General features: G+C 48.0%; 1 long non-coding RNA gene across 1 annotated transcript; it reads right to left on the bottom strand.

The window, feature by feature from the left end:
* Positions 1 to 12,472: 12,472 nt before the first annotated feature.
* On the bottom strand, positions 12,473 to 28,143 carry LOC144132895 (uncharacterized). Its single transcript, XR_013314949.1, has 3 exons — positions 28,081 to 28,143; positions 19,052 to 19,170; positions 12,473 to 12,536 (listed from the first exon to the last, which is right to left on the bottom strand). It is a non-coding gene; the product is annotated as an uncharacterized LOC144132895 (long non-coding RNA).
* Positions 28,144 to 72,089: the final 43,946 nt, after the last annotated feature.

The following is a 72,089-nucleotide window of genomic DNA, read 5'->3' as shown; positions in this document are numbered from 1 at the left end:
GGCAGAAGATTAGGTGGGCGGATGAGATTAAGAAGTTAGCAGGCATAGGGTGGATGCAGCTGTCAAAGAACAGGGTTAATTGGAAACATGGGAGAGGCATTTGCCCTGCAGTGGTTGTGGTCAGGCTATTGACGATGATGGTGAAGCGGTCATTACATAACTTGCACAGAAATTCCCGATCTGGGATCCTCCTACCATCTCCCTGCATACACCAGCGCACCAAATGAAGAGATGGACCGAGAGGTAATGGTTGAGGAAATCAGAGAGAAGCTTGACGTCATGCGTAAGAACACCACTCCTGGACCGAACCAGATCAAACACGAATATGCTCTGTAACATGGACGACACCTCCTTTACTTCAACTCGCAGTGCTGGAACTAGGGCCAGATCCCAGACTCCTGGAAAGTGGCTTTAGTACGGTTTAATCCCAAGCCCAAAAAGCCATGCGATATTGATCATTTACGACCAATCTCTCCGACGTTGTGTCTGAGTACAATGTCCGAGAGGGTCGTGAACGCCCGAATGAAGACTCCTGGGGAACAATGATATTTTCCCGGACATGCTGTATGGGTTTAGAGAAAAGCTGTCTATACAGGATATTCTCCTTCGTATCAGAGGATATTCTGGATGACCCCGGCAGGTGTCAGATCAAGGCCATCCTTGCGTTCAATTTAAAAGGGGCATTTGACAATGTCAACCACCAGGGAATACTGGAGGAGCTTAACAGATTTAACTGTGGTGACCGTGCATCTAAATATGTGATAGACTTTCTCTACAATAGGAAACCATTAATAAGTATCGGTGATCAGATCTCCACTCCGCTTAATCTAGGTTCGGCAGGGGGCAGTGTTGTTTCCGCTTCTCTTAAACCTGGCCATGCGTGGGCTACCAGAGAAGCTACACCACATCCGCTGCATTGAGCACGCTATATACGCCGACAATACGATCTGGTGTCGCAGCGGTAATGAAGGGGAAATTAAAGAATGGCTTCAGGAAGCAGCGAACGTCGTGTGCCAGCATGTGGCGAGGCATGGTTTAGCGCGCTCTCCTGAGAAATCCGAGTTACTTCTGATCTACCGGGAAAAGAAACAGAATAAGGCCCTTTTGGCGCCCACTCCCTCTGTCGCTATTACGGTCCAGGATATTAGCATTGCGATCAAGAAAGAAATCAAGATCCTGGGAGCCATCATACCGAGTGGCAACAATAACACTGAAACAATCGGACAGCTCCAAGCCTAGTCTGAGCAAGTCTCTTGAATGGTACACCGGTGTTGTATCGTAGTAATGATAATTAGCAATGAAACAGTACACGTAGCATACGGTCGAGCCGATCTGTATTCTCCTACTTCGTCGTCTTCTCTCCCCCCATGCACGCGAGTGCGTGCAGCGCACTTGCCACACTTCATCTTTATCACATTTCCGCTGCACTTAAAAAAACAAAATGTCTAGCGGATGTCATAGTCTTTGAACCATGCGGGCCGCTTCTTTTTGCGAGTACTTCGGCGAGGCGGCGCAGGAGGTGAAGCCGCAGTTGCCGCTGTGGATTTACTACACGAGGGTTGAGGAGCGGCTGCCGATTCCGGAGCGGGCGGAACAGCTGGCATCATATGGATTGAAGGCGCGTCCGAAGAAGGACCCTGGACCACGGTTCCGGACTGTGGACTGGGAGGCGGCATTCGGTTGCCGTCGATAGGCGGCGAAATATCAGCGAAAAGGGCCGCTGGAGCTGAGGAGGACAGTTGCTGCTGAACTACTTCTGGGCGCACCGCAGAAAACTTGGACGAGTGCCACACTCGCCCATCATCCAGCAGATAAGATGCAGGTCCACGCTGCTCCACAACCTTCCGAGGCTCCGAAAACCGAGCTGACAGTTTGCCTCGCACATTTGGTTTGCGGACACGCACGTACTGGCCAATCTGAAAGTCACGACACTGGGCGCCACTCCACTGGTCCGCATAAAGCTTGTATTGCGCTTGCTTCTCGTCAAGCCTCTGCCGCAAAAGCTTAAGCGCTTTTGTCGGATCCATTGAGAAGGACTGATCCGGCAGTCCTACGACGTTAAGTCTTGTGCGGGGCAGCCGGCCATGAAGTAGGACAGCTGGTGCAATTCCTGTCGTGGCATGGGGCGTACAGCGGTAGACACCGAGGTAGTCCACAATCGCTGTACGTAGGTCGCGTCGCTCGCACAGAGCTAGCTGAATGTAGGACTTAAGCACTCGATTGAATCGTTCAACGAGTCCATTAGCTTGGGGATGGTACACTGAAGAGTAGCAATGGCGTATCCCCCGTTCGCGGAGGAAAGTTTGCATGGCCATCGATGAAAATTGAGGTCCGTGGTCAGAGACAATCTCTTGAGGGTAACCCTCACGAGCAAAAAGGCCAAGCAGGAATTCTTGAACGGTTTGAGTTGTGATGGCATCAGCGGAGACAACTTCTGGCCACTTACTGTAATAATCCATGAGAGTAATCGCGAAGCGGCAGCCACTGGGAGCTTGGTCGAAAGGCCCCACGATGTCAATGGCAACCTTATCCCAAGGTTTCTCTGGAAAGGCGACAGGTTGCAGAGGAGCTGCCACCGGACGAGCCGATTTGTCACAGGACTGGCACACGACGCATGTCCGTACCATTTCTTCGACGTGCTCGTCCATTCGCGGCCACCAGTAGAGCTCTGGCAGTCGACTTTTCGTGAGGCTGATCCCGGGGTGTGACTGGTGCGCGATGTCCATGAGGCATCGTCGCAAACTTTCGGGAACGACGAGCCTGTCACCTCGGTACAAGACGCCTTGCACGACGGACAGCTCCGAGCGCAGGAGATAGTATGGCCTAAGGTTCTCCGGTAGGGATTTCTTGTCCGGCCATGTCGCCGATGTAAACTGAATGGCTTGAGCAACTGCCGTGTCGCTGATGGTTGCCTCTTGAAGCTCTTGTAGAGTCACGGCTGGCGATAGCAGGCAGACGAAGTCGTCGTCACTGGCGTCGAACTCACTGGGCTCACTGCACGATGTGGTCGGTAAGGGAAGGAGAGACAGAGCATCTGCAACAGAGTTGTCATTGCCTTTGCGGTACTCTACAGTGTAGTCGTAGCACAACAGGCGAGCCGACCAACGTGAAATTCGCAACGGCCGATGGCCCGTTCCTTTCGTCGACAGCAAAATGACAAGTGCACTGTGGTCGGTGCGTAGAACAAAAGGCCGGCCCCACAAATACACGTGCCACCGTTCGCACGCCCAAACGCAAGCTAGGGCCTCACGTTCACCAACAGAGTACTTTCTTTCTTGGGGTGTCAAGGTACGGGAGACAAACGCAACAGTTTGCAGCGAATGGCCGTTGTCTTGCTGAAGCACTGCCCCAAGGCCATATATGGAAGTGTCAGTCGTTACGACCACGGGAAGGGCAGGATCAAAAAAATGCAACACGTCACATGACGTCAACATGGACTTCAGTAGTTTGAAGCTTGAATCCGCAGCAGCAGTCCAAGTGAAGGCGGAGTCGCTGCCTCGAAGTAGGGCGTGCATAGGCTCAACGACGTCGGAGTAATGCGGGATAAACTTGGAGTAGAAACCCGCAAGTCCAAGGAGGGAGCGAAGCTCGCTGATGTTAGATGGAGTCGGAGCCTTCGTAATCGCCTCGATGGCAGAAGAAAGCGGAAACAGTCATTCACCGCTGACAACATGCCCCAAGAAAGTGAGCTTCGGAACATCGAAGACACATTTGTGGTTGAGCTTGAGTCCAGCTTGGGACAGGCGCTCGAGAACAGCACGAAGGTTGGTCAGGTGCTCCTGTCGGGAGGTGCCATGGACTATGATGTCGTCGATGTAGAAGAGGACACCTTTGCACCCTTTTAAAATTAAGTGCATCATCTTCTGAAAAGCCGAAGGCGCCGAAGCAAGGCCGAAACACACTCGTTTGGAGCGGAAGAGGCCATCATGGGTAATGAATGTGGTCAATTCCCGACTCTCAGGGCTAAGTGGTACTTGATGGTAAGCCGAGGCAAGGTCCAACTTCGAAAGACGCTGTGACCCGGCCAAGCTATGTAGAAGTTCTTCCGTTTGAGGCAAAGGAAAACTGTCGACCACAATAGCCTTGTTCGGCTCATGCAAATCGACGCACATTCGGATGGAGCCATCTTTTTTCCGAGCCACGACTATGGGTGAAATCCACTTGGAAGCGTCGACCCGTTCAATGATGTCTTGAGCTTCAAGCTTCTGGAGTTCCTCGGACACCTGCTGAAGAATGGCAAACGGCAGCCGTCGGAGCTTGCAAGCAACAGGAGAAACGGAATCCTGCACTCTGACTTTGTGCACGTAGCCACGAGCAACTCCGAGTTCCTTGGAGAAGAGATGTTCGAAGTGTGGACGTAGCTCAGGAGGTAACAGAGGCGTATCAGGTGTCATGGAAAGACATTCCAACGATGCACCTTTGATCTTCATTTGTAGAGCGGCAATGGAATCCAGGCCCAGCAGCGTTGTGCTTCCCGAGACAACGTACAACAGGATGCAGGCGGTACGGTCGTGGAACTTTGCTGTGGCAACAAAACACCCTTGGACTATAATCTGAGACTTAGAATAGTCCAATAGTTGAACTGCAGTTGATTTAAGCGGGAAACATTTAGCGAAGAATCGGTGGTATAGATCTTCAGAAATAATTGACACAGATGAGCCGGTGTCAATCCTTTCAACATTGAGAATAGACGCACTGCTGGAGCCATCCGGCATCGACGATGTGTCAGCAGTATCTGCAACTTGCTGAACTTGAACAGGACGGTCGGACGACTTGCAGAGAGAGTCGAAATGGCCCACCTTGCCGCACCGACGACACTTGCGGTTGCGGGCTCGGCATGCAGGGTTGTTCGCTAGGTGAGTTGTAGAACCGCAGCGGTAGCACATGCGCTCTGGTATTGCAGCAGCAGGTTGTGATGGTGATAAAAGATGAAATGATGGTGAAATGTGGTAAAGATGAAGTGTGGCAAGTGCGCTGCACGCACTCGCACGCATGGGGGGAGAGAAGACGACGAAGTAGGAGAATACAGATCGGCTCGACCGTATGCTACGTGTACTGTTTCATTGCTAATTATCATTACTACGATACAACAACCGGGTAATCAAGAAAACCAATGGGCTAAGAGAGAAGGAGGCCCTAAGATTAGTTCAGGCTTTCATTCTCTCTAAGATAACATACGCCATCCCGTACTTGCAGCTTAGCAAAAAGGAGAAAGACCAACTGGATGTTACCATACGAAAGGCAGTTAAGACGGCGCTGGGACTCCCTTTACGCACATCCACAGAGCACTTACTACAGCTGGGATCTATAACATCATTGAGGAACTAATAGAGGCCCACCGTGTCAACAAAACTGTCAGGCTCTCAACATCTAAGCCTGGCAGGAAAATATTTCAGAAGCTGATAATTCGCCCACCCTAGGAAGTAGCCAACAAGATCGACATGCCCATGCAGATGAGATCACACATCACGACTCACCCCTTATCAAGGCGCATGGATGAGGAATACAATAGAGGACGCAGACTAGCCAGAGCTAGACGTCTCTCTAAGCGCTGGGATGAAAGCAAGGACACGATTTACGTCGATGTAGCTCGACCCGTTAACGAGGTCGCGGCAATTGCAGCAGTTTCACCCCGGTGGGATATAATTGCAAGCAGTCTTATCCAAGCGGTGGATACTACATCGGCTGAAAAAGCAGCTATCGCACTAGCGATATCAAAGAACAGCAAGGCAACGGTTATGTCCGACTCACAAGCAGCGGTACGCAATTACCTCAGAGGTCACGCTGGCGCTCCATGTTGGGAAATGTTGGAAACGTCTAATCCTTCCGACGTCCAGCTCATCTGGATGCCAAGGCACCTCTGAACGACGGGCAATGAGGCGGCCAACACAGCTGCTCAAGCTCTCCTCCTCCGAGCATCTGGCATGCTGCCTCTCTGATACAGTTAACTCCTCACCGTTACTAAGCTACGCAGAAATTATGAAATACTATATGATCATAAGGAAATATCCTCTTCCTTACAAAACCCTTAGCAAATTTGAAGAGCACATAATCAGACGACTACAAACTAATACACTGCCCAATCCCTACTTGTTGAGTAAATGGTATCTAGACACCTAAGACTCGTCCTGCCCTTTCTGTGGTGTGCAGTAGGCACACTCTTTCACGCTGTTTGCGAATGTCACGAAACCAAGTTTTGGACAGCAATCCCGATCCGACATATGAGCGCTGGGAGGCAACCCTTCATAGCCACAGTCCCCTCGACCAGAAATCGTAAGCTAAGAGGGGCCAGATTACGATGGCGACCATTGGGTTCTCCCACTGAACCCACCCAGTATTTATGCTCTTAATAAATGTTTTCCCTCCTCCTCCTCCTCCAAACAGGACTGTAAGGCAAGGGAAATGAAATGAAAATTGGTTTTAAGGAAAGGAAATGACGCCTGCCTCACATATCTCAGTGGACACCTAAACCACGTCGTAAGGGAAGGAATATTTAATATTTCCGACATGCGGTGCAGACAACTACAATTACCCGTTATGGCAAACATTAAATTTGCAGCTGCTTCGAAAGGGGGTTCACAATATTCGAAGCCCTCGTGTGAAGTGCAAACAGCATAATGTATGATAACGGCGCCTGCAGACAATGCGAAGCACGTTCCTTCTGTCGGTACTCTCCCCAGCTTCCTGTTAATTTTGACTTCCCAGGCACTGAGCTGGGCCTGTATCGGCTCTATACACATGTACAGGGTACCGGTCTACAGACCAGTACCGTATACCGTGCGCTAGCCGAATACCAAGATAGAAGAAAGCAAACAGAAATAGCAACAAAATCTCAGAAAGACAACTACAGGCTACAAAGAGAGAGAGAGAGAGGGGGTTTATTGATAGGAAAGGCAGAGAGGTTGGCCTGAAAAATAAATATCTGGCCTGCTACTCTGCTCTGGGGGACAGGAAGAGGAGATAAAAGAAGGTCACGATGGGGGATGGGGGACGATGATGATGGGAGGAGGCAGATGAAAACTACTTAAAAAAAAAAAAGGCACACTTTCTGACATCACAAATGCGAGACAAGGTCCGTGTCGCTCAAACAGCGTGAGAGCGCTCGCGTTGCCTTTACAGTTCTAAATCTATCTGGCCAAGCGCCGAGTATCAAATCCTCAGAGAGGAGCGAAAATTATACAATAGAATTGCAGGGGTATTAAAAAGAAAAAAGATATGCTATATCAATATATGGAAGCCTTAGAAAGGATGCCGGAAGTCATTGCAATACAAGACGCTGGTAAAGAAGTCAAAATTAGATCGTGTAACACCCACCAAGTAGATCCATCCATCTGTATCCTTGTACATAAAGAATGCATGGCCAACACTGTATATTTACAATTAGAACAAGAAACTGAGCACACATTCGTGCAAGTCCTTCTGAACAAGCGTCTCCAGCAACGAGCCTTTGTTTTAAACACAACTAGTAGACCTCAAGGACGTAAGGACACTTTCTCGGAGATCTTCCACAAGGCCATTCGAATAGCTGGTAGGGCACCGTTCCTAGTGGTGGGGGACTTTAATGCCTCACCGAAAAACAGCGCTCTTACACGGGACACGAGAAAGGAGACATGCACACACACAGCACTGACTTACAACTGCAGGTTTTAATGCCTTTATATGCCTGCAGCTAACAATGGGGGTACCACAAGGAAGACATTAAAGGCAGGAAATTAGCAGAGGCTATTACTGACATGGGTTTCACCATCCTCACAAATCCCCTTCGTACGACCAGAATAGAAAACAGCGTGACTCGTGACACATGCCCAGACCTCTCCCTAGTGCGAAACGCGAAAAGATAGAAATGGGTAAAACTGACGAGACACTAGGGAGTGATCATTGTCTCCTAAAGGTAGCGATTGAGGCAAACAAACTCAGGAAAAAGAGGGGTCAAGCGCGACTCACTGAGTGGACCGAATCAGGGACTAGAGAATTCCAGAGCGCAGTCAGGAAGGGGGGTATCGATGCTGGGCTGAAGCACTCATAGACAGCAGAGAACAATATACGACCACGGTACAAACAAATGAGGACACACCGGCGGTGGACAACCACCTCATGCATCTATGGAAGGCAAGGAGGGCTCTCACTAAGAGATGGTGTAGACAAAAACATAATCGGGTATCGAAACTTAGGATATCGGATCTCATCAAGCAGGCCGAGGCATATGCGTCGTCGCTCGCAATATACAATTGTATAGCCAAGCATAACTCCATGAGCGGCACTCTCGGCTAGAATAGCGAGTGGAGCTTACTGAGGTGCCTCACTGAACTGAGTCACATGAGGGGGGATAACAGTAGAAACTTAAGACGAGCATAACATGAATTTCCAGGTACAAATGAAGAAATCGCTAGAGCGCTAGAAGACAATTACATATGCACCACAGTAGACCAATACACGGACGCACTGATAAACGCCGGGCAAGAAAATGGGCAGCTGGATGCGAAATTCACTACACAGGAGGTCAAAGCGGCACTAGCCAGTATGAAGAAAGGCATGGCACCGGGAGATGATCGCATAATGGTCAGTTTGCTGGCAAAGCTCAACGACAAAGCTATCGAGGACATCTCAGACTTCATCAATAAGATATGGGAAGGGGAACAAATACCAGAAGAGTGGAAAACATCAATAGTGACATTCATACCCAAACCGGGTAAGAAAATCAACACGGACAAATCAAGACCCATTTCGCTTACGTCGTGCGCAAGCAACCGTATGAAAACGATGGTCAGGAAAACACTATCTGAGTACATGGAGGACCAGCAGCTTTTTCCTACAACTATGTTCGGCTTCCAGGCACGCTTGTCAGCACAAGATGTGCTTGCACAACTTAATAGGGAAGTCATAGGCCCCCTTCACAGCAGTCAACGGGACACAGCTATCTTTGGATTTGAAGGGGGCCTTTGACAACGTTAAACACAGTAAGATACTAGAGTTTGGGTTTATGGGGGTTTAACGTCCCAAAGCAACTCAGGCTATGAGGCACACCACAGTGAAGGACTCTGGGAATTTTGACCACCTGGGGTTCTTTTACGTGCCCAGACATCGCACAGCACACGGGCCTCTAGAATTTCGCCTCCATCGAAATTCGACCGCCGCAGCCGGGATCAAACCAGTGTCTTTCGGGCCAGCAGCTGAGCACCGTAACCGCTCAGCCATCGCGGCGGCGGTAGTAAGATACTAGAGAATCTCAACACCACAAACTGCGGAAAGCGGACTTAGCAGTACATCAAGGGCGTTCTCATGAACAGGAAGGCCTACATCAGGATAGACGACAGTAAATTTGGACCCATAGAGATGGGAACACGAGGCACGCCTCAAGGGGCGATAGTGTCACCACTGCTCAGCAACATAGCCATGATGGGCCTTCCCGGGAAGCTCAACGCGATAGATAACGTGAGGCACGCCGTCTATGCGGACATCACTCTGCGGTCATGTGGCAGTATTGGACAGATAGAGGACGCCTTGCAGGAGGCAGCGTTAGCGGTACATAAGTACGTCGAAGAGCGTGGCCTTAGGTGTGCACCGAATAAATCAGAGCTCCTTCATATCACGGGCGATAAAAAATTGGCAAGCAAAATTCTAATATACATAGATGGAACCCACGTCTTGAAGGCAGAAAACATCCACGTGTTAGGGCTACAAATACAAGAAAGGTAATAATAGTCACTGCCATAGCGATTAACCAACTAAAGTCCACGTGCGAGCAAATCAGTAGGATGATTGGCAGGGTATCTGGGAAGCACGGTGGATTCATGGAAAAGGAGACGTTACATCTGGTGTAGAATTTCGTCATTAGCCGAATAACATATGATGTGCCCTACCTCAAACTGCGGCAAAGCGACAAGACGTAATAGTCAGAGCGGCCATCAAGAAAGCGCTTGGATTCCCCTCCAAGACGTCCACTGATCACCTCCTCCACCTAGGAATGCATAACACGCTAGAAGAACTACTCCAAACTAACCATACAAGCCAAATAATGCGGTTATCAACGACCAAAGTTGGTAGACGAGTCCTCGATGATCTGCACATAGCGCTGCCACCAACAACAGAAGACAGAGGGGACATTCCCAAGGACTGGAGAGATAAACTACTAGTTAAACCAATACCAAAAAACATGCATCCCGAGCACAATCAAAGTAGGAGAGAAGCCAGACCTAGAGCGATACAGAAGTATTCCGGCAGCAAAAATAGCAGGTATTATGTACACGTGGTGGGCCCTATTCAAAAGGGCATCTGCACCGTCACGGTGATACACGTAGGAAAGCTGGTGGATGGACTCTCGGTGAAAACTAGTAAAGCTGCGTTAGCCGAGAAAGTGGCGATAGCGCTGGCAGCCGCTCACTCCGACGCATTGAACATAATTTCTGATTCTCAACACGCCTGTCAAAATTACATAAGAGGAAGAATAGCGCCGCTTGAAAGCAGAATTTTAGCAAGCGCACAGCATAGCTTAATACAGGAAACAAAACAATTGGTACGGGTGCAAGGACACCAGGGAATAGAAGGGAATGAGGCTGCTTACACAGCCACCTGAGCGTCTCTCCGACGGAGTTCCTCTGAATTTCCGGACTGTCGGGACTCCTGTACCGAATCCGCTTCACATATGCGGACATTAAAACATATGTGCTCCTCAGTAGGCAGATGTTCAAAGAGCCTGCCAAGGGCCTGGATAGAACTTATGAGCAACATCTCACAAGGCTGCAAACGGGGTTGTTTCTAAGTCCTGCGATTCTAAAACACAAAGACCCAACTTTTTCAAGGTACTATAAATTTTGTGAGATGTGGGCAGACACATATCTTATGGTTTGAGCCTGCCAGAAAAATACGCAAATAAAGAGAGTAAATCAGCCAACACGAGAGGGCTGGGAGGCAACCTTGTCCGGCTGCTTGGACCTGGAGTCCCAGAGGGCTCTGGTCCAAAGAGCGTGGGCAGCGGCTACCGCCAATGGTGTCCCGGAATGAGGACTACCACCCAGGCAAGGGAGCGGTGAAACCCTCCACTCTCCTCCAAAACTTGCCCCAGTGCATCCAATAAAGTTTTACCACCACCATCACCCTGTTCCTTCTACTAGCATGTGATTCCCGGTAAAGATTACGGTTGTGTTTTCGTGTCGTTGTGGTAAGCAAAAAGCGCCAGGCTAAGAATTGAATAGAAACAGCATATCTCCTTGGGAATAAGACATATAGCTTACAGCTTAAGTACCTTTCGCTTGTCTCTGGTTTCACTCTGTAGAGCCACATGTGGGAATTTTCAAGTGACGTTGCAGCACACAATTGGGCGTCATTTGTCTGCTTCGCTGTCCAACCACCATCACAGCGTGGACTGGAGCTACTCTCTTTTTTGCTTGTGAAAATAAGGAAAGATGGGCGAAAATTTGGTAGTCCATTAATTCAAGATGCAAATGCACAGTTACAGCAGAGTGCATGGTATGGCGTGGAAATCCACAACGAAACATCCGTCTTCCTTCAGTACGAAGATGTGACAACAGCATTCATTGCTGCGGCGAAGCAGCAGGGACACCTGTTTCTCTCCCGCCTGTAGACTTTACATGAACCCGACAGTGGCAGGGCGAGACAGGCCAGTTGAGCAAGATCAACCCAACTTGATGACTGTTTACATGATGTCGATACTAGTCAGTCGGGCCCCGGAACCATTTCGACCACCTGGGGACCTTTAACGTGACTCACATTGCACAGCACACGGGCACCTTTACATTTCGCCTCCATCGAACCTGACCATGGTGGCCGCGTTTTCAATGGAGGCGAAACGCAAAGGTGCTCAAGTGCTGTGCGATGTCAGTGCATGTTAAAGATCCCCAGGTGGTCAAAATTATTCGGGAGCCCTCCACTACGGCACCTCCTTCTTCCAGTCTTCTTTCAGTCCCTCCTTTTTCCTTTGCCTTATGGGGGGTTCTGGTGTCCGTTCTGGTGTCAGCCGAAATGTGAGAGAGATACTATGCCATTTCCTGTCCCCAAAAACCAATTTTACAATTTTTACTCTCGCGGCGCGCCCTGTCAGGCGCGACCACACAAGTAGTGAACCTGCGCCAACTTCTGTTCTCCCCTGCAGAAAATGCTTTTCCCAGGCATGAGAATTAAGTGTAATTTGCGGAGCGGGCTGCTAGTCAACCCACCCTCTGATGGCCCAGCCCAACTCGACTGTCGCTTACCTCGAACCCCAGGTGTTTACATCAGCCCGACAGCCTACTCGACCAGACTTTTGTTGGGCTCATGTAAGCACCCAATGTGTCATGTAAGCGGCTCACTTCACTGCTGAGACGCAAAAAGTCGCACGAGCAGTCAAAGGCAGCGGAAATCGGTGAACTCGTACAGGGAAGTGATGTAGCAGGGCTCTAAATTCTAGCTGCGATAGAGTGGCAGCACTGGTGTCGGTGCGCCTGCAAGGGACTCGGGCAATTCTGCCACCACTCACTCTTTTTGGCAGTGTAGCTCGTACAGATCCCCAGTGTGCATTTTCCGTTGCGCGAACCCGCTGTCTGGAAAAAAAAATGTGCACACATGACCTATTTAGGCAGTTTGCAACCACCAAGACATGTATGACATAAGCCTAATGAGTGTGCTTCACACTTTCTTTCTTTGCAGGTCTAATGACAAAAAAAATATGAAGTTTAAGCATTAATAAAAGCTTCTTTAAAGTGGTTTATCGTACGGTCTGTCGTGCCAGCTGTTTCCAACGCACTTTTTCCAACCCATGAATAAACGCCCTTCACGATAGTGGCCTCACTTGTTTATATGAATCAATGATTAGACACCTTTAGCATACCGTGTACCGGAGTACCGGGAGCCCACGTGCAGCAAATGCGCTTGCGCATATCGCCTCGGCGGCACCAGATGGCGCCATGTACATGGCAGAAGCGCGCCCACCTGCAGCATCGGGACCAATCGGCGTGTCCTCACCGATGGTAAGCGGGCTCCAGGTACTCCAGCAACGGTAACACAGTACATGGAATGCTAAAGGTATCTATTATTTTACTTTTTCTCCTGTGATCCGTCAACGAGTTTATCATGTTTACTATATGCCGCCCCTCTTCCCTCATTCGTATTTCTCCCACTCAGAAGCCATGTCACCAGACACGAGCGGACCCACACAGGCGACCGGCCTTTCGTGTGCGAGGTGTGCGACAAGGGCTTCACACAGTGGTGGAATCTTTCCAGGCACATGCTGATGCACTTGGGGCAGAAGCCACACCAGTGCCCCGAATATGGCCAGTGCTTCAGCCGAGGGTATCTCTTGGCACGTCACCGCAGACGGCAGCACTCGTCGATGGCGGGACTATGTAGCACCTGTGCTCTGGCTGCTCGAAGGAGGTCTGAGAGAAATTCAAATATGAGTGCCACAGGCACCCACTGCACAGGATGTACAGTGGCATGTGTCCACATTGCCCTAAGCATCTGAAACGCCATCTGGCCGCTTGCCATGATTCTGCTGAATAAAAGACAATTCAGCGACTATGGAGCAGTTTCAGTGAGGGTGCGCTCCCAGGCGGCGCTACAGTCCTCTGTGCCAGCACGACACCTTTGTTGTCCTTTTTCTTATTCTCACCCGGTCTCAAACTCACTGAGACGCAACACACCATCGCAAGTTGATCACAATGTTGTTACGCATTTTTAAATGCACCGTCGCTCATTTTAGTCCGGGAGCCATATGCTGAGGGTGTCTTTAGAAATTAATGCCGCATTGTATAGTATTGCCGTTCGGTGCTGTGGTGTGATTGCAATGGCGAACTGCGTTGTGTCCGGTTGGATCAACACTCGAAATTCCATACGCTGAGATGAGAACAATGCCATGTGGTCTTGAGGCACTGCCAAAACAACTCTTTGACATCAGCAGAGAAATCGTAACCTATATCATTGCAATCTACGATCAAACGAACGACGTCACTTGAAATTTTTGACAAGGTGTCAGTTACAGTTTTTCTCCATGCCTGATCATGAAGTGCAAAATGCAATAAAAGACTGCAAGATGAAAACAACGGGGATGATTTCCACAGTGCAATTGGCAAGAATCTGAGAGATTTTTAGCACTTCTAGAATTTTATTATAGTTCACTGCTGCAAATGCAATGATATATAGGGTCATGCACTCCCAGTCTGTGCAATATTATATTTTTGAGACTCATCCACGATTCTTAACAAAGTTGTTTTCGTAATTTTAACACTTACAATGTCTTTAAAGTGTTTCATTACATGGATGACATTTTAATTGTTCTGAACAAACAATGCTCCACTTCCAATGAGGTTAGACTAAAAAGCGTACTGGATGATTTTCAGCATCATGGCAATGGGCTAAATTGGAGTCCACGCTCCAGAATTCGTGTGTTCTTGAGATACAAGCAAGTTTTAATCACCAACTGAGGAGACAGCTTTTAGCTGGCTTCCCTCGTTCGGTCATAGTGAGAGCGGCAGACACGCTTGTGGAGAAAAGAAGCCCGGTACAAGAGTGCTGAGGAAAACGTGGAGGGTGAGCAGAACCTGGAACTGGCAGTGTACATTCACAAGGTCATGTGCAGCCTTGTAGCGATAGCTACATTAAGGTAGCATTTCGTGCCACCAGGGTGGCAGAGCCGTGGCGGCACAGCCACGCTGTCACGTAGTGCGAAGAAGCTGGCGGCGGTGCGGTGCCGTGGCTGATCCCGTGGTTTGCCACTTGGCTGGTCACGTGACTAGCCAATTGGTGCAGAGCAGCAGCTGCTGCCGGCAGCGCGGCGCGCCGCGAAGCTGAGCTGCCACAGCTGTGCGTATGCTCCGTGTCAAGTGGCACAAAGATGAAGAAGGAATGCCCAGCGAAACGAAGCGGCGAAAGACTGACTTTGCAATTCAACTGATCAAGTTCAGCTCGGCCACCTGTAGCTATTGCGTCACTCCAGGTTTAACGAGAGATAAACCACCGCCAATTTTAGCCCCCAAGATGCTTGCTCAGCTGAGCCGTTACATCCCTTACGAATACAAAAAATTGCTGCGACGGCTCAAGCTTTAACCATTAATAAAGATGCATCTAGGGAATGCACTCTTCTGATACAGAAGTCGCAGCGCATTCGCTATGTATATCCTGGCCTAACAGAGCTAGGCCATCAGCAATTTTTTATATGTTAAACATCTTACTTTCTTCGAAACAACATTAAATGTACTCACGCAAGACTATACATTTATTATGGGTTAGGTGATATTTGCAACTGTATTATTGTTCACCGTAATGCGGAGATATGGAATCAAATCCAGTTCTAAACGATGCGTAAACCCTGCAGAAAATTTCAAAAAGCGAAAATTGAAAACAGAATTCGTTTTTTGGGGGGGGAAAGGAAATGGTGCAATGTGAGACAGGCATCATTTCCTTTTCTTGACACCAAGGGTCATTATTTGCCTACTGCGCATTTCAGGTGCCCACCGAGATATGTGAGACAGGCGTAATTTCCTTCCCCGAAGAACCAACTCTAATCTCACTTTCCATCCCCTACGGCACGATTGGGGTGTCCGAGATATGTGAGACCGCTGACTTTAGCGTTGCTTAATATTAGCGGTGCTCGTCAGGTTGGTACCCACGTGCTTTCCCCGGCATGCCTCGCACCGGTCACACCTAGCGTTCCGCTGAACGCACCAAAGGGCATCGCCATCTTGTGCTTCGTCTTTTGGGGAAAGGAAATGGCGCAGTATCTGTCTCGTATATTGGGAGACACCTGAACTCTGCCATAAGGAAAGGGATAAAGGAGGGATTGAAAGAAGAAAGGAAGAAAGAGGTGCCCTAGTGGAATAATTTCGACCACCTGGGGACCTTTAACGTGCACCGACATCGGACAGCACACGGGTGCCTTAGCGTTATGCCTCCATAAAAACGCAGCCGCCGTGGTAGGGTTCGAACCCTGGAACTCGAAATCAGTAGCCGAGCGCCCTAACCACTGAGCCACTGCGGCGGGTTTTATAGAGAACCCACTTTCATGGCCTGTGCATGCGATGCCGGAAGACGCTTTACCGCTTTAGCAAAGGTCAAAGGTCGAGATAGTTGGTGTAACAGCCGCTGGTGTCGCTGCTGTAGCTGAAGTCGTGTGTCAAACCTGACTACCCCCAGTTACGTTCATGGTTTCAGCTCTACCTACATTCAAGGTGAAACATCCGGCTACGGCAACCTCTAGATACATTCAAGGCCAAACTTGCTGCCCCGCTGACGGCTCGAAAACTGGCGATTGTGGCGAAAAGCATGATGATTGTGATTTTTTATGGTGCAAGCGCACCTGAGGCCAAAGAACGCCATGGCACAAGGTATTTTCTTCATTACAAGGTGGGGCCGAAGACCCATTTCCTAAGCATTTCACTCTAAAGAAGCCGAGCAGCAGGCCAGGGGAAAGCTTGTACCCATTGTAGAGTCGAGCCCACATATAACGGCCCCACTTAAGACGAACTTTCGCTTATAACGAACAAGACCTGCACGACCGTCAAAATATACATTGTTTCAATGGAACAAAATCACACGTATAACGAACGCCATTAAGCCCTGTTGATCGGTTACAGCGCATGCACGGCGTAAACCTGGCACCGTGATGTGAGATAACCTGCTCCGACCCCTTTGTGCGCATAGCACGTGTCGATGTTTTTCCTGAGCCTCATGGCAGGCGAACTGCCCGCCCCATTTCGTGCCGCTCTCAAGCGAGCTACCCTTTCCACGCCGACACGCCTCCAAGATCGCCATCAAACCCCTCCTCGCAACTAAACTCCCCTCACTCTCTTGCAAATCCGCGCGGGGCCTCCGCGATCAACCGCGCCGCTGCCGATGCCAATCGCGGAGGCCACGCTCCGTGAAGCAGGCCTTCCATGCGAGCCAAAAGGTGGCTGCAATTATGCTCACGGACGCCCCTCTTGTGTCTCTCCGCTGGTGCTGTGCGTCTGTATCTTCAGCTTGATTGCCACCTGGGCACCTTTCATGTCCGCCCCATCGCACGCTTTTGTCACTTGTTGAGGTGCAGACGTTTCGTTGGCTTTGTTTAAATCTCGGGCCCTGGTTGCAATTCGGGATGGCGGACGGGAACACAGTGCACATTTCCATTGTATTCAGCGGTAGAGATGATGAAAGCGGCCTGGGTGGAGGTGACGGGCACTTGCGTGCGGAACTGTTTCCTCGAGGCCGGCTTCGTCAACAGTGTCTGATGCCAAGCCTGATGGTTCGGAAGATGACGAGCCCGGTTGCGATTTGTGGCAGCGCGTCGTCGACTCCAACATGAGGGGTGATGACATTGGTTGTAATGATTTTATTTCTGCCGACACCACAGAATCGCGCACGGAAGAGGGCATGATTTCTGAAGTGCGGGATGAGAGTGACGCAGAGGAATCAGGATGAAACATTGGAGCCAGCAACCATAAGCACGCCTGTAGCAACGGGCTACATTGAGAGCCTCAGTCAACTTGTCTATGCCAAGGGCCTCGGCGAAGAGCACGCTTCCGCTCTAAATGAACTGCAAACCTCCCCCATCGGATTTGCGCTGCGAAAGCAGACGTCCATCACTAACTTTTTTGCAAAGAAAAAATTTTGTGTTTTGACAAGCAACTGTTTTCAAAGCTATGGTCCACTTACTACGAACTTCGGGATATAATGAACGGATGCCACGTGACGCTCATGTTCGTTATAAGCAGGCTCGACTGTATCACTGGTGGGTACCCGACACTTGCCCACAACCAATCAGGAAGTGCACTTCCACCAAACCTTATGCTTTCACTTACAGTTTCCATTATCTCAGCATGTGCAAGAAAATGTACTAATCTCTGATGTCAGTGAAAATGCAGTCACAGGTACCGGTTGCAGGTCATTAAGGTATTCCATTATCTCTGCAGTGTGCCTCACGAGAAATCGATGCTCAAGTTTCCAGAAACAGCTCTTTGCAGAAATTTAAGCAAAGCCAGTTGCCATGTCAACCTTTTCAAAATGATGATCCAGAAATACGAAGTATCCTAATGTGTCTGGTGCAAAAAAAATAATGAGGCATGGGTCTTCCTGCTTCTTCAACAGCTGTGATGTTTGTTACTGGTACTGCTCCACACAGCTTCAGTCTCATTTTTGACATTTTGTGAAATCACTCCATATCTGTGAAAGATCTCCCTCACAAACATTTTGGCACTAATGGAGAAGCAAAAAGACCGATGTCATAGGCCTTTTCTTGTGACACTAAACGAAGGCTCATCTTTTAGGGTCATCATTACGAAGAGGTCCATGTGGCAACAAACTTTGAGACAATTTCTGCAAGGGCTCCGTGTTCTGAAGCCTAAGAATTTCTTATGAGGTGCCCTGTAGATGTATGAGAACATCTCAGTGAGCTGTTAACAGGTCCTGATAGTGCACTGTCACTTGACATCAAGGCTATGTACTTTTCCTCGCCACAGGCTGCAATGATGTATATGTCGAGCGAAAGCATACAAGATTTCGAAGTGCGCTTCCAGACTGCTTGTGGAGGAAAGCATGAGTCTGACCATGCTCAGTTGTTACCTTTGCTTCTTGCTTGTTCAGTTCTGCAGTGAGTATGACGCGATGACAGGTGTCTGCATCGACTCGTTGTTTAACACCCGTCCTGAGCGACCTCCATCTTTCATTACATGACAGGCAACTCCATAACGCCCTTCATGCACAGTGTGTTCAAGGTCAGTGTGTTCTGTCAGCTTCCTGGTCCTGTGGTTTGTGCTGCGTTCTCTATTTTTAAAGTAATTACTGCCTTCATTCTCCACTCTATGAAGCCTGAATGTGCTACACGGTGCTACTCCACATGTCGTGCAGTAACCTGGCCATTTTTTTTTCATACATCGGGGGCACTCAGCTCGCAAGGCATGCTTACTATTATATTCAGCAGACAAGTGTACATGTGAGACACCCTTAATAACCAATTCTCAGAGTGGTATCTCGTACAAGAATATCTAAATGCTACTCAATTTTTGCCCAAATTTTCAGATACACACTCTCTTTAGATTAATAACATAATTTGGCTACATAAGCAGAAGCACTGTACCAAGGTACTCACCCATTGCTTTAAGCAGTCTGCAAGTTCCCATGCCATCAAGAATACAGGTACTTTTAAATGCACACTGTCCACGTCTTCATCGTGCTATGCCGCTCCAGAACTTCGGTAGTAAAACTTCCCTGTAAAAAAAAAGTAGTTTTGCTTATGTTAGACTGGTCATATTTAATTTTACTATATACTATGTACTTCTCATTGTACTGCCCCAGACTAAACAATACCAATGATCGTAACACTGAATTTTATCATATATGATCACCAAATTTGGTGCCAATGCTATTCACCACCTGTTTACAGGAGGTATTCCGAGGCTGAATTGGGAACAGTTGGGAATAAGAGCAAATGAAGAATACCTAAATAATCTGCGATTCGCTGATGACATTGCCTTGCTGAGTCACTCAGGAGGTGAACTGCAAATCCTGATCAATGAGTTAGCCAGGCAGAGCAGAACGCTGGGCTTAAAAATTAACATCCAGAAAACCAAGGCAATGTTCAACAGTCTAGCAAGAAAACAGCAGTTCACAATTGAAACCGAGGTGCTGGAAGTGGTAAAGGAATACGTCTCCTTAGGGCAGGTAGTGACAGCTGATCCGAATTATGAGAGGCAAATAACTAGAAGGACAAGAATGGGGTGGAGCGTGTATGGCAGGTTCTCGCAGATCATGAATAGCAGGTTAGCAATATCCCTCAAGAGAAAAGTGCACAACAGCATTATCTTACCGGTACTCACCTACGGGGTAGAAACATGGAGGCTAACGAAAAGAGGTCAGCTTAAGTTAAAGACAACGCAGCTAGCCATGGAAAGAAAAATAATAGGCCTAACGTTAAGAGACCGGAAGCGGGCAGTGTGGGGAACAAACGCGGGTTAATGACATCCTAGTTGAAATTAAGAGGAAGAAATGGGCTTGGGCAGGGCATGTAATGCGAAAACAAGACAACCGGTGGTCCTTAAAGGGACTATGCAATAAATTAATTGAGATTACGTAAAGCAGATGAGAAATAGGCATCTCACCACTCGTCACCACAGTGCAAGAATTTTTGAGCTAGCATAAATAATAACCAAGACATAGACGATTAAAAATTACACTCTTCCTTTCCCCCTCAACTCGTACACGTGGGGCACCAGAAAAAATAAAGAAAATAGGTCTAGGACTGGGACCCGCCCATTATTACGTCATCCGCTGACGTTCGGTTTGCAACTTCCGGTTGTCGCACCCAGTGCCCCAGCAGCAGCGTCTCTAGGAATGACATGCCCGAGTTCAACACCTCGCCAGTCACCGGGTTGGCAGCCGACACATCAAGGCGTATTCATCTCGGACGGACGAAAACACACTGCAAGTAGCTCCCGAATTCCCGACAGAAGGAGGCGGCAGGGGAAAATTGAAACCATATGCGCGAAGGCAATGCCCTGGCTCGCGCTTGTCCGAGAGGGTTGCGCGGCGGCATGAGCAGACGATTTTCACGGCTACCGGAAATGTGCCTGTGACGTCGTGGCTGCCGTGCCTCCAGCGAATGACAGCGTGTGGTGGCCTGCTCACGCCATGGGTATAGTGACATCTTATTTCACGATTTTAGTTTCAAAATCGGTCACTACGAGCACACCAATCGGCCCGCGAATTTTAAAAAACACGTTTTTTAAAAATTCATATTAAATTTTTGGCTCAGTTCCAAAGGCCCATACTTAGTGTGGATGCTTGTTAGCATCATTTCAAAGCATTGAAAATATTTACAAGTGACTTTTTATTCATTGCATAGTCCCTTTAAGGGTAACGGAGTGGATTCCAAGAGAAAGTAAGCATAGCAGAGGGCGGCAGAAGGTAAGGTGGGCGAATGAGATTAAGAAGTTTGCAGGCAAAAGGTGGATGCAGCTGGAAAAAGACAGGGTTAATGAAGAGAAATGGGAGAGGCCTTTCCCTTGCAGTGGGTGTAGTAAGGCTGATGATGATGATGAACTTTGGTGTAATTATTATGTTCTTAGAAATTCTGAATGAAATAAATCTGGCAGTGTTATATAAAAAAATCTGGCGCAAGGAAGAAGGAAGCTAGCCAGATAACATGAACGAATGTTTTCAGTTGCATGCAAGGATCAGCACCCTTGCACACAAAATGCACAATTTAATGGGTTTCACCTCTCCAAATAGAATTTCAATGTGCAAAAATCTAACTACAGTAATCTCTCGTTATAACGAAATCGCTTTACTCGAAATATCGCTTTATTCAAAATTTCTTCTGGCCCCGACACAAACACATGCATTTTAAGAAGCATTACTCGAAGTGCACGAAGAGCTTGACCCGCTTACAGCGAAGTGGCGAGCGGAGGCATCGCATGCAGTGCCAAATTACCGTAAAAGCCGGAATATAGGTCGAACTTTTTTTCAAAAGACCATGGTGAAAAGTCGACCCCCTTTTTGTATACCGGTCATTGGTGGAAAAACTACGGAAGTCTTGCAACTATGCGCGGGTGAAGTCAATAGCTTCCATCACAAACCCCATCAGCAGAAGTGCCGCCATTTTGTGTTTTCGTAGGTGCAAAGCGGAAGCTGATGGCAACTTACCGTCGCCTTCAAGAAAAACGCAATTGAGTATGCGGAAGCTCATGGGAACCTGGCAGCACAGCGCGAATTTGGAGTGTCCGAAAAAAGCATTCAGTACTGGCGGAGCAAGAAGCTGCATATTACAACTTGCAGCAACTAGAAAACATGATTTCGTGGGTGGACTGCAGTGTATCCAGCAGAATTGGAAGGAAAGGCTGCGCTGCATGCAAGATCGCTGCCTGTGACTGCCGAATGCATCTGCATGAAAGCGGTAGAGATCGCGCATGCCTCTAGACTCACGAGGGCGCAATTCCAAGGCTCGCCATCTTAGGTTCGCCAATTCATGAAGAGGAAGGGCTTTGCTCTATGACACCGTACTTGCGTGTGCCAGAAACAAACACGCGGGTCGATGGGTGCTCGATATTGTTAAAACATTTGCTGGGTGTACATATGATCAGCATTTAAATGAAAATAAATATGCAAAATTGAAGAAGGACCCCACAACCACTACCCAAGCAAGGCTAAACAAAACATTGAAAGAAGTATTCGAAAAACACCCCACCTTCCGAAACCTCTACCTTCAGTTATTGAGCACCAACGGATCGGCTCCAGCATTCTACGGCCTGCCCAAAGTCCACAAACCGGGGGTCCCTTTGCACCCAATTGTCGACTTCCGGTGTTCCCCTCTTCGCTCGTTGTCAGAATACCTTCACAAACTAATATCCCCAATCGCAGGAAAAACAGCGACCCATATCCGTCATTCCAGTCACTTCATCGAACTGGTGTCCCAAGCCACCCTTGAGGCCTACGAATGCCTTGTCTCCTTCGACGTGGTGTCTCTTTTCACAAACATCCCCGTGAAGCTTGCGGTGGTCGCTACCCGTGACACTCTACAACGCGACAACACACTCAGCGCACGAACCCCGCTGAGTATAAATGATGTGTGCCGCCTTCTAGAGTTGTGCCTATCAAACACATACTTCTTGTCAAACGGGGAATTTTACCAAGTGAAAGGAACACCAATGGGAGCATCCATCTCTGTCGTCATGGCCAATTTAACAATGGAACACGTCGAACAGCGAGCCCTCAACTCATTCCACCCGAAACCAAAGATTTTCTTCAGGTATGTCGACGACTGCTTCGCCGTAATTAAAAAATCTGAGACTCAAAATTTCCTTCGTCATTTAAACTCCGTACAACCTGACATTCAGTTCAGGCTAGAGGTGGAACAAGAAAACTCCCTGCCGTTTTTGGACGTCCTCGTGTCCCGAAACGACAATACCCTTCAATTCTCCGTATACTGCAAACCAACCCACTCAGGCTGGTATCTCCACTTCTCTTTGAACCACCCGACAGTCCATAAAGCATCAGTGGTGAAGATGCTGTTCAGAAGAATTTAGACACACTGCAGCACAGAACTTGACAGAAAAAAAGAACAACGAACGATATTCAAAGAACTCATCATGAATGGCTACCCAAAATACTTTATTCAAAAACCATTTGACGTCAAAAACACAACATTCGTCAAGGAATCAACGCACAAAGACCAACGCCACCACCAAAATACGTCACTGTACCTTATGTCGGAGGTGTCAGCGAAACCATCGCCCAAATCCTGAAAAAATCGGGTCTCCAGGTTGCGCACAAGCCCACAAACACTGTTGCACTTTGCCTACCTGCTCCCAAAGACTGGCCACCGAGAGAAAGAGCCCAAGGCATTGTCTACCAATTCCATGCACCCACTGCGACGCAAGCTACATCGGCGAAACCAAAAATTTCAAAGAAAGAATTCGGCAACATAAGAACGACGTCTGCAAATTCGCAAGAGAGCGCAATCCAGTAGCCGAACATTCCGACGACTCCAACCATAGAATCAACCTTGAAGAGACCCGCATCCTCGGAACCGAAACAAATTACCACAAGAGGCTCCTTCTGGAATCCTGGCATATCCAAACCACCCCGAACAATATCAACCGCACAAAAGGAAACCTGCCCCCAGTATATGCCCAGCGACTTCGCTCTTCAATGCAACGAAAAAAAGTTGTCATTCAGCACCTCCCTGCAGTGCGCCAGTGACTAACAGCCTAAAACCCCTCCCCCTCCCCCGCGTCTTGCGCGACACAGCTGTCGTTCTTTTCACCCCCTCCCCTCCATACTTAAAAGACGCTAGCTACTGCCCTCAGTCATCCCTGATGAAGGAGCCGAGTCAGCTTTGAAACGTTGGGTTAAATTTAACATTTTTGGTTGGAGATGTGCAGTTTATTATAAGTCTTCAAACCCAACCAGACAGGTAAATCTGTCAAAATGTTTAGTTTTCAAAATAATTACTGTCACCGTTGTGCAACCTGTCGAGTCGCATTTGTTTCAAGGTAAGGGTGCCTTTCGGTACTTTTTCAATTGAAAAAAATATTTTTCATTTTTAGATTTGGTTAGTTAGGGGGTCGACCTATATTTCGGTGCGACCTATAGTCCATCTTCCAGGAAACTACTCTTTCATCTTTTCTTTGACGGCCACCAGTTCGTGCCTCAGCTTGCACACGGGAACGTGAGCAACGTGCACATCGTAAATGCGCAGAACGCGAGCCAGACTCGCCCACGCCCGGCACTTAAGTGACAGCGGCTCGGGCTCGGCAAGGAGGACCAACTGGTTCAGACGGGCGTGATGACCGTTGAAGAACGGAATCCACAAAGTGCCTGGGGTAGCCGCATTCACTCAGTTCTCCGCGCACTTGGTGTAGGTCAGCCGCCCGATCTTCTGGCCTTGGGCAGATGTTTTTGGCACGTCGGACGAGGGAAGCCACGACGGAGCGTTTGTGGAAAACCGGGTGAACAGAATTAAAACAAAGGTACCGGCCTGTGTGGGTTTCCTTTCTATAAACTTTGAAAGAGAGGCGGTTGCCACGGCATTCAACCAAAACATCCAGGAAAAGAAGACAGCGGACAGTCTCCTCCTCTACAGTGAATTGAATGGAATCTTCCATGCTATTGATGTGATCTGTGAAAGCGCCTAACGCATCTTTTTTGATAATACAGAAGCAATCATCGACGTAACGTACAAAAACCTTTGGGTGTGGTTCGAAGGTAGCCAGTGTGCAGGCTTCTATTGCTTCCATGGCAAGGTTTGCAGTTGTCACCGATATAGATGCACACATAGCGGTGGCTTTAACTTGTCTGTAGACTGCACCCCGGAAAACAAAATAAGTGCTTTCAAGGAAGAACTGCAACAGCTTCAGAAGATCCGATGCTTCGATAGGGGTTCTTTCACACAATCCGTCGTCATTCTGCAGCACTGAGTGGCACACCTCCACAGCCAGATCCACGGTTACGCTCGTGAACAGCGGCTTCCCATCAATGGACACCATCATCTCGTTGTCCTCCACCATGACGTCACATACTTTTCAATAAAATCGAAGGAGTCACGTATGAAAGTCGAGCCCTTTCCAACAAGTGGTGGAAAAGCCTTGCGCAAGTAGACCGACAAGCGGTACAAGGGCGACTGTGTAAAGTCAACTATTGGTCGCATCGGCACGTTTGGCTTATGGATCCTCGGGAGACCATACAAGGCGGGAGCTGATCCATTGTGGCAGAGGAGCTTGAAGTAGAGTGACTTGTGGTCCGCTGGAATAAATCGGAAGACGTCAGTCAAAAGTTTCTTTCTACCTTACGCGTAGGGTCCAGCTTCAGCGGCAAGTACGTACTGTCGTCCTGCAGAAGGTCAGTCATTTTCTCAACGGTGACAACTGCAAACCTTACCATGGAAGCAATAGAAGCTTTTTGTACGTTATGTCGATGAATGCTTCTGTATTATCAAAAAAGACGCGTTAGGAGCTTTCACAGGTCACATCAACAGCATGGAAGATTCCATTCAATTCACTGTAGAGGAGGAGACTACCCGCTGTCTTCCTTTCCTTGACGGTTTGGTTGAACGCCGTGGCAACCGCCTCGCTTTCAAAGTTTATAGAAAGGAAACCCACACAGGCCGGTACCTTCGTTTTAATTCTGTTCACCCGGTTTGCCACAAAAGCTCCGTCGTAGCTTCCCTCGTCCAACGTGCCAAAAACATCTGCCGAAGGCCAGAAGATCGAGCGGCTGACCTACGCCAAGTGCCCCGAGAAATTAGTGAATGTGGCTACCCCAAGCACTTCGTGGATTCCGTTTTTCAACGGTCATCACGCCCATCTGAACCAGTTGGTCCTCCTTGCCAAGCCCGAGCCGCTATCCCTTATGTGACGGGCGTGAGCGAGTCTTTGGTTCGCGTGCTGCGGATTTACGGTGTGAACATTGCTCACGTTTCCACGTGCAAGCTGAGGCACGAACTGGTGGCCGTCAAAGATAAGATAAAGGAAGAGAAGTTTCCTGGCGTCGTCTATAAGATTCCCTGCGCAGACTGCGACTACTGCAATATCGGCAAGAGCGGGAATTTCAAAAGGCAATTGAGGGACCACAAGATCAACGTAAGCAACAAGAAGATTGCATCTATTGCAATCGCGGAACACGTGGAAGCCGCGACGCATAATATAGCCTGGGAAGAAGTATCAATCATCGCAAGAGAAAAGAATTGACTGTCACGTCGACACCTGGAATCGCTTATAATCCAAACAACAGAAAAAACCCTAACCACAATGCAGAAAATCTCCCGCCGACGTACGCAAGATGCTTGGGGCGATTACTGCGACGCACTTAAGCTTGGTGCTTTGGGCTTTACACCCAGTGATCAAAGCTTCAGTATAAAAGCCGAAACGTCTTCGTTTTAACAACAACCTTTGGTCGGCATTCCTTTCTTTATACATGAATCTTCTACCCGACCAGACGAGTTTTCGTCAGACTTTAGATTTCAATAGTACAACTTATGAGGTGCTGATCGGCAACTGGGATGAGCAATGCAATGTAAATGGCAATCCAGAGTTGCAGAAAATCAGAAGTAAGTGCGATTCAATTGAGACCTTGCCTGGGATCTGAGTGGAATGGCCACCATTACTTTAGAAACAAAATGATGCTGTACCAATCATACCTGAAGCAGAATAGCTTTACCCCTTGCAAGTCCTGCACTATACCCAGTATCAAGGCAGTGCTAAATGTAGCCAGGATCTTTCAACCAATAGTAAGCATATGAAGTAAAATAGGACAAGTTTGACGGTTACATTGTTTCACTTCTTCAGGGACTATAGACACTAAATTTTTGCTCGTGTGCTTTCTTCTTTCAAACGATGCATTAGACATTTGTATACATGGAGTACTCTGTGGCGTTCGTGTACGACCGCTAAATAATTTGTACTTGAATTTCTTCCGAATACTGTTTCGGTGTAATCAGTCGAACGATGACTGTGACGCGTAGTTGGTCTTTAGGTCGCATGGGGCACAAAAACTGGGCTATATAATTGCTGACACATCAGTTTTTGTCATTCCAGGTATTGGAAGAGGCTGGTTTAAATGTAATAGTGAATTAAAACTATGTATTAGCGATTAAATTAGTTTTTCTAGTGCATGACGTGACCAAAACATCAACTTGACGTCACAGTCATCCAGTTGACGAAATCGAAACAGCATAAGAGAAGAAATTCAATCATAAGTTATTTAGCGATTGTAGGCAAATACCACCCAGTAACCCATGTATTCTAATGTCTAACGCATCGTTTGACAGAAGAAAATGCGCATTAAAATTAGGTGTCTATAGTCCTTTCAGCACCCTATGATAAGGCATCAGGTTATCATTCAAATTTTATTTGCCATGCTGTGATATTGGGTCAGTTGAGTGATTTTCACAATTCCTGACAGTTCATGCTTCTTGCTCATTCCATTCACCTGATATTTATTTTGTGCAGTGACCTTTTCTGGCCACTGCCTGTGCACAAACATCAAGGCATCAGTCACCAAGAAAGATGGGTGTTAAAACTGGTTGAGAACAGAATGAAAACTTTAAAAAAGCACAAGTGTTTTGTTCTCAGAAGGCTACAGAATTCATTTATGGTTTGTGGGTGTTTAACATCCCAAAGCGACTCGGGCTATGAGGGTTGCCATAGTGAAGGGCTTGGGAAATTTCTACCACCTGGGGTTCTTTAGCGTGCACTGACATCGCACAGTACACGGGCCTCTAGAATTTCTCCTCCATCGAAAATCGACCACCACGGCCGGGATTGAACCCGCGTCTTTCGGGTCAGCAGCCGAGCGCCATAACCACTGAGCCACCACAGTGGCTCTACAAAACTTTCGGACTGAGATGAATGCTCGAAATATCATCATCATTAAGATTATCATGTGCGGCCACAGAAAAAAACACTGCATTTTTCATTTTTTTCTATCAAAAGAACAAGAAATTACAGCCAATGCGGCTTAAATTAGCTATGGCTTAAAGGTTTAATGTCTATACTTTGAGTAACTAAAAGGGAGGAAGTTATTCTAGCTCCCTTCTCGCTGGCATTGGACTGACTGGTGGCTCCACTCTAAACTGTGATCAGCCCTCAATTCACTTCCATGTCGAAGTACTAAGAAGTAACTCACAGCATCCAGCATGATGTTGCACTTGTTTGCCATCAATCTATCCCCTGGCACTTCGAGGTTCCTGGACACATTAAATATCAGTCAATACCTGTACTGTACATGAAGTTCCTCATGGTGTGGTGCATCTTGAAAGAAAGCATGATAACTAAGTGGATAAGGTAAAGAAGTCTGTGGGGATAAGGTGACCACAGCTGGCGCAGGATAGGAACAACCGGAGAGGTATGGGAGATGCCTTTGTCCTGCAGTGGATGTAGTCAGGCTGCTGCTAATGATGATAATGAGAAACACTGTAGTATTGGCCCGGGGTGGCCGAGTGAAAGGAGCCATGACTCAGTGGCTTGAAAATGACATAAGAGGATTCATTGGACAAAGAACAGGAATTTATACACTGAATGACCCTTATGTGTTTTACGAGTGCATGCATCTGAGAGGTGATTGCAGCTGTGGACACAGCTGTCCATCGAAGTTTTGAGTCTGTCGAGATGACACATTGGGTAAGCTTCCCTTTTTTGCTGCCGAAGGAAAAATCGTCAGCGAGTGGAGTTGCCTTGCTGTTCATTGTCAATATCTACTGCTCAAAGTAAAGAAAACTAAGGTATAAGAAATACAGAATTTCATATTATGCTTTGATCAAATGCAGTGAGAATGAAACAGACTAGAGACTTGTCTTATGATGTTTGCATTCTTTACTTTGCACCAGTGAAAAATAAATTTGTGTACAGTTGACCTACTGCTTGCCACTGTCCTAGAAGAAATGAATCCACGTCTCAGAAAGTATACTGAGAGAATACTGATGCTGCATGTGCATTTCTCTGAACTGTTCTGAAATATGTACAAGTTACCAATTTTTTTACAACCTGATTACATACTGTAATCTTTGCAAGACATGAGGTTCATGGACTGGGAAAAAAAGTCAGGAATGGTACCTTTGGTACTTGGCACCTGGACAAACAGCTGATCACTGGGCGTCCCCAGAGGCTCTGCTACCAGGCGCCCTTAGCAACAGTAGCCGATTGTCCAGATCCAAAGGAACCATGCGAATGATTACCGAAAAGTTGAGTTTAAGGACAGCAGATGCATGAACACAAAACAGCTTTCCAACGTTGCTTCAGTGGGATGAATGGGTCAAAATCTATAAACTATATCTGGCAGTAAACCAATTATCAGAAGAACATCTCATGCGCAGAATCATCCAAAGACACATTCGACACGCAGTACCAACGTGGGCAGTTTGTGTTTAATTGAATCCAAAAGTTTATGCTGATCGACCAATGTTACTTCAAATAGAGACATAAAGCGCATTCACGTTGTACTGATGTTATCGTGAACATAACAAGCGGCGAGTAGCAGGGATATAATACAAACAAAAAACCGCTTTCAAAATTTGAGAATATGCTTACCTTCTCAGAAGTTCGCCAAACCGGAGACGTTGCCGTGTGGCTGCCGCCAAAGTCACTCGTGATGCACAGAAACATTAAAATGTAGTGCCGCTGACTTTCCTTGAGCAATTTCAGTCGATTAAATTCCAACTGTTCGCACCGACTACACAATTCACCATTGCAAGCATGTCTACAAGTTTCGCGCGCAGCCACGCCATTTGCCCAATGCCTCCAGAAGAACATGCCTGAAGCGTCAGCGGTTTTTCTGCCCGCTGTAGAGCGTGCGTCCGCCGTATGGCGGCGCTGTCAGATAACCCTCTAGCAGACGACACGCAGGCAGCACAGAATTTTCTTGTGATTGCCGTTGCAGCAAAGAGTATGCTTTCTGGTGCGCTGTTTCTTATATGATTAGCGTGGTGTGTTTAGTGTTACCGTTTGACAAGTGACGCGTCAATGACTGCAGTTGCTGGAGGGAGTAGTGAGCGAAAATGCCTTGCTGTTGCGTTCCGTTTTGCATGTCCAGTCAGCGAAACAAGAACCCCGCGTTTCGTTCCATGAAATTCGTGCCGACTTATAACTCCGGGAAAGACGGCTCAATGTAATTCTAAGAAAGAACTGGCAGCCAAACACAACATCAAATTATTCTGCAGTTTGTAGCTTGCATTTCCAGCCACGGACGGAAATGCTAGTGTAGACAGTTTGACTGCCCACCAAGCCAGAGGTGGACTCTTTTAACCGACGTCAGCGCTCCGAAGAGTGTTACATGGCCTCAAGAAGTTCAAAGACCGAATGCGTCTTCAGAAGCCACTGGACACATGCTTGCTCTACAGTGTGAATAAAATCGCGGGTTTGTCTGTCCTGACCTGTGAGAACAAGGATGGTGGCATATTATACGCAAGAAGTTCATCAAACCGTTGCTAACAAGCCATGCATTTGACATAACAAACAAGAACGCAGTTGCGAAGATGTACAACAAGAAACCTCTTTCCCGAAAATTCGTGAAACTGCAGTAAGAAACGAGCTCCGCCGCCTTCAGCGCACCGACGCATGCCATTTTTTTCTTATAAGTGCGCACGTGTCTGTGCCTTCAAGCGCAGTTTTTTTTTTAATATTCACACGCTGCTCGCCATGACTGATACTCTCCTTGTTCCAGTTGTCATTTCATCAAAGCATGTGCTTTTCATTTGGAGAAATCCGGTCAGTCAGGCAGCCTGTGTGTTACTCCCGACGTCACTGTGCGCGTGTGCATCACACAGGAACCTAGTGAGCTGTGGTTCTAGCGAAAAGAGTAGAGAAGAGGGGCATGGGTTTATTTGAAATTTGTCAACGTTATTCAAGGAGGTACCGTTCGGCGAAAGCTCATCGGAAAAATGACCAGAAACAGCGCAGCTAAGCTGCCCTCCAAGATCTGCTGCACCCGATCGAAACATCTCTCGCAATGCTCCGCAGCAAGATTGTAACAGACGCGCGCTTCGCAAAGTTCTGAGAACATTAGATATGAGAGTTGTGCCCCCTGCGGGCCAACGACTCCCCAGGCAAGTTACCGCGACGTCTCAGCTTCCATCCATTGAGCGCATATGCAGTCCTCCTCTGCCACGGGCACGGAGAAAGACTATAAGGAGCGGAAACTCCCCCGTCTGCGGCGACCAGAAAAGGTCACAAGTCCGCAGCGCCACTATTCTGCTGGCGGCGCCTGGCGGCCTAGAAAGAAACTACTGAAATACATATAACGTCACGGCGTGCCCGCTGAAGCAAACACCCGTGTCGCTGTTTTGAGCGCCGGAGCCGCCTGCCCGGGCGCTGCATTTTTTTTTCCCCTGCTGCTTCTACGAGGCGCCGCATGGCGCCGCCACTGCATACGGCCCATCAGCGCATACAATTGCGACTTTATCTGGTCGCCTGCGCTCGCTCGCGCTGTCGGGAGTTTCACTTCCTATATATAGTCTTGCGCCGTGGCCACGGGTCACTTGGCTACATTTGAGAGCTCAAGTAATTGAGGACTTCCTCCTCTCCTTATTCTATCTCATGGATTATTTTCCCTTTTTTCTTGTCCGAAGTAGTTTATTTCTTGCAGTTGGCAACAGTAGAATATATGCGACCATGCATCATGCAGTGTAAATACCTATTTTGCGGCATTTCTAGCCACTTAATTCAAGCACCTGCTGCAACATGGATGTTTCGAACATGTTCGTTTTGTTGTAAACGGTCCCAAAGTTACTGGTTATGCAGCAGGAAAAAAGGTTGTAATGGCATGATAGAACGGGGAGCGCAGCATGCTTTTAGATTTCGAAAACTGATGATCTTCTTTCAGTATTATGTGGAGGTCAGCTTAGACATTTTAAGCATTTTCTGCATTTGCTGCATGCTGAGACATCCAAAAACATGTTTTTGCCGCTAACGAATTGAAAGTTGTTGTAAAAGCTCCCCCAAAAAAGATGAAACAGCATGATCGGGATCCACGCGTCATAGTCTCCCAGCCATTGAAACCAAAATTGAGGGTTATCTTTTAGCGCCGCCTCGCGGCCAGTCTGCGCAATATCGTGGCGATCTCGGCGCCCATAGAAATCGAGCTGACGCTTCAGGCATGTTCTTCAGGAGGCATTGGTAGCGATTGCCACCGTGCTACCCCTCATTTTAAAATGCGGCATGCTGATTGGGCCGAAACCCACTTACCACCTACCTTCCGAAACCGAAACGTTTGTTAATAAACTTTTTACCTTTACAGTTTTTTTATCACTGTCCAGTGGCAACAAATCGCCACAAATACGATCATCTAACTAGTTGGACGGCGTCACGTGAGGTCGCGTAGCAGCATGCCGGCGCCATGGCTTTGCTGGGCCAGTGGGCCCATTCGATTTACCACTCTCGGCAGCCCGCTGGCTGCCAGCAAGTTAGCCCCTGACAGGATGTCGCGTCATGGTCACGTGAACTGGCAGCCACCGGAAACCGCGAGCAGCCGGCTCTTGCGTCCGCGTCGTCTGCTGATCACTTTCATCATGTCGAGCGAAGAGGTAGCTGCACTTGCCGCGCTCACCGATGCTGTTGACCGGAGTGAGCCCGTTGACAGCGAAGATAATGACGACGACGTGTCTGTCGTGCTTCTCCTGGCGGCGCATGTAGAGAGGCAGGACCGTCACAGGGTGCCACTCTGAGTGGAGCGAGTCGTCCCCACATATTTGGAATTTGAATTCCGGAAACTGTTTCGGACTTCGAGAAACTTGTGCGCAGATCTCACTGGCGAATTTGAGGCATCTGCCTTCTACCCGGAGGGATGTCGAGGACGGCGCCAGATATCTGCCCAGAAGACGATGCTCATCGCCCTGACGTGTATACTCAAACCACGATGTACCAGATTCCCGACAAATTCGACGTGAGTGAGTCGACGGTCCACGCTGCAATAGGTCGGGTATTAGATTTCTTGTTCTCGATAAGCGAGAGAGAGATATGCTGGCCGGACCCCGACTAGCGACAGCGCAGCAAAACGGCTTTCTGCCAGCTCGGCCGTCGCGGACGAGTGCTGCCGGACGTCATCGGGGCCATCGATCGTGGATGCCATGTCCGCATTGCTCGACCCTCGGAGTCGGAGGAAAGTTATTATAATCGAAAAAAGTTTCATTCGATCATACTCCAGGGGGTTTGCAACGCTGACGTGGTTTTCATAGACGTCTTCGTCGGCTTCCCCGGCAGCGCGCACGACTCCAGAGTTCTCCGCGAGAGCTTCCTCTTCAAGGACGGGGAATCTAAATGCGAAGGTGAGTTAAAGAACTTCTTATTGTTACATCACTAATGCGTGTTTAATACGTGCATGATGCGCGGAAGAGAGTTCAGAAAACTGAAAGCGGCGTGCGCGCATATATGCAAGATATCGATTAATCGTCTCGGATCGTTTCCGCTAGCTTTAACCAAGCTGAACTGTGAGCAACAGGTATAGATATAGTGATGCTCGGAATTGCAAGTTTACAAATTGCTACATATGCTACGGTCGGTCATATTTATGCAGGAGGTTTTAATTTGTTAATTTTATTTCTTACATATGTGAATTAATTAATTCGCGCAGGGGGATACCTTTTAATTGGGAGACTCTGCGTATCCGTTGCTGCCGTGGCTGCTGCCCCCGTACCGCCAGTCCACGACCAACTGGCAGCCTTGGATGGCGGCATTCAACAATGCGCACAGTCGGCAGCGCGTTTTGGAGGGCAGCTTCGGCCTGCTGAAGGCGCGATTTCAGCGGCTCCTCTACATCCACGTCGCCAGAACAATTAAGCCAGGCGGTGCACATCATGCTGGAAGCTTGCGTGTTGCACAACAAGGCAAGGAGGTGCGGCGACGCAGTGGAAATCTTGGAGGAGGTGGACAGCGGAACCAACGTGTCGCCAACCGAGCCTGCCGACGACGAGGAAGAGAGTGCTATTTCGGCAGGAACTTTGCGCGACAGCGTGGCTCAGAGCCTTCAATCGTGAAGTATACAGTATTGTGCGTTTTTATCGCTGACACTTTCAAAAATTTCCCCGCCTCAACCGCTGGCTCGTTTGCGGTGAAACTGCACACAGAGCTTGCGTATTATGGTAACTTTTGTATCGTAGCAAGTTTGACAATGGTACTTATTTAGTTCAGGCGCACATGATGCGAAAACGTAAGCGTCTACGAGAGATCGGCGAGCCAAAACCCGCAGACGACGCTTTTTCGCTAAAGGGTGGCGGTGGCGCCATCTGTTTTCTACCGTGGAAAGCGTTACGACAAGGCCGCCGAGAAGAGCGTTGCAAACAATGTTCTTTGAAAGGTAAAGCCTCGTTAAATCAGCTGTTCTGATATTTTTCCCGCTCAGTTAGCCAAAAATGTTGTAAGCGCTTCAGTTGAAGCAGACGAAACGGCCGGAACGGCATATTCAAAGGGCCCGCGCTCCTTGCAACGCTCGCCTCGGCGGCCTAGTCGCGACGCTTTTTGCTGCCGAAAACAGATGGCGCCACTGCCGGTTCTCAGCGAAAAAGCGTCGTCTGCGGGTTTTGGCTCGCCGATCTCTCGTAGACGCTTACGTTTTCGCATCATGTGCGCCTGAACTAAGTAAGTACCGCTGTCAAACTTGCTACGATACAAAAGTTACCATAATACGCAAGCTGTGTGTGCAGTTTCACCGCAAATGAGCCAGCAGTTGAGGCGGGGAAATTTTTGAATGTGTCAGCGATAAAAACGCACAACACTGTATATGCCTCTCTCATGTATACCTGCCTTCATTTATTTTTTCATTGCTTGAGCTTTATGCAGTGTGAGCTTCCATATCACTCCATTACAATTAAATATAAAATTAAGGCTGAAAGCAGCTGGAGAAATTAAATTATTTGCTTTCAGCAACAATATTGTTATGATATGTTGCCTGTTGGGACTATAAATGAAGCAACGCAATTGGCACGTACGATGACTTGCAGCCTTTTATATTTTTTCTTAATGGAGTGCATGGCTTCCTACATTTTTTTCCGAGAGTTTTTATTGTCCTTTTCATTTGTGTACTTTTGTATTTGAATGCAATTTCTCCGTGTTTTTACATTCAAATATTTGTAATGTACATTGCAGATAGATGATGTGGTGAAGAATATTATGGTGCATTATTAAATGCAACAGCACTTTAATTAAATAGCTGTGACCATCCTTTCTTTCTTTATATAAAAAAATATGGTTTTACCTCATCACAATAATATCCCAGGTGTTGATTTGCAAATGGGAATTGCTGTTTTCTGTGGTTTTATTTGGCCCAGAAGGAATAAGTTTTCTTTTAGTGTATATGGTCCTAATAGGGCAGCTGATTTTGTGCTGGGCTCATCTTCTGGTCGCCACACGAGCACATACTGCAAGAGTTCTTTGCACTACAAGAAAAATATGACACCTACACTGAATTTTACACTGATGGCTCAAAAACAGAAAGTCATGTCGGAGTGCAGTAATTCAAGGAAAAAACGAAAAAATGATACGATTGCCACAGTATGCATCGGTATTTACTGTGGAGTGTTATGCCATCCTCGTAGACGTAGAACAAATAGTAAAACAAAATAAAAAATAGCATCATTTACACCGTTTCACTGAGTATGCTCAAAGCACTGCACCCTAAAAATGCTGCTGAACCCATAATAGGAAAAATCATACATAACATAGTTAAAATCACAAAGCAAAAACATAACATTATATTCTGCTGGGTCCCTAGCCATGTTGGAATTTTAGGTAATGAGAGAGCAGATGCTTGCGCAGCACAAGCTAGAATTGGCCATATAAAACAAGTTAACATACCACAGAGGGATTTTTCTAAATTACTGCACAGTAAACTCAGGAATAAGTGGCAGATTGCATGGAACAAACAGAAAAACAACAAACTACATTCTATAAAACCCGTTTTGGGAGAATGGAGATCATGTAAACATCAGGAGCGTTTTACAGAAGTTATTTTGTGTCGACTATGCATTGGACACACACACCTTACACACAACTTCTTACTGACAAAAAAGACAAACCTCTCTGCAAAATGTGTGGCGATGAACTCATGGTAAATCACATTTTAATTGTATGCACAAAACTGGAACAACTGAGGAAAAAATATTTCACAACATTCTACAATGAACACATCCCACTACACCCCATGTTACTTTTGGGAGATCAAGCACTGGTTGATTTTTCAAGCAAATTTAAGTTTCTCAGAGAAGCCAATGTTTTAAACAAACTTTAGATATAAAAAGCGTAACCTTTAACAAAAGCTCTAACCGTGTGTTTGGTGCACCATAGCCTCAGTTGCTTTTGCGCCATTGAAATCAATATAACTAACTAACTCATCTTCTGGTCCCTACTAGGAACTTCTGGTTCTGAATTGGGATCTGCTAGCTTCTGCTCAGAACTGTTTGTTGTTGAATTGGCAGTCTTTTCTGTTTTATGGTAATGGTGTTCCTGAAACATGCACTAGCAAAATTTTTAGCTGAATCTCATGATTTTTCATGCCATAAACTGCATAAAGAGTGCTTAAGTTTAATGAAAAAAATTTGCTTAATTATTGACCATACTACAGTAACACCTGTGGCCTGCCCTTAATTAATGAGGGAGTATATCATTAACCCATAGTAAGAGTGAATGTGAGCTGTATACGTTTTTTATATAAGTTGTGTATATTGCAACGCTTTGTTGTTGGCCTTGTTGACGCTGCTACATTTCAAGCTCTGTGTTCTTTGGGCAAATCTAGCTGTGTTGTCCTGCAGGATGACACATTTTAGTGTAGGTTAATTCTTTTTTCCCTACTTCTTGGAATATGCTACTGCCTGTCACCTGCATAGACTGGTTAATGTAGCAAGTGATATTGGTACACAAAATGATGTTCATGCGTGATGTTCGTGAAATAAATTTTCGTGCGTAAGTCATACAGAGTAGCCTTTCAGTTTTCTCTTTGTATATGCCTGCATTCTGCCCCCTGAACAGTAAATGACAAAAGGCAATGTGTAAGCTAAACTGCTGAAATAAGGGTGTGCAATAGAGATATTTAAGACGGTTATGCTCTACAAGTGATCTGAATGTATATTCAATGAAACACCGAGATCTTATTACGTATGTATGGTTGTAGACTATATGGAAAGATGAAGCACTAGGATAATTTATAGTACACACATATTGAAATGTAATAGACGATAAGAGACGAATTTACAAGTGTGCGTATACACACGCACATGTAGCCAATTAGTGGAAATATATGGAACTGAACAGAATGAAACATACAGAAGCAATTAATGAAAGTTATAAAAAATGTCAACTGCTGACTAGACGGAATAAAAGAAAACATTAAAAAATATGCATTAGTTAGGAGGCTTGGAGAATGATATGAGGAGGAGGTCCATCGCTCAAGGGCTGCAGCCATCCAATTAAGTGCTGCACTCCTCCTCCAGTCAGCAGCAATCTTTCTTCAATGGCCATCCACTGCTGTATGTTAGCTTGAGTCAGCATAAGATGGCTGACATGTTCAAATGTGCATTGTGTCCCCTGAATAGTAAATGACAACAAGCATGCAAGCTAAACTGCTAGAAGGATGGTGTGTGCTAGAGAAATTTAGACAAGTATGTTCTGGAAATTTGTTGCCATCCAATTTATTATCAGTACACACAGAAACAAGTGATCAGAATGTACATTACATGAAACATGCAGATCTTATTAGAGGGTTGTAAATTTTATTAAAGTATGTACACAATATGAAGTCCAACCAAGAACGAGATGAATCTACATGTGTCTAAGTGCACACGTGCACACACACATACATAGCAACTTAGCAGAAATATACAGAACTGAACACAAACATATAACAGCAATTATAAATGAAAATTATAAAAGTAAGCGCTCACTAGACAAAAGACGAAACATTAAAATTAAGCATTATAGTAAGGAGGACTTGGAGAGTGAATTGGAGAACGGATTGGGGAATGAGTTGGGGCACATATCGGAGAATAGAGTGAGACAAGTGCCACCCGCTCGAGAGCTGCAGTCCTCCTCTCTTCAGCAGCAACCTTCCTCTCTTCAAGAGCCATGCGCTCCCTGTGCTGCTGCTGTCTGTTAGCTTCGGCCACCTCAAGATGGGCGACGGCACTCTCGAGCACTGCACGAGAGGTATCTGTCCTGGCAGGGACTCCGGAACTTTCTTGGGAGTGGGGGGGCAAGCCTGGTCGTGTTTCTATGTCGTATTTACTTATGTATTTATTTTTGTGTCAATATTTTATAATTATAATATTCTATTGTTATTTATTTATGTTACATTTCATTAATGATAATGTTAATATTATCATTAATTAATATCATTATTAATTTAATGAGTAATTTCAACAGTATTAAATTTTAGATATTTGCATTCTTGCTTATTCTGCATTATCATGCACTTTAAAAATGGTTTGAAATTTCTGAAGTTCCCAAACCATGCGCAGACTAAGCAAATGGTGCGTTCGAAACGAAAAACGAACGGGTGCGAAAGCTGAAAAAAGTCTTTTATTTGTTTCTGCATTCGCTCCCACAGTAAGGTAAAGCTTAGGCACTAAGTACAAGAATATTCCCACGCATTGATGAGCTTCGTGGCTGGTATGACAAGGGGGTGTCGGGCAGGAGAGGATATCAAAGGAGGCCAAAAGTTGCTGTTCGTTCTGCCGTTCTGGACACGAACTCTTTCATAATGACATCCAGTTGCAGGTCCGCAGCTCTCCTCTTGTGCACGTGCAGCAGGAGAAGGTGCGTCAGCCTCCTCTGCGTCATTCGATTGCGCAAAAATGTTTTTACTCGCCTCAGGGCACTGAAAGAGCGCTCTCCTGAAGCAGCTGACGCAGGTACAGAGAACACGAGTTGCAGGTACCGTACAACTTGGTCCATCATTTCACGCATGTCTGCAGACTTCCCCTGTAGAATTTGCAAAATGCGTTCGCTTGCGGCCGGGCCCTGGTCACGCAGGAGCGTTGGGAGAAGCACGAGTTGCGCTGAAAGTCTACTTGTGTCAAAATCTGCAGCGTGTGCTCCTAAAAGCTCATTTAAGTCGTGTGCCGCGAAGTTTCGACCACCAACAGCGTCAGTCAGAATGCGCTCCAGACTAATCAGCTGCTCCATGCCAGGCTGTTCGAATCGCCTTCGGATCTCGCTGGTAATAGCAGTAACTGGTATAGCAGTAACTTGCTGCTGTATAGTGCTGCGTAATCATCTGTCCTTATTTAGGCATGAGTACCTGCGCCGCATATATGCAAAAATCCTGCCAGCGGCTGTTACAGGTGGACTGACCTACAAAACAAAAGCGTTTTGATCGGAAACACTGCCTTTTCCCCATGCCACGATGATAGTAGAGAGATTTAGCATACAGGAGACGTACTAGCGGAGACGTATACAGGTTTCACGTACGTGAGCTGCGTATGCACAGTGCCAAGCGTATGTGAAACCGGTACACGTCCCCGGTATGATAAATCTCTAGTGAATCAACACCGTTTCCAACTGGCGTTTTACTTTAATACAACTGCAATGAGAGCGTCGAAGTACACAAGATTTTCTTGAAGAAAACAAAATAGAATGCCACGGTTATTGCGGGGTTCTCAACATCATGGCTCTTAAATTGAGAGAAAATGATCGCGAGAAAATTAGCGTTGCATCGCGAAAAGCTGCAGTTAGAGTGGCGCTTTATGGACGAAATGCGGCCGCATTCAGATTTTGCGTCACTGTATTCTGTTATTAGCATACCTTTAGCAAAGCGTACACCGCGATCGCTACCGGTTTCCGCGTAGCGCGCTCCGCTAATTCGTATGTGCAGATTGCTCCGACAGGCCGGCACCTGCCGCGTCGGAACTATCTGGCATGCGCAATGATGGCTCGTGGTAGCGGTGGCGGTGGCAAACACGCTGAAAGTTCACTTCAACGGTTCAAGAAGTTGTGTACTTGCCTTAAGATTCTTTGTGGGATGATGGGTAACTTGGTGTGTGGCGGGAGTTCCTGGTTGTTTCACCGATGCTCTCGTTGAAGGAACGGCATTTTTAAATGGTAAGTAAAACCAAAAGATGACTTTTAAAGGCAAACACTGAGGCGATAGAACTATAGTAATTTCGCATGCAAAAATGATGCTGAAGCGTCGTCTTACTCACACTCGGTGTGATCCCTACCTCTGGGCATCAGTTTTTATACCCTGGCCCTTCATTGTTCCGGTGGAAGAGGAGGAGGGGGTGAGCATGAACCACCAGTGGTGCATGCATAGTGTGGACAACACCGCCTATGCTCTGAGTGAATGGCACATGCGTGCATTTGTGCGTGCATGTGTGTGTGTCACTTCAATCCCTGTCCAAGAAGAAGCACACTGCCGGGCTCGACGTCTCGTTATAGTGTCAGTGAACCCTCGAGACTGTCGGGCAGCCGGGGTCTATGTGTGCTTGTGTGTGTGCGACGTATGTGTACGTGTACGGGCCAGCAGCAAGCAGCCGATGAAGGCACAAGAAAGGTTGTTCGCAGAGACCGCAGAGAAGCCGAGCGAGGAGCGATCGTCAAGTTAAGCTGAAGATCAGAATGAGTGAGCTCCGCAGTCCCCTAGCAGCCCTCAATCACCAACGCTTCCAGGTACCGCGGATGCCAAGCGACGACCTGCGCCCAGAGCAGGAAATCACCTATGCCATCAGGCTGGGCGCCGGGCTGTCGCGTCGGCTAAGTAAAACGCTACCGTACGTGCATACACCTCGCGGCCTGCGGCGGCTCAGCGCGGACCCCTCTCAAGAGGGGGAGGCATTACAAAGGGACGCCGCGGGAACTGCCCTCTCCCTTGTTTTCCTGGGGGAAGAAAACATGCCCGTTGACGCGCTCGGATGCTGTCACGTCAACTCCCGTTCGACGTACATGGCCCCTTTCACTGTATATACTTCAATTTTAATAAATGTATCCAAGACATCTTCGCTACCCTCAACTGCTTGGAATCGCAATTTTATTTTTCGAATTATCAAGAATCCTGGAGCCCAGAGCTAAAGGAAGATAAAGGAAGATAAGTCTGCCTGATGGGGCCCTTGGCACCAAGCAAGAAATATCGGTTGTAGCACGATAGCCCCGAGTGCAAAAGGCCCGTCGCAAAAGCCCCGTGTCGTTAGCCCAACGTCGCAAAAGCCCCTGCGGCGTTTGCCCCATGCCATAATCCCCGCGTGCCAAAAGCCCCGCACCAGAAACCCCGTGGCAAAAGCCCCGCAAGCTAGTCCCGTTCTCAGTTTCTTCAACCGATAGTCCTGCAACCTCAAAAAGCTCTGTGTGCATATATATATATATATATATATATATATATATATATATATATATATATATATATATATATATATATATATATATATATATATATATATATATATATAATAAATTGGCGTTATTTTACACCCACCCACAATAGAGACAGAGAGAGAGAGCATACAATGATGGGGTTTCATTGACAGTTGGCTTTTTTTTTAAATATGTATATATGAAGAAAGCCATGCTCATTTGTATCATGGTGTGCTGATCCTTTTATTCTGCTTTCTAACAGTAATAATTTATTCGTTTGGATGTATTTCTGGGCATCTAAATCATTTTTACGTGTTAACACGGCTTCAATTATTACTCTGCCTACTCCACAGTGTAGTGGTCATTTATTCGTTTTTTGTGTGCTGCTCATATTTTTAAAATATGCCGCGTGAATTGTAATCGTAGTAAATCCCCGTGGTAAATCGTAAACTGTATACTGGGGAAATCATGTTGGGGCTTTCGAACTCGGAGATATTGAAAATGTGGCAAACGCCGCGGGCAAAACGCATCTGGGCATTTGGCGCGAGGAATTTGAAAAAAGGCAGTCGTGCCAGGGGCTTCTGAACTCGGGGCTTTTGAAAACGGGGCAAATGCCGCGGGGCATTCGGCGCAGGGCATTTGACACGGGGCTTCTGACGTCGGGTGATTTCGTGCACCACCCGACCCCCCAGCCTCGGTTCGACGACCTGGTCTAGGAGAGTCAGCTTCGGAACAAGCGGCGGTGAGAAAGCACTGTTCACTTAAACGCTTACCCCAGTCAATGGGACAAATTTTGGCTATTTCGACGCATTACGGGTGTCCAACGATATATTCAGGTGTCCAACGATATATGAGACAGATACTGCGCCATTTCCTTTCCACCAAAAACCAATTATTATTATTAACTATAATCTACACTCTACAATCTATAATCACCTTTATCAATCCTGGAGCTTCAAAGCCATGTTCCAAATTAAAAGGCACACAGTGGTGTGTCCGAACCAATTCATTTGCAGTATTCGCTGGAACCTCTAAAAATTGAGGATCTTGAAACATGCCAACAACCAAGCCTGAAAGGCACAGCCTCTCACGACAGCATGGAAAGAAAGCCTACGTTATCCTGTTATCCTGCCCATGTGATAACGTGTGTAAGATTTGAGTCTACACACTACTTTAGCAGGAGTGGCCGTTTCTGGGCCTCTCAGCAGGCAGGCGCACGATAAAAAAAAAATGCTTCCACTTGGGCGCACGCTGTACACAAACAAACGAAAAAGAAGCGGAGCTACGCGCACAGCAGCCCGCCGCTGCCCGCGCGCCGCTGTAGAAAAAAAAAAAGGTGCAATAAAAATGAAACGCGCCACTGTTAAGCCCCCTAGGCTAGCGTAATTTTTTTTTCTCTTTAGTCCCGCGCCTCCTCTCCAGTGCGGGCGTTCTACACTGTGCGCGCGCACACGTGAGCGTAAAGGAACAAACAGCCACAAACAGAAAGCGCAACCGCGTGGAAGCGTAGCGTGCTGGCACTGCTGGCCTCTGTGTCCAGGCTACATTCCAACCAGCATTCAATCAGAATGAACAACCAAAATTGTTGGTTACTACGTGTTTTCAACCCTTTCTCAAGGTAAAAGAAAAATAGAAGAACAAAATTCCTTTTCTACGCCCGGGGCGCGTCTCTGCGCCTACACGCACGTGCGCTTCCCACGTTCGAGTCAACGGAAAGAGGGGGGGGGGGGGGGCGCAAAGCCAGCAGACCCCACCCCTGTCAACCACGCTCCACGGTAATTGCATCCCCACTTGGTCAAAGTGCAGATATGGCGGCTGTCTGAGGTTGTACGCTCCTCGTAGAGCATCTGTCGACGGCTGCGTATTGGCATGGCGGTGCGGCGCCCCTGACCCTCGCGAGCTGATCTCTTCGTACACTCTTCGTTGTTACTCGCTCGTCTGGTGGAGACATTGCGGTCGGGTGTGATGAATGACATCGGACCTTGTCTCTACAACCTCATCTTCTCCCTTGCGTCCTTTCCGTCCCCCTGTTCCCAGAAGAGCACGTCACGCCACCACCGTAGGGTCAACAACCTGTTTTGTCCCCAAGAATGGGTCTCTCTGGCTAGCCGACGAACAGCGGCGCTCGCCGCTCCGTCTAAAGCGCGTCGCCTGGCGCCCGCAAAAACTGGCGCCACGTGCATTCCAATGCCCACGTAGCGAACTTAAAATAGCCTCTCAAGGTCCTTCGGTATCATCAACAAATATAGAAATCTTTTACCTGTCTGGCTTAAAACATTCCTGTACTATTTGCTTATAGAATCTCGACTCCAGTATTGTTTGTTAGTTTGGTGCACCACGACAAAACAGAATACTACTTCATTCCTCTTTGTAAAAAAAAAAAAAGGGCGATTCGTGCCATTTAGTGTTTAAGAACTGAAGATCACACGTTGCATTACTTAGTAGATTCCAAAATACTTCGTTTAGAAGACAATTTTACTTCGAACTGCTGTGTTTGTTTCCAAAGAAATAAAGTCAAACTTGAATTATTTTAATACAAAATTCATTAAACATGACGCATGTTGTAGAAAACTAACTGATTTAGCTTTCGTTTCTAATGACAGTAGACTGTTATCGTTTATGTAACTTCGTTTATTGCAAGAAACAAGAAACAATCAAACTGTTCGTTAGGAGGGGAGCAAGAGCTCGAAAAATTACGTGCTTATCGTTGGGGCTCCCCGCTCGTTCTGCCTTTTCCCTTCCCCTCCAGACGGAGGCGCTCTCTGCTGGTCTCAACCTTTGGCCCTCTCCCTCGGGTTCCCAGAGTCCCGTCGCCCGAGGGGAGCCGCCGCCGGCCATAAACAAGCGAGAGGTGTCTGGGTTTCGTCTCATGAAGCGTATTTGAGAAAATCACATACAAAGGACACACAGGTTAAACACGAAAAGAAAACGAAGTTTCAACACTGCCCCGCCGAATGAGCTTGCTCATTCTACGTTTCTGCAAACTCTAATGGGTACAATGACTGAACAGGGCGTCGCAAATTCTTCCCCTGCGGCATCCTGACCTCACAAGAACGAACCTTGCCGTCTCGCCCAGGAAACACGGCAGCGATAACTCCTGTTCTCCAGAGCAGTCTCGGTTGATTCTCTCGAACCAAGACGACCTCTCCGACTCGGGGAGTCACGGCTTTTGGTTGTTTAGAGGCAAAGGCCGAGCGTAGCTGCCCCAAGTATTCTCGCCGCCATGTCTGCCAGAAAAGATTCAGCATTCGCCCTCGCTTCTTCCAGAGCGCCCGGAGCGAAGCGGCGGACGCCTCGATGGCTCGTGTTTCAGGCGAAGGCAGAGCCGTCAAGCGTCTTCCCGTCAGGAAACTGGACGGTGTGAGCGGCGCACCGTCTTTAGGGTCCTCATATGTGTACGTGAGGGGCCTAGAATTTATTACTGCCTCAACCTCAGCCAGGATTGTTGACAGCTCAATGGTGTCTAGGCACTGACGTCCGACCGTTTTTCTCAGCGCGCTTTTCACGCTACGGACCAGCCTCTCGTAGAATCCGCCCCACCACGGTGCACGCTCCGCTATAAATTTCCATTCTATGCCGGAGTTGGCAAAATGGTTCTGAGTTTCAGGGTGCCGCAGGAGCTTCCACAAAATGCCCATATCTTTTGAGGCTCGTTTGAACGAAAGAGCGTTGTCAGAGTAAATGGTTCGGCACAAGCCTCTGCGCGACACAAAACGGCGGAATGCCTGTAAGAATCGCTCTGTGCTCATGTCCGCAACAAGCTCAAGATGCACCGCCCGCGTCACAGCACATGTAAACAGCACGATGTACGATTTCACGGTCCGACTGTTCTCCCTCACCAGGAGGGGACCGGCAAAGTCGAGGCCGACGACCTGAAACGGGTCCGCTTGGGACGTCCGGTCAGGTGGAAGGAGCCCTGTTGCTGCGTCGAAGTGCGAGGCACTGTGCCGCTTACGTACCACACACGATCTCACAACACTTTTCACAAGCTGACGCCCCCGCACAATCCAGTACTTGTCTCGTAATAGCACAAGTGTGTCTCTTGCACCTGCGTGAAGCAGCTGTCGATGTGCTTGGTGCACCAGCAGCGCTGTGTAGCGATGCTTCTTGGGGAGCACAATCGGGTGTCGTTCGTCGAGTGTCGTCGCTGTGGAGCAGATTCGCCCTTTTATCCTCAGTAGGCCGTTTTCATCTGTCCACAGGGCGAATTCTTTCAAGGCGGAGTCGTTTGGGATGCGGCTGCGTTTCTTTGTGCTTTCCAGTTCCGCAGAAAATGCCGACTTCTGAACCCTTCTCACCCAAAATCCTTTCGCATGATCGATTTCTGCAGCAGTCAAAGGTCCCGAGGTCCTGTCAGAAGATCGCAGATTTCGCACGAACCGGAAAATCCAAGCTGTTACTCGGTTCACTCTAGATGCAGAGCTAAAATCTTCCAGATCCAGCAACTCATCTTCTTTATCGCTGGTGGAATTTAAGACACCGACCTCCCTTTTCTTCTCCAGTTCTTCAGCCGTGAAGTCGCCTGGTTGTGATTCAACCGGCCGTACGTCAGCTCGACCTGTTATCCACTGCGGCCCGTTCCACCATAGCTCGCTGGTTTTCAGTTGAGTGCTTGTCAATCCCCTGGTCATGAGGTCAGCCGGATTCGATTTTCCGGGGCAAAATCGCCACGTCGCGGTCTCGCTGTTTTGTTGGATTTCCGCGACGCGGTTCCTCACAAATTCCTTCCAGCGTGCTGCGTTTCCTCGAATCCAGCTCAGTGTGATCATAGAATCGGTCCAGAGGAAAACCTTGTCAAACTTCATATCAAGATTCGACCTCACGAACTGGTAGAGTCTTGACGCGAGTAAGGCTGCCAATAGTTCTAGCCTTGCCAAGGTGACCGCTTTCAAGGGGGCTACACGACATTTGGCTAGCATGAAGGCGGAAGTTCTTTCTCCTGTAGAATTCTCGGTACAGAGGTAGACCACGGCGCCGTAAGCCTTCGGGCTGGCATCTGCGAACACGTGCAAAGTTCGACTCTGTGGGTGCCCTTTGGCGTTGGCTTCATACCTTCTTGGGATGGTGACCTCATGTAGCGAACGTAATTCTTCGCACCACTTGATCCACTGCCTTAGGAGATGGTCTGGAAGTGGCTGATCCCATGCGATGTTTTCCTTCCAAATCTCCTGAAACAGCTCTTTCGCTCTCACTGTATACGGCGATAGAATTCCTAGGGGGTCGTAGAGCCGCGCGGTCGTTTGTAGGACAAATCGCTTGGTATTCTTTTGCGCCTTTGAAAATTCAATGACAGAGTCGGGAGAAAATGTCAGTTGGTCTTCCCTTGGTTTCCAACTTAAACCTAGCACTTTCAGCAAATTAGCCGGTTGTCCAAGGGGCATTTCATCGGGGATCTCCTGACAAAACAGTTCGTTCATCTTTGTGCTGTTAGAACCCCACTTGTGCAGGCGCATTGAAGCAGCCCGAAAGATGCGACTTGCCTCGTCGTATATCTTCGCTCCTTCCTCATCGTCCTGTGCGCCGCAAAGCAGATCATCCACATAAATGCAGCTTTTCAATGCATCTGTCGTTGCTGGAAATTCATCCTTCATTGTTTCAAGGTGGTGCTGAAGCGTTGCTGCCAGGAGAAACGGGCTCGATGTGGTTCCGAAGGGTATTCTGGTCATTCTGAAGCCTTTGATCTCTGGCAATGGCCTGCCTTCTACAGGACTCTCGGCGAACCATAGAAACCTTAGCGCATCGCGGTCCTCTGGCGCTACACTTATTTGAAGAAATGCCTTTTCGACATCAGCGACGAGCGCTACTTTATGTCGCCGAAAGTTAAGCAGGAGCCGAACGAGGTCAGGATTTAAATTCGGACCACACTCGAGGTTTTCGTTCAGGGATTTAGCCTGAGCACTGTGTGATGAGGCATCGAAAACTATCCTCAGTTTGGTAGTCGTGCTGCTTTGCCGCAGTACGGGTTGATGGGGCATGTAGTACACTCGCTGAGAGTCGCCGCAAAGTGTGTCTGTTGCCCTCTCTGCTATGCCTTCGTCAGTTAAGCGCCGCATTTCGGAGTCATAATCTCTCATGAGACTCGGGTTCCTGCTTAACCGCTTCGTTAAATACCGAAGGCGATTCTCCGCTAATCCGCGGTTGTCAGACATTTCCACTTCGTCTTTCCAAGGAAGCTTTACTTCGTAGCGATCGTCGATCTTCTTGATATTTTTAGAGAAAACCTCCAGGGCTTGGGAGTCTGAATTTTCGGTCGATGTGTCTGACGCACCAGTGTTTTCCAACTCCCAGAATCTCTTTAGAATCGGAGCGGTTTCTCGATCAGCCATGGTCGTTCTCATGACAATAGTATGTGTGCAAATTGTCCCTTGACATTTGGACAGGACTTGGCCCTGAACTGCCCATCCAAATACCGTCTCGATGGCAGTCAGTTTGTTGGGCAGCTTTCTCATCTTCCCAGTGATGCATTCCCAATACTGATCGGAGCCAATCAGCACATCAATCGGTGTGTCGTCGTTAAGAGCCGAATCATCACCCAAAGGAAGCATCAGCTCTCGAAGTGTTTCTCTGATCAGTTCGTTGGGGCAGGGGATACTCTGTTCACATATGGAAGGTGTTTCTAGGGCTTCGATTTTGTACTGCGCTTTTGGGTCGTCTCGTCGGAAGAGGCACACTTCAACTCGCCTGAATGTGCGTCTGGTCTGCCCTCCTCCAAATACTCCCACCGACAGTAACTCTGTCCCGAGCAATTTGCACCCAAGTTTCCTGGAGCAGTCTTCTGTTATAAATGTTCTCTGACTGCCGCTATCGAAGAGAACTCGAGAAATCTTTCTTGCTTTAGTCCCTTTGTTCAACGCTGTAATGGTAGGCATTAGGACTGTGCGGCGAGTAGGGTCCTTTTCTGCCCCTGAGGCGTGCAGGCTTACTGGCTGTACCCCTTCTTCGGCCGACCGTGCGTTCTTGGCTTCGTTGAGAGTAGGGTCGCACATCACTGTCGCATGTCTGCGTTTACATCTCTTGCAACTGAGTTTAACCTTGCATTGCCTCGAACGGTGTCCATGCTTCGTGCAACGAAAGCATCCGCCTTTCGCTGTGAGGACTGCCTTCCTTTCGTTTACTGTCATCTTCGATTCGCACTCTTGGCTCTCATGTGTCTTTGAGTCGCAGAACACGCATTGCATGCAGATGGCTGCATCGTGCAGGGCTGAGGCCGAAGAAGGGCGAGCATGCCCTCGATGCTTTCGTGCCTTGTGCCCATCAAAGTGAGAAGCAGGCTTACCATGTGCGTCGTCGGGCCGGTCCTCTAGCGTCCTCTCGCGGCTTTCTAGCTCGAAGCGGAAGAATCTGAGCAGGGAATGCAGTGGCGTCAGCTGTGAGCTGTCCGACGACGATGTCGTTGAACCTGAATCGTCGACCACCGCCGGCGTCGCTTCCTCTTGGTTCTCAGCATGTGAACGATGATAGTCCAAGATCAATTCTTTCGGGAGAGCGCGGAGAAGGACAGGATAGAGCATCGCCTGGTAGCCATCGTCCTCGATGCCCAGAGCCTTCAGCCCCCGCATGTGAACCTGTATCTCATCGTAAAGCCCTCTCAAGGCTCGCACATTCCTTGCAGAGAACACCGGTTTCACGTCGATTAGGCCCTGCATATGATCCTGAACCAACGCTTCAGGGTTTCCGAATCGTTGTCGCAAGATGTCGACCGCGTCGCTGTAGCAATCACCTGATGCCTGCAGTCCGGCAATTGCAGTCACGGCCTCTCCGGTCAGCAGCGTCTTCAAGTAATTCAGGCGGTCGATGTTAGAAAGTTCCGTATTTTTGTGGACTGCCACCTCGAATTGTTCCCAGAATGGCTGCCAGTTTTTCCTTTTGCCATCGAATTTTGTTAGTTCTAGTTTCGGTAATTTGATTCTTTGAGCCGCGGAAGCGCTACCAACGGTAGCTTGAAATCGGATTTCCTTGTCTTTGCTTGCTTGTTCAGTTTGCTCTTTCTTCAGGTTTAGTCGGCAAATGCAAGTAGCAATCTTGTCACCATACTCGATGACTTGCTCGAATTCAGCCTCCGCTTCGTCATCTTTGACATTTGGCTCGATTGCCGCATCTACGTCGTTGAGCTGTTGTTTGACCAATCGTAGACGTTCAAGAAGCACGCTCACCTTTTCGTTGGTGGGTGCTTCCTCGGCAGCGAGGATATCGTCCGTTTCTTTAGTCAGCCGTGTAGCTTGACTTCTGACGGCCTTCCTCTTTTTCTTCAGAACATCCATGTTGATGTCGTTGGCACGTTGAGTCGTTGGGTCCGGTCGATGTCCCCGTTTAATCCGTTCCCGGGTTTCGGCACCAAAGTTGGTGTTGTAGAAAACTAACTGATTTAGCTTTCGTTTCTAATGACAGTAGACTGTTATCGTTTATGTAACTTCGTTTATTGCAAGAAACAAGAAGCAATCAAACTGTTCGTTAGGAGGGGAGCAAGAGCTCGAAAAATTACGTGCTTATCGTTGGGGCTCCCCGCTCGTTCTGCCTTTTCCCTTGCCCCTCCAGACGGAGGCGCTCTCTGCTGGTCTCAACCTTTGGCCCTCTCCCTCGAGTTCCCAGAGTCCCGTCGCCCGAGGGGAGCCGCCGCCGGCCATAAACAAGCGAGAGGTGTCTGGGTTTCGTCCCATGAAGCGTATTTAAGAAAATCACATACAAAGGACACACAGGTTAAACACGAAAAGAAAACGAAGTTTCAACAACGCATACTCCCTCAGACTCACACGCCCTCATACTCATACTCACACTCATACTCCCTCAGTTTTTAATCAAACTCCCGTTCATTACACCTTATCTCAGGATTTTAAAACTATTCGTTGCTTTAAAAGTATTATTAGACTTCACCTTCTTTCAACTGTTTGTACTTGACATTTGTTTTAATAATTCCTATTTGCTCGATGCATTATGTTTGATATACCTGGCACTATGGTTCTTTGTTATTTTTTGCATTATTCAAGAAAAATTTCCCTTTTAATAAATGCCTTGGTTTCTATTTTAAATTGATACATGTATCTTTCTTTTAAACATTGCCCGCAGTGCTGCTGCTGCTGCAGTAAACGTATCTCCGCACTTGATATTTCCACCGGGTGGTGCACGAAAGCACCCGAAGTCAGAAGCCCCGTGTCAAATGCCCCGCGCCGAATGCCCCGCTGCATTTGCCCCGTTTTCAAAAGCCCCGAGTTCAGAAGCCCCTGGCACGATTGCCCCTTTTCAAATGCCCCTTTTAGTGTTGAGAGGCTGTCGGCGAGGATGGTGTTTTGATTGGGAAGTGGTGGCGTTTGTGTATTCAATGGCTTTGATGATGGCCACAGTTTAAATAGTTTATACTGTGTGATTCGATTCTTTTTTTGTGAGAACGTTATATGCTAGGCCACAGCATGCCTCTGTTTTCGATCCGTCGGTGTAAATATGCAGGTCTGATGGTGTAAGGGGCCCGGAAGAGTAGTTGATTTTGATGCGTTGCGTTGGGTGGGTGAGGTGGAGGTCCGTTTTCGTGGTGATGACTGAAGGGGGGATAGTGAGGGTGTCGTTTGTAAAGGAAGGGTTGTTATTAAGGGCGTTGAAAAGTGCGTTTTATCTTTCGAATATTGTGAATGGTGGGTACGTTTGCAAGTATTGGGAGGGCTATGTTAGGTGTTATTCTGAAGGCTTTGGTGATTCTGAGGGAAGCGTTGGATAGTTTGTAGTTTCCTGCGCACTTGTGATGTTTGTTTGTACCAGACTTGGAGTACAGAATGAAGCGTTCAGTCGCCCTGGTGTAAACGTCCTTTAGGTGTTTTGGTGCCATACCTCAAGTGTGTCCTGTGAATCGGCTGAGGTTAATTGTTAGTGTTGAGATTTTTTCTTGGATTCGTTGTGAGATAGGAAAGGAGAGTTTAGTATATTTAACTTTTTCAATATATCGAGGATATATTGTTTTTTTTCGGGGGGCGGGGGGGGGGGGGGAAGGTTACATTTGTTTCCTATGATGGGAATTTGGCATTTGTGTGTGCTGAATGATATTTGTTTGCTTGTTGGCCATCTCTGTACTATGTCAATATTCTTTAAAATTATAAAGCACTAGAACTTCAGCACGCACTTAACGAAAATTCGATTTCAGCGTAAGCGGTCGGAAAGTGAGGAGGGGGGGGCGGCGCCCCCCCTGGATAAATGTTGGGGGGGCGACCGCCCCCCCCCCCCTGCCCCCCCCCCCCCTGTTCCGGAGTCCCTGTGTCCTGGGCCTCTTCCTGGCTGGGCCTGGTTGCTGCTCCAGGGGGCTTGGCAGCGTAGATGGGCTTGGGGGCTGTGAGTCTCCAGCAGTAGTGCTGCCTCTGCTCGTGCTCAGTTATGAGCTGCCAGGAATTGGGCTCGCTGTGACAGTTACCCTGCTGGGGCCAGGCTGGGGGCTGGCTGTAGGTTAAGCCTGGCTGCTGGTGGCAAAATAATGTGACATCATTATGCATTCCTTGCACTAAAGCACAGAGACTTTGTAGTGCATATGTGTAATCCCTACACAAAGGGCATTGTCATTCATTTAGTCATTTAATTTCGTGCATATAATTCTGCTGACAGCAAAAGTCAGCTTGGAGCATCTTTCAAACCATTTTGGAAACAGGGATTAAATTGCTATCAAAGGCTTTTCAATTTCAGTTAGGCAAAAAAATTAACACTGCAGATTGTTTTGTATTTTTGTTCAAAAACGTCTACCCCATGGAATTAACCTGCCAATTTTATTGTTGCACCCTAAACAGCCATAGAAGTAACAATATAATGCTCATACCACATTTACAAAGAAGCTAGAGCACAGAATTTTTCAAGAAGTGCCAACTAAATTTGACAGCTTTAATGTCCTTTCAAATGTATCAAGATCCATTTTCACAAAGTGAGAGCATTTTATTGTCAGTAATTCTAGATTGCTGAGAGCAATGGCACAATATCGCTCAAAACATGAAGCCTTACATTTGTGGTGTCATAATGTTCTTTATGTATTGGGCCACTATGTCACATGTTGGCCACATTAATCAAGAAAAATCACTCATTTGTAGACAAAGTCAAATTTTTCAATGCCTGTGGCCTTCCATGTACCCTTAGACCGGCTGTTTACTGCCTGCCATATATTTTGTGCAAGGTTCAGTGGCTTCCCTACACACCCCTTTGTTTTTCTGAAGGCCCTTCCTTAATTGGTAGTGAATTTTTTTCATACCTAACTCACGGATGTAACTGCTAGGAATGTGCTGAGAATGCACACATATATTTGTGGCAGTTCAGTTATTTTATTAGTAGGAAACACACAGATATACTCATGTCTTGGTTTATACTTCTTGATTGGTTTATAGTTATTGAGTGAATAGTCGGAGTGTGCGAAGAGCCTTGTACATTATCAACCTTGTGCTTGTACATATTCAACCAACTGTGCATAGCAGGCCATAAATTTTGATACCTAGATGTGTCAGTGTCATGCAGATCATCACGGCTGACATCAAAGCTCTGATGTACGTACACCTTCCACATGTGCGTATAGAGTTGAGCATGCACATGAGACTTTTTGGTGTGTGTGTTTAATTATTGGCTCGGTCTGCTATGTTCAGAGCAAAGATGCAAGTTTTGCAGAGGTTTACAAGTCTCCGGTATGTGACTGGTGTTGAACAAAGATAGTTTTTTTTGTTAGGTTTATAGTAGTCCGAGCTACTGCACCGTTTCTGGACACATTTCATATAGTCGTTGTTCCTTACTTTTGTCTCTTGATAAATATGACTTGTATCCTTGTCTGAAGCGAAGCAATTGTTGACACTCTTTGTCATGGGTGTAGTGCTGCAGTCATGGGCCTTTCTTGTCCTAGGTTCCATATCAAGACACAATTAAAACTGAAAAATGACTACCACTACTCCCCTACTTCAACAACATCCCCCTTATTTTATGCTTGGGGAAACCCCTGGTGGTGTTTGATTTCAAATATGTTTTGCACGACATGCACCGTCTTTTCCAAAAGTAACCAAGCAACTGGGTTTGTTCTTTACGCATGTAATGGAGCACATGCATGGCACCCCTTAAACCTTAAATCTGTATGGAGAATCATTCCTCACTATATTAAGCCATTAGCTGTGTAGTGGTGCCATAAGGGCTCCACTATATGGCTGAGAGGCAAGCCTAATATACTAGTTACTCATTTCGGCAAAGCTTGTGCTACAATGCATGTAAATTCCCTGTCGCACTTCTCGTGTGCAGAAAAAAATGACTCACTCTTGGATGCTCTGGACGAGTTCTGGCCCCAGCAGGTAGGGTGGGTTGATGCTGTGAGCTTTCTCAAAAATTTCAGCGAGCTCCCTGAGAAAAAAAAAATATAGGATCCATTTGACACATATATATGACATCACTTAATATGTGTACAACTCTTTGCAAACACACTATTTTATGCATGAAGCTTGACATATATCTATTCAGCGAGACAAGACACATGTACAGCTAGCCTATAACCACGGCTTGCATATGCCCGATAGTTAATTGCCCAGCAGCAGAGCTGTTGGCATGAGCACAAAGTCCAGATTTATGCCTCTCAGCAGCCGTATGCAGCTGACAAAAACACAGTCAATTTAACCACCGAAATCTTGCTGTGTAATCTATAACACCCTAAAATTACATAAGGAATTACATCATTTAGACAAAAGATGTCCAAAATTGGTACAGTTAATTATTCTGTCACACAATCTACCTGGACCAAACAGTAAAAAATGCCGCAACATTCTTAACAGGTTTGTGAAATGACTAAACTGCTTCAGAGACAAAAATCACCTATGCATATAATCAAGAAAACATAACAGATTTTCCGTTCTGTAGAAATTAATTTACTCTTCCGAGATCATGTTCCACGTACGTACACGAGTAATATACTTACTCTTCAAAGTCGCATGTTCTCTGGTCCGCTCCTGATTGGCTATTATGGTGTCTCACCGTTTTATATTTTCTCTTCAGACCACCACTTTTCTCAATTTGCGAATGGGTCAAATGGCGAGTGCAACATCTAGCTACTACAGGTTGCTTTGACAGTTTTCGCGCTTGAAATGCGTATTTAACCCCAGGTTGTGCAGATTAATCCAAAGGCTCCCACTGCTGAGTGTCTAATAGCCCACATTTGTGTCATTGAACCCCACCTATCACGTATGTACACCATTTTTGAAATCAAATTCAAATCCATCCTGGCCGTCAGCAGTGAACCTAGAATTGCTTGCGTGTCTAACACAAGCATGTGCACTTGATTGGAAATTTGAGCTTGGCAGGCCTTGTTAGAAAACTGCAGCCATTGTATATACCCTCACGTACTGCGTGCCTGTTGTGTTGCCAGGAGCTTTGTGCTCAGCTAGCGTTGAAACCAGGCAAAATTAGTGTTTTCATGCAATAAACCTTCTTGTAAAGTGAACCAAGTGGGGCAGGCCTGTCCTATTGTTTTGCAGGTTTACGGGCTGTGCAAATTTGCTGCAAGACATGGACCTTTGTTTCTCTGTTCTGTTTATGATTTGCGCCTTGTGCTTGTAAGGTAATTTCAACGCTTGTTGTCATATTTTTAATCAATGTTTTTGAAGCATGTCTGGTGGCAAAGTTGAGGTATCCGCCTCTCTAACTGTAGGAGAGAGGAGGGAGTGGTTGAAAGGTGTCTTCCACGGGAAGAACTGTGGAAGGTGAAGGGCCAGTCACCCAATGCCAGCCAGCTTTCGCTGATTAATATAGTAAGTTGACAGCCGTAGCTCTTCAAGCGAGGAGAAGACCTAATGCATTGTCATTGTATATTGATAATTAAGCACCTCTGTAATCTTTGTCACAAAAAATTCTGCTTCAGTCCGTTTAAAATATTTCTGTTCCTTCGGGACTGCTCATCATTAAGAGTGCACCAGTAAGTGGCAGGGATCTAGACTACAGCTTGTTCAGTTATTCAGTAATGTTCAGTTATTCAACAGTGTTCAGCATTGAGGGAGGGTTGTCGCAATGACCGCTACTGTTTGTGATTTACAAGACAGAAATGGAAAGCAGGTCACAAAGATGTCGGTTATAAACTAAGAGGAAAGTTTGTGTACAGACTATGTTGTACGCTTAGCTCATGTTCAAAGACATGCACTCCTAGCTGGGAATATTTGTGGAGCTGAACGTGACGCACTTGTTCTTCAGGAGGCATTGCATTTGCCATTTGCAGAGGCGTGTTTCCAAAGACCCGAAGCTGCAGCAGCGGAAGTTCCGGTAACGTCACTAAACAGAAAAACACAAGCAAAACAAAACGATTACGCGCTTACGTTTGTTCGAGCATACCACTTATTGCACAAACTGAAATGCATTGTTAGTAAAATGATATGCTGAATTAAAACTTCCTCACAGCAATCCACTCTTTACATCGCCTGCGTTCGTCGCGCCATCTTCACGTTGGCCGACGGGGCAGCTGGCGGGCTGGCTTGTTTCGATCGAAGTTTGAAGCTTCATCGGGAAGAAATGAGCATAGGATTGAGTATCGCGCTACAGCACAGCCCCAAAACCAGCACGAGTGGTGTACAGCTTGAAAAAAAGAAAAAAGAAAACCGAAGGTGAGCTATGCCGAAACTTCATCTCATACCAATTCAGGGTGACATCAAAGTGTATGTGTATGCGGACGACATCGCCTTTTTTGCTTCTGCTAGAGACATTCACTCACGTTTCCTAGCAGCACAAGTAATTGGCCCAACATTGGAACTGTATTGGCAAACCTGGCCCTACAAAGGACCAGGATGGGACCATCCGGTTGAAATATTGGGCCGATGACCTGTGCTGCTTGGGTTACCAACTTTTGCAGGCCTACCTGAATGCACTGAAAGTATGGCTGGGCAAGTTACATTTAATTCTCAACGTGAACAAATCTTCCGTTCTCATTTTTCCTCCAGCGTCCCCTCTTTATATCTGTCCACAGTATTGTGGCGCCCAAATCCCGCAAGTTGAGTCCTTAAAGTACCTAGGTGTAATTTACGACCCTCATCTAGACTGGCGACCTCATATCAGAAGTATAGTCTTCAAAGGTGAGCGTGCTCTCGGCTGCCTTATGCGAATCAGCAATAAGAAATTTGGTATGCGCAGAGACACTCTTATTTATCTATAATACTTAAGACCAATTTTGGAGTTCGGTTGCGTTCTGTTCTCTGGTGGCCCTAAATTCAAAAATTCAACCTCTGGTTCTTTTGGAGAGGTGCACTCTACGGCTTTGCCTGGGTTTACCAAAATCAGTGGCGAATTGTGTCCTCTTTCTGGAAGCTCGCATACAAGACTTGAACTCCCGTTTCCAGCTTCTCACAGTGCACACCTTATGGCGGGGACTTGAGCCAATGCCTGGAGTGGCTCCCCTGATTTTTTTGACTAAGCCACCTTTGTTTCTAGATAAACATTGGCCGCATTACAAACTGCCTCAATTCGTGTTTACTGAGCACTTTTTGTCTAGAATTGCAGTCTCGCTTAGGTCTGTGCAATGCGTCAGCAGTTTGCAGGCTGCCCCAGCTGTTTGTTTCGACCGTATGCTGCCGCTATATGCAAAGCACTTTTCCGCCAACGTGCTAAACGGTCTCCTGGAGGAATATCTGTTTCAGTATCCGAGCCATGCTGCAATTTTCACAGATGCCTCTCAACAAGGCGAAAAGGCAGCAGTAGGTGTTTATTCCCACACACTAGATTGAAGCTATTCTCTCCAGGTCCCTGATTATACACCAATTTTCGCTGCTGAATTTCTCGCTATTGGTTTGGCGCTTCAAAAAGTTCCCAGCAATATTTCTCAAGTTATCATTCTCCCGGACTGCCTGTCACTCTTGGCTGCACTAGAAAGTTCGAAAACTAGTCTCCTGTACCAATCCCTAAGGTACTTTGGGCCACGTCATGTCCTAGAGGTGCGCTTTCAGTGGATCCCATGGCACTGGGGCATTACTTCAAATTCGATGGCCGATTTCTTAGTGAAATCAGTCTTCAATGGGCCTGTTGCCCATGTCGTTCCGAACCTCACCCTTCTGACCACGTCCCGTTATGAACGTTTCCAAATACACCATTACCTGAGCCATGAGCCCGTCCTTGGTACAGCGGATTTCGAACATTTGAAATTCCCATGGAACATACGTTCCTGAGCATCAAGACAATGTGAGGTTTCCATGACGTTACGCTGTAGGATTCCTCCCCTTAATCTATATTTATGCCGTCCTGGATTCACGCCGTCGAATCTGTGTGCGTCATGCGGGGACGTTGAAACGATAGATCATTTCATCCTCTACTGCCGGCGGTTTTCACGGCAGAGAATGCAGTGTTTGGAAAATCCTCTCGCTCTATTAGGGCTGCCGTTTACTCTTTCCGTCCTCCTCTCCTGTGCAACCGTCAAAGGGCATGCCATTAAGGAGATGTGTCAGCCTCTTCACAAGTATATCATTGAAACCAGGAGATTTTTGTGTTAACTTCTCGATGCCATTACTTTCCTTTGAAAATTATTCTATTTCTGATTAATTATTTAAAATATAGTTATTCTACTCGCACCGCTTTGTTTCCTTGATTTTCATTCCCATTTCCTCAACCTCTCTCAAAATTCGTGATTTTCTTTTTCTCTCAGTATCCTTTCAATTTATGAGCCGCTTGAGATAAACCTGGATGAGATTTTCGCTGTTTGAGTCTGCACCAAACCCTGGCCAGTCCCCCACCGTGGGTATGTGCCATCGTATTTGAGGCAACAACAACAACTCCGTCTCGATAGTTGTCACGCGATCCTGTCGTACTCATTGGTGTGCAGTGCGTTTACTTTATTTTTGGTGGTACGCAGGCTGACCCTGTATTCTCTTACGGCCATATTTTTTCGCCCCATCCCAAACATATGCCCGCAAATATCCTAAATTGTCTTCGATCTTGCTGATCACTTTGCTGAGAACTATGTTCCCTCTACCGATTCCTCCGGGAGCTGCGAGAAGGCAGTGATTGGGATACATTCGCAAGAATGGCTTGGAGCTGTTCCGCTTCGTATCCGTGATTACACTCCTATATTCTTTGCAAAGTTTTTGGCTATTGGTTTGGCTCTTCTCAAAATTCCGAGACATGTAGCACGGGTTCTTATCCTTGCAGACTGCTGTGATGACCCCCATAATGCGCAGGTCCACACGGGACGGAGAGGCAAAGAGACACCGTATGGCTCAGTTTAAACAAACAGGTATATTCAATAATTACACATGATTAAGGTTATACATCAGAGGCTGGGGCGTCCGAGCTTACGTGCCGACGACTTCATGGGGGCGATGGAGTGGCTCCGGAGTTGGGCTCGAGCGGTTGCTGGCAGAAGCTGCACGCCGTCGGGCTTCGGCGCTGAAGGCCCTCTTGGCGAACGATGTCGTCCTCCGCTCAGACTGGACTGCATCCGTTTACATGTGCTTTTAAGCACTTGATTAACAAAGGACTAAGGGCGGTCATTTCCAGTGGCCCGCCCAAAGCATCAATTTTCCAATCCAAAATAACATGCGAGATGGGGACCACCCCTTGGGTTGGGCTTAGCCTCGAACCCAGAGTCTGTTAACAATACAAACTAAATAAACAACAAAAACGCCACCACTCTCTCTCAAGTGAGAGTATACACAGGCTCTCTCTTCGGAGCTAATTCACTAGCGCCTGTCTTTCCACATTCTTGGCGAGTACTGCCTGTCCGCCATGACAGGTGTCCGTCACGGCCCTTCTGGGAATGCGCTTTTGTTCACGAGGCACGGCGGGAAGCTGTGGGTGCCTTCCCGGCGATAGCCCACGTCGAAAGGGGAAGGAGGGAAAGAATGTTGTCTTCGCGGTAGCGCATAGCGTCGGCTGTGGTACGGCGCGCTCTGGCCCGCTGACAGCTCCCTTGTCCTGGAATGTGCCCGGAAATTGGGGAGGATAAAGCCTGTTTCCCCGGGGCGGCGGCGGGTCCGGTTGTTCTGGTCGTCACTCAAAGAGCATGGCTGGGTAATTGATGATGCCGCTGTCACGGGTCTCCGTCTACGCCGCGCCGTCGAACGTGGATCCTCGTAGCACACACGGAATGTCACACTCGCTCACCCTCCAGAAGAATGTTCTCCGAACATTTGAGTCCACGCAGCTCCCCTTGTCTTTCTGAATCGCCTCGCACAGTGCGTCCGACAAAACACTTTTCGCTGCACTCAACACCACTGCACAACACCATATGCCTCCGCTGTCAATACTGGCGTCTCCAGGGGCAGCACTGATCTTCTTTTACAGATAAACATGAAACTCAGCACCCAAGCCTCTCCTTTCTAGTCCAAACTGGACGAAATAAATTTACCACAGTTACAAAGGAGCTCCCACTTCTAGCACGATCACGGCACAGACAACAATATAGATAACGAAAGGAAGTAGGGCAGGTTCTGCATGCGCTCCGCATGCTCTCCTGTGAAGGTGTTACTTAATGACAGAAAGGTTTAACTACCAACTCCGATAACTTAACACATAAGCACATAGCAATGTTATGAGCTGCGGCATTACACAATTCTAACCAGTTCACAACTCCGCTCTGTTTACGCCATTAGTCCGACTTAGCTTTCCGATTTCGCAGCGGATATCGGCCTTCATGAGTCATACTAAGTAAGTCTGTGCCCCTTTGTCTGCTTTGGGACTCGCGAGGGCTCGTGGCAGGAGCCTCTCCTGGCGTTATCTGCGCGGCAACCTCGCGCGCTTCTTCTTCTAGCAATGCATGAAGTAAATCCGGTGGCATTCCGGCCGTCACCTCGGGCGCCTGCCTAACAAAAGCAGGAGAGGGCGTTTCTTGCGAACTATCTGCGCGCTCCGCTTCACTTCTGTCCCCATCAAAATCCGCGCTTTCCCTTTCCTCATTTCGTGAATACTGAACCGGTGCCGACTTGAGGCGATTTGCGTGTATCCTTATCAAACGCCGGTTCACGTCTCGGACTCTGAAGTTTACCGGAGAAAGCTTCTCGACAACCTCGCACGGTCCTCTCCACTTCGTCTGGAACTTACGAGCTAGCCCAATCTGCCTTTGGCAGTTTTCAATGTACACGCTGTCCCCCACATCAAACGGCGCGTCTCTAGCACTGCGATCGTGCACCTCCTTCCTGCGCTTCGCCGCTTTCTTTAAGGACTCCTTTGCGATGTCCCTCGCCACTTGCAAGCGCGATTCTAGCTCAACCTTATAGTCGACCAGTGAAGCGTATGGGACACGACGGGGGCCCTCTGGCACTTCACTAGGCTGGTCCGGGTCTCGGCCGTAGAGAAGAAAGAATGGCGATTCGCCCATGCTCTCGTGTGCTGCGGAATTGTAGGCAAACATTGCATACGGGAGCCACAAGTCCCAGTCCCGCTGGTCGCGCGAAACAAAATGCGACAGGAACCCGGCCACGGTTTGGTTCAGTCGCTCCACCGCGCCGTTGCAAGCCGGATGGTACGGTGTTGTCTGCTTCTTAGCGATCTTAAGCAGCTCGCAAACTCTCCTCATTAGCTGCGACACGAAGTTCGTTCCCCGATCTGTCAAGAGTTGCCTCGGGGGTCCATGTCGGAGCACGATCTGTTCGACAAATGCTCTTGCAACCGTGTCTGCCTTCTGATCTGGGAGTGCTACCGCTTCCGCGTATTTTGAAAGGTGATCGACAAATACTAAAATGTACTTGTTTCCGGAAGTGGTCGTGGGCAAGGGGCCCATTATGTCCATACCTGTCCGCTCGAAGGGAGCCGAAACCTCAGGGAACGGCTGAATAGGAGCTGGTCTTCGTCCCTTGGGTGTTTTTCTTTCGAGACAGGAATGACACTTCGCACAGTAGTCTCTAACATCCTGTCGCATGCCACTCCAAAAGTACAAACGCTCCACACGCCTGCGTGTCTTCGCTACGCCAAAATGACCGGCGCATGGCGCATCGTGAAACGCGCGAAGAACCCTTTCTGTGCACGACCGAGGTATGACGACTCTCTCCCAAGCGGTTTTCTCTGGTCTCCCTTTCCTGGTTGGCCTCGTGCGCCGACACAGGGTGCCGTCTTTGCCAATGAAATAACCTAGCTGTTCGGGGTGAGACGGTGCGCCCTCTAAGCTTTCGATTATTCACTTCAGGTCAGGATCTTTGCACTGCTCTGTGCGTAATTCGGCGGGGTCGACTACGGGGACAAACTCATCTATAGCTGCCACGGCAGCTGTGCGGCTGAGTGCATCAGCATTCATATGTGTCTTTCCTGACTTGTGCTCAACTTCAAAGCAGTATTCCTGCAGGTGTAGATTCCATCTAGCGAGTCGCGAGCTAGGGTCCCTGACACTCATCACCCATTTCAGAGGATAGCAGTCTGTGACTAGCTTGAATTTGCGGCCGTAAAGGTAGCATCTGAAGTGCTTTACTGCCCAGACAACGGCGAGGCACTCCCTTTCCGTAGCTCCGTACTTTTGCTCTGTGGGGCTCAGCTGTCGGCTAGCAAAAGCAACGGGATGTTCTTTGCCCTCGATAACCTGAGATAGCACGGCACCAACTGCGAACTTTGACGCATCTGTGGCCATAACGAAGGGCAAACTAAAATCCGGGTGGCGCAACAGCGGTGCACTCATTAGCTTCCTTTTCAGGGCCCCAAAAGCATTCTCCGCGTTTTCGTCCCAGCGAAAGGCGACATTTTTGGCTGTTAAGGCGGTGAGCGGCTTAGCGAGCTTGGCGAACTCCTCTATGTGCCTTCGGTAGTAACCGATCAGGCCGAGAAACTGCCGGACCTGGCGGACGCTAGTCGGGGATGGAAAATCCGAGACACACCTTAGTTTCTCAGGGTCCGGTCGCACGCCGTCAGCTGAAACAACGTGCCCGAGGTATTTCACCTCGTTTTTGAGGAATTGGCACTTAGAGGGCTTCAGCTTGAGACCCGCTCCTCTTAGTCGCACCAAAACCTGCTCAATATCGCGCAAATGGTTCTCAAAACTGTCACTGTATATGATAATGTCATCCATATACACGAAGCACAGCCTCCCCAGAAGACCTGCCAGGATAACATCAGCGGTTCTCTGCCAGACAGCAGGGCTGTTGGCCAGACCCATCGGCATTCTTTTCCATTCATAGTGCCCTGAGGGCGTGTTGAATGCCGTTTTCTCGGCATCTGCCGGATCCATTGCTATCTGCCAGAATCCCGCCGCCATGTCCACTACCGTGAAGTACCTGGCAGAGCCCAGCTGAGAAAGCGTCTCCTGTATATTGGGGATGGGGTATGGATCTATGCGAGTTACGGCATTTAGTTTGCGGTAGTCCACTACCAATCGATACGAGCCATCTGGCTTTTCCACCAATAGTGCTGGTGCTCCCCAGGGTGACTTTGAGTGTTCGACAATGCCGCGATCAATCAGGTCCTGCACCTGCCGCTCCATCTCCTCACGTTGGGAGTAAGGAATCCTGTACGCACGCTGGTAAACGGGCGATGAAGTGCCGGTTTCTATCCTGTGCTTTATAACGCCACAGCAGCCCAAATCCAGGTTGGACGCGGCGAATACCTCCGAGTAGTCGTTCAGCAAACCAGCCAGAGCCTCCCTCTCCCTGGATGTTACGTGAGAAAGATTGAACGACACCTTTGGAGCAGCCGAAGGACTAGCATGCTCTACAGTTGCGAGTACCGTATCGGTGGGCTCACGTTGCTCTATCGCAGAGGTGAAGAAAGCCAATGTTTTGTTCTTGGGAAGGCTCAGTGGCTGCTGGCTACAGTTAACCACCCGTAGGGGCACTCTGTGGGCGTCATTAACTGTCACGAGGCACGCGGCTGCCTTCAGGCCATTGCTGAGAGAGTCGACCGGCTCAAGCACTCCCACGGCGCCGCTCTCTACATCTGAAGGCACAGACGCGTACAAAATGTGCTCCGACCAAGGAAGGACGACCGCCTCCTCGACCAGCCGGACGGCAACCCGCGAATATACCTTCTCCAATGATCCCACTGTTTGACGGGTGTCAATATCGGTAATGCGAATCTCAGCCCCTCTCCTGTTCAAAAACGGAACTTTTGAGCCGCCCGCATTAACCTCTTCCTCAGAGAATGAGACTACTACCTTCCCTTTTCTCAAAAAATCCTGCCCTAATATACCTGACACTCCGTTTGGCAGAGACACCGTGTCCGGGCATACGTAGCAGGGGTGCTCCAATGCAATTCCGCCGAGAGAGAAGTGTAACCGGTAGAGTCCACTTATGCCAAGAGGATCCCCCGTTATGCCTACAAATTTGGTTGCCATACCACCAGACGCTTCCAACACCTCGCGGTCCCCCTTCCTTCGAAGCGTGTTAAAACTGCTCTCCTTAAGCAATGTCACCTTTGACCCCGTATCTATCAACAATTCCATACAACAACCATTTAACTTGCAACGCACAACAGGGCATGCCTCGTCGGCCACACAAACTACCACCACCTCATCATCTACTGCTCCCTCCCCACGCTCCTCAGGCTGGGGAGGACTAACTAGTTTTTTGACTCGGTATCTGGAGCCCCGCTGTAGGCTTGCTTAGGGCGTGTCTCGCCTGCTTCTCTTTGTGGCTCCCCACGGCGCACGTTTTGGCAGAACCTGGCGATGTGTCCGCGACCCTGGCAAGCGAAGCATACGATTTCTTCAAAATCTCGCATACCGCGCCTGTAGCTTTGTGGCGGTCTCCGGTTTCCAGCGAATGGGCGCTGTTGAGCGCGCGCTTCAACCTGGCGTTCTACCTGCTGAGTTAGCAGCTGTTCCAAGCGATCTAACCGCTCTGTCAAGAGAGCAACCTCAGGGTTGAGCACCGCTCTCTCTATGACGCGTACTCTCGCTGCGGCTGTCGTTAACGCCTCATTTCGTTCCTCATCCAATGCGGCCTCCACGGCTTGGTCGAAATTGCTCGGCTTGCGCGAGAGCACGAACCGGCGCACGGGGTCTTGCAGACCAGCCACGAACAAAGCGGTCATTTCCTCTTTAAGTATATCCTCCGCGTATTTCTTCCTTAGCTGGTCTCCTTCCTCCTCCCTGCTTAACGTATCGCGTGCTAGGCGCTGAAGCCGCGACGCAAATGTTCGCACGTCCTCCCCTACCATCTGTCCGGCGTCACGGAACCTCTGTACCCGTACGTGACGTGGTTCAGTGTCGAAATGCTCAAACGCGAGCTTCTTAAATTCCGCAAATGATTTTGTGGATTTTACTTTTTCGTCTCGCCAGGCAAAATCATGAGCAGCTCCTGCCATCTTACACCTCGCCATTCCCAGCATTTGAGCATCGGACCATCCCCCCATTTTCCCAATCTCTTCTAGCATGGAAAAGAAATCGCAGATTGGAACCCCTGTCTTATCTCCCGTAAACGTCGGAATGACGCTTCCTAATGCCAGCATGCTTGCTCCGAGCGACGGCTGTGGAGTGGGAGCTCCCTCAGATACAGTCGTTTTTTTTTCAAGCCCTCCAGTGCCTCAAGCCTCTCAAATGGGGGTAAAAGTCCCACAAATCAGTCCCGTGATTCCCTTTTGATTACAATTTTGAAGTCATGAATGTCACAGCATTCAGAGGACATTTGCTTTTGACACCCCACTTCTGACACCAGTGTGATGACCCCCATAATGCGCAGGTCCACACGGGACAGAGAGGCAAAGAGACACCGTATGGCTCAGTTTAAACAAACAGGTATATTCAATAATTACACATGATTAAGGTTATACATCAGAGGCTGGGGCGTCCGAGCTTACGTGCCGACGACTTCATGGGGGCGATGGAGTGGCTCCGGAGTTGGGCTCGAGCGGTTGCTGGCAGAAGCTGCACGCCGTCGGGCTTCGGCGCTGAAGGCCCTCTTGGCGAACGATGTCGTTCTCAGCTCAGACTGGACTGCATCCGTTTACATGTGCTTTTAAGCACTTGATTAACAAAGGACTAAGGGCGGTCATTTCCAGTGGCCCGCCCAAAGCATCAATTCTCCAATCCAAAATAACATGCGAGATGGGGACCACCCCTTGGGTTGGGCTTAGCCTCGAACCCAGAGTCTGTTAACAATACAAACTAAATAAACAACAAAAACGCCACCACTCTCTCTCAAGTGAGAGTATACACAGGCTCTCTCTTCGGAGCTAATTCACTAGCGCCTGTCTTTCCACATTCTTGGCGAGTACTGCCTGTCCGCCATGACAGGTGTCCGTCACGGCCCTTCTGGGAATGCGCTTTTGTTCACGAGGCACGGCGGGAAGCTGTGGGTGCCTTCCCGGCGATAGCCCACGTCGAAAGGGGAAGGAGGGAAAGAATGTTGTCTTCGCGGTAGCGCATAGCGTCGGCTGTGGTACGGCGCGCTCTGGCCCGCTGACAGCTCCCTTGTCCTGGAATGTGCCCGGAAATTGGGGAGGATAAAGCCTGTTTCCCCGGGGCGGCGGCGGGTCCGGTTGTTCTGGTCGTCACTCAAAGAGCATGGCTGGGTAATTGATGATGCCGCTGTCACGGGTCTCCGTCTACGCCGCGCCGTCGAACGTGGATCCTCGTAGCACACACGGAATGTCACACTGCCTTTCAGTTTTATCACTCTCCAAACTTCAGGAAAATCTATTGAATCGTTCCTTTAGGTTTTTTGTTCCACTCTCCGTGCGAGAGGTCCATTTGGTCCGGGTACCTGGTCATTCGGGTGTCTATATTATCGAGGTGGTCGATTTATTGCAAGGTCAGCTCTCAATGCCCTTGTAATCAATTCCGTCTCTCGCCTCATTCTGGTGGACATTTCGTTTCTCGCGTTTCCAACGTAGCTCAGCCAGCTTCAGTGATTCCGTTGCTCAGCACCGCGGGTTTTGGGCATTTAAAGTATGCCCTTAATTGGAATGTCTGGCCATATAAATTAAGGCTGTGTGAGGTGCCAATGAGGCTTTTGCGATGCACAATCCTCCACCTAAATTTGTACTATCGGGACAAAAATGGTATAGTCCATGCAGCGGGAGCCGGACCAATGGAAAACTGCATCGTAATGCCATCTACAGGCGGCATCTGGGATCGAGACGGCCAATTGGAGCCCTTTATTATCTGCAGGCATGTCGTTTGACTCGTTTCAATGTTTCGTGCTTTAGATGACATTACGACGCAGTTTCCCGTTGCTCCAGCTCCCGCTGTGTGGAGTATATCGCATTTGTCCCCGATAGTACATATGCAGATGCGGGTTCGCTACAACAAACCTTTGTGACTGATGTGGGGAAGTTGAAACAATAGAACATTTTCTCCTCTCTTGCCTGCGGTTTACATTTCAGAGAAAGACATATCTGGAGGTCACCCTTGCGACGTTAGGACTCCTTGTGTCTCTTCCAGTTCTTCTCTCGTTCAGTGTGAGCACCAAGGTATTCACATTAAGTAGGTACCAGGTAGAAAAACCAGCAGAAGAGGACGCGTACACAATAGAAGGAATTAACACAGACGGCGCTGAAGACACAACTGAAATTGTTTACTTCATCAAGGAATCGAGCAAAGCAGTGCGCACATGCGCATGAGGACACGCCGACAAAAGGACGAAAACAAAAGCAAAATAAAGGTCAGTCATTAAAAATAGTGCTATCTTGCACATGGAGACTATGTCCCATTCATGAATCGGTATTCTTTGGAAGAAAATTTGACTGACGTATCGTTGACGCAGTCAGTGCCCGACTTTATTTTAAAAACTTCCAAGATTCCACATTCTATCTGCGTTTCGCCTCGGCCGATCATTTTCACGCTGCTGAACAGGGGAGTACAGTTTTGACATTTGTTACAACTTTTTGGGAGATTGACCGTATTATCCGGTTACAGTGATGTGCGAAAATTCTTCCGCATTCCAAAAACGTGTATTTTTTCTAATCGTGGTACTTGAAAACTGTTTAATTTATTTCAACTTTTCAGCAAACAATTATTACTATTTTCTTCCTAGTTTCTGTCATTCCGCTATTCTACTTCTCCACTTCATGCTTTTCTGTGCAAATGCTATATGATTTTCCTTGGCATTCACCGGCATACTTTGGCCAATCCCCACGCATAGGTATGTGTCATGTTTACCAAGGTAAACAACAACTTCATTCTTTGCATAAGTTTCTTCAGCATTGGAAGCCTCACAATGCGACTAGTGCTTGATTGAATTCGGCCAGTCGTGCCCTATGTTCCAATGCGATTGCCACTAAGGAACTGCATTTTAGGGCTCATGTCCGTGAGATGTAATGTAGGCGCACGCTCCCAAGCTAGCGCACTTCTTAAAATTTTTGCCATTCTGTTCAGTGCTTCTAGAGATGCACGAGAAAACACTGCCAGCACATACGAAATGCTTTTTCCTTGAACCCAGCATTTGTGCCCGAGATATCGGTTTCCACAGGAACAAAAACGAATAAATGTAACATTCGCACATACAGATGCAACCTGCCAGACGATGAGTGTTGTTGGACTAACGCCTGGTTGGACCCACATTGCTCGGTGTTCGTGATTGAAGCGGATAAATAATTCAGCACAAATGGTTTCTGATACTTGCATGTACGAGAAAGGTATAGTTTTGTACCGTAGACAGTATAAAATGTACGCGAGATCTTAAATTTGTTGTTTTGCTTCTCCCAGGTTGCTGTGCCATAAAAAATGGCGATGTCACCATGCCAGCGGGAACAATGCGACGAGCTGATGCAACACGAAGTGCAAGGCCATGGTAGTTGTTAAGGCTAAGGAGGTGAACAAGAGCACCGAAAAGAATGACAGATCCCTTTGCTGATCCTCTTTCTCTGTGTGCAATCACAAGCTGAGCCATCTAGCATGACCAGGATTACCCAGTGGAAAGCGCTGATGCGCTGCGCTTTTAGCTGTGGAGCAGTGAAGGCACACTTCAGCAAGTACTTAACTCAGGGCTTTCTGCGACCTGAAACCTGTGTACCTGCATGAAAGGAGACTGCGTGTTGAAGAGGACACTACAGGCTCAGGGTGAATTTCAACCCGATGAAGAGTACCATGTACTACATCTGTTTAGTGCAGCTAAAAAAACATGTCGGCACCGTTGTCAGCCTGCTGGAAAAGCTGCAAGAGAAGCTTTTGAAATACTCAGTGTGCAGTTTGAAAATCAGCCACTGGTTTTAACCTGGTCCCCACTCACGACAGGTAGCTCTGACATAAGACACATATCCTCGCATTGTTAGACCTGAGCAAAGCTCCCCTTGTTAAGAATTAATTTGGTGTTATTTGGGGGCTTGGAGGGGGAAGCTTGTTTGGACAAAGCAACACACTTAATTGGAAGGCTGCCCAGAGGAGCCCTATATCTACACATTCCTGAAAAGGTGAGTGCGTGGGAGCACAGGGAGCAGTCTCCCACTTCCAATGTCACTTCAGCTACAGAACGGATGTGTCTTTTAAATGAAAATTGCTATAAAAGTCGTTCAATGAAATTTGTGCAGCGTCTTACGTGAACGACATATCGAAATATAATGCCACTGCAGTGCAGGCAATAAGGCGTGTATTGCAGTTCCTTGGATTCATTTCAATCTACTGAGCTTGTCTGATGTGTTTTAAAGTGATGTGCTGACAGGAGTTTCTGTACTTAGTCTGCATCAGAAATGCATCTGTAGCGGCGCTGGCATCGCCAGCGGCGCTGATGAAGATGAAGTTGGCGCGACCTGCCTCGCGCATACCAGAAGCTCTCGCTTGAGGAGAAGACGAAGAAGAAGAAGAAGCTCTCGCTCGTGCAACAGAGAACGTTTTGAGCAACTGGCCTAGCCAGCAACGTCAACAGCCCGCTCGGCCGACTCGCCAGCCGCGGCTACCGGGACGTCAAATAAATGTGCACTTCCTACCACATCTGGTGACACCGGACGACTGCTTCGACGCACGCAACGCCGCTCGTACCGGCTCTGCGCTCCTGCCCGTCCTGTCCCGCCACTTGGCCTTGCCGCTGCACGCCCCCTGTTCGCACCAGGCTTTCGGCAGGTTTTCATCGCCATGTACGCACCTCCCATCACATCCGGTGAGCTCCTTCAGCCGTATCAACGCCCCTTCCTTCCTCGGCTGCCCGGCCTGCCCGCGTTTTATGCCAGGGACCCCGTTTTGTGGCTGGCGCTGCTGGACTCGCACTTTCATGTCCACAACATGTCCAGCCAGCTGCTGCGCTATCAGCACGCCAGCGCGAACTCCCACCCGGTCTCCTGGCACAGCTGCGGTTGCCGCCTCCCGGTCCCGACATATACGCTGATTTCACGAAACGCTTGACGGCATATTTTGGCTTGGAGCTCCCGCCGACTCTCTGCGCTCCTGTTCCGGACTCGAAAGCTGCGGCGTCACTCGACTCACCACCCCTGGCCGCATTCTCGACCCGAGCTGCTTCAGTGTTCCCTCCGCCAGCTTATGCACCGGAGCCGCTCCCCACACCGGGGTGTCGACTATTGCCGCCTCCGATTGAGCTCCCACACATGGTTCGGCAAGTGCCACGTGAGCACGCGTCGGTCTCTTGCCACACTTCCAATCAGCGGCCTCATCCTACACCGTGGTCTCTCCCAAGCTTGCTCCACCCGCCCCTTCAAGCACCGCTGCCACTGCCTCCAGGGATGCCCCACGCCCCGTGCGCCCCAACGTCGACTCGGACTCTTCCGTTTCATTCTACGCCTCTGAACCCTCGGGCCCCGATCATGCCACTGGCGGGCACTGCATGGCGCCCGGCCGATGCCAAGAGCGCTGTGTCGACCTCATTTGTCCCACCGACCTGTGTTTTGCATTCCGGCGCACATGCTCCAGCACAGTCCTCTTGTGAGCTCGACACACAGCACCCTTCTGCCATCGGTCCAACATCCACTTTCCCTGCGCTTGGACACCTGAGCGGCCGCAGTCTGGCGCAGTTCATCACTCTTGCCTTTTGCAAGCCCAGACGCTTCCACTTCTTCCGAACTCTGCCTCCCATGACCTGCGCTCTTTCCTCAGTCCAGCTCAGCGCCGCCCCTTTCACCTGAAACTCGCGCACAACAGTGTCTCCTTCCCGTCTCCCAAAGCATCCTGCCACCGAGACACTTCTGCTTTCCACAATGATCATTTATGGGTCACCTCCCAGCGCGCCATTTCTCACGTGAGCAGTGTGCCGTTCGCCTGTGCCTATTGGGACACCCATATTCTGATTTCATCCTACTGCCTCGTGGTCCTTCTTCTGCCACCGCCCTTCAGCCTTGTCCCACCTCCCGAGACCTGAACCCTACGCCGGCGCCCCACTCTGATCATCGACTTCCGCTTCCCCCTGGACATTTTGTGCTCGCCCATATCTCCAGGCCCTTTACGGGACTTGTACATAACTCTCTTCGTTTTTTTTTCCTTTATCGCGCATCGCGCCGCGCAAGGGGGGGGGGGCATCTGTAGCGGCGCTGATGAAGATGAAGTTGGCGCGACATGCCTCGCGCATACCAGAAGCTCTCGCTTGTGCAACAGAGAACGGTTTGGGCAACCGACCCGGCCAGCAACATCAACAGACTACTCCACCGTCTCAGCCGCCGCGGCTACCGGGACGTCAAATAAATGTGGTTCACCCTCCACACATCTCTTCTGATCAGAAATCAAGCCTTTAACATGGTTTTGTGAGGCAGGACAGCTTTACTGCTGCATCACCACAGGAACTCATTCACATTTGTTGATTCTTTCTATCACCCACAATCACGTCGCTAGCTTTTCAAGCTGCAAAGAATACAATATTTTCAGTTTATTTGTAACCATGCAGGAGGAAAAACTTGGTTAATTATAATGGACATTGGAAGATTTCACTTGGTGACATGAATGAAGCAAACTTAGCAAATGAATATATGCTAGTAAAGGCAAGCATAGAACAGAAAAAGTAGCAAGGAAAACTATGAACTTTATATTGCTGCTGTGACTTCCAGACTTGTACTTAGTGCATTACAATTAAGATTACTTGAAAAAATTACAATTTATTCAAATTCTTTAATGCATTGATTGCTTTTTTGTAAACTGACAGTAATCCAATTATTTGTTTCTGTAAAAGATGAATAGTAATCGGTGTAATATTTTTTTGTACACAGCAGTATAACTTTGAGAACCAGAACTCAGTGACAAACACTGGTGTAGCATGGAATTCTCCCGCATTAGGACAATGATCAAGCTGCGGAGAAGCTAGAAGCTACATGCGAGAGGATTTCAGCACATGCAATCCCGAGTGGTCTGCATTTGACTAGCCCCGCGTTGCGTGCTTCACGTTTCACCTCAACAGAATGTCATTTTTAGTGAGCTTGGACTCACTAAAGCTCGGGCTTCGTTCGGTATTGTTTATAAGATTCCTCTCAAGTGTAGACATTCGTTCATAGGCCACACGTATCAGAGAGCACAAAAATAATCTTCGCACAATAAAAGGCTCACGCTCCCACAGAAATAGACTATCTCGAGATTTTAACACTCATTATTTTGTGAGCTTGTACTGATACAGGAGCGGTGTGTTTCTTGTTGCCTTAAGTTTTCATTCACTTTCCTAATAAACCAGTTGCAAGAATGAAGCATGTCCTGTCTTGTCTTCCCGTGTCATCGAGTTTGTGCCTACTTATCTTCAGCAACCGCCATCTCGTACAGTTTTCTGTTTCGCTGAAGCAGAGAATTGGTTTGCTTTTGAGGCAGAAAAGGAAAATATGGCATAGCCAACCTTCACATAACTATTTTTCATTGATGTAGGCCACCACTTATAAAAAAAGAAGGGTGGCTAGCGTTTCGTATAGATGGAACAGCCTCCTAAAGTTCTGTACAAAAGCAGCATTTATTGGCACTGCAGTTATGGCCACACCAGACCCTCCTTTCCCCTTAGGACTGATCCTCAGTGCTGAATGTCCTTTCAGGTCTTGATCAGGCCAGCACAGCACCGGAACATGGCATCGCAAGATATACTATGTAAATTGCTGCATAGTTTTGTTTTCATACTTATTGCACCTCAAGCGGTTAGGTTTGGCTTGATTCGTTGTCACACA

The sequence above is a fragment of the Amblyomma americanum genome, chromosome 1 (assembly GCF_052857255.1).
Source record: "Amblyomma americanum isolate KBUSLIRL-KWMA chromosome 1, ASM5285725v1, whole genome shotgun sequence".
Lineage (NCBI taxonomy): Eukaryota > Metazoa > Arthropoda > Arachnida > Ixodida > Ixodidae > Amblyomma > Amblyomma americanum.
This window is presented reverse-complemented; position numbering and strand designations above follow the sequence as displayed.